Source organism: Lycorma delicatula, chromosome 4 (assembly GCF_047948215.1).
Source record: "Lycorma delicatula isolate Av1 chromosome 4, ASM4794821v1, whole genome shotgun sequence".
Classification (NCBI taxonomy): Eukaryota; Metazoa; Arthropoda; class Insecta; order Hemiptera; family Fulgoridae; genus Lycorma; species Lycorma delicatula.
Window position 1 is genome coordinate 113,200,804 of NC_134458.1, and position 72,089 is coordinate 113,272,892.

Sequence of the window (72,089 nt, forward strand, 5' to 3'; positions counted from 1 at the left end):
TAAGTAAAATTAAAGATTATTGAAATGTTTACGGAGATACGACTTCCAGTCACTATTGTATTATCGCCGAACTTCCACGACGAGATTGTTATGTATTCACATTTCATTCGGAAGATTCTGGGTTCCAATCTCGGCCAGACTTGGTGCCTTTCAAAGCGTTACAAAATTATTTTCTCATCCTTATCACATTTCATATCCCGAAAACGATTGAGTCTGGCTATCCATGTTGACCCAACTCTGGCTTCAAGTAAACTACAATCTGGATTGAGCCAAATCAGCGGATGGCTATCTAGGTGGAAGTTTAAGGTTAATCAAACGAAGTCCAGTAATGTGACGTCGTAGTGAGGAGAGGAGCTTGTCCACATGTCCACCTCGTTGGTGTTTTCATACAGCACGTTCAAAGTGTATGGTACCCTTGGTCTTCATCTTCATCGTAGTCTGACGTGGATGGGAAAAGAGAAAACAACTGAATATTAAGTTTAAGGAAATGTACTGGTTTATGAGCGTAGGATATCACAGCTATTAATATCTAACAAGCAGTTGTACAGGACTATTCTGAAACGGATCTGGACCTAGGTATCCAGCTCTGCGATACTACAAGCAGCAGTAACGATGAGATAATACAGTGATTCCAAAATAAATTTCTAAGAAACGAAAAAGAGTCGCCTTGATTCGTAAGAAACGGTGAGATCCACGAACATCTGGATTTACCGTATGTTCGAGAAGAAATACAGCGATTCGGTGCAAAATATAAATTGCAGCTAAACAACCACGTTAATTACTTAACTATTAACTTTCTACTCAATAGTGAAGGTATTATAGGCTAAAACGACTTCATCTGTTGGATCTTAGTGACTTTATCTGATTTGAGGTGGAATTATCAACGAAGTGTTACCTATCATATCTATATTTCATCACTTCGTTCAATTTTAGTTGTTATTCTTTCATTATTAATTATAATTTTCTTTTCATTTTTTTTTCTTTTGTGTATGAATTCTTGTGATTGGTTTGTTTTGTGTTGAATTATATTGTTCTTTGACTTATCTTTATGTGTGTAATACTTACATTGAATGTTCTTCAAAGGAATAGTAGAATATAATTTTTGAGGAGCTTCGATGGAAGCCTCTCTGTTTATCATTTTTTATGTGGTCATATTTACTTACGGTTTCTTTAATATTGTAACAGATCGCAAATTTTACTTTAATATAAAAAAAAATCCTTATCACAAAAAGCAATTAATTGATGTCCAAATTTGACCTGTAGTTGTTAAGAATAAATTATCGTAGAAGATGTTGAAAAATGTTTTCAATATAAATAAAAACCAAATTAGTTACGACAACTGTTATAGATAATAGATTTTAAGAAAGCGTGTGACTCCATCCGCAGGGAATCTACTTAAAATCCTTGAAGAATTTAAAATAGATCCAAAGACAATAAACATCACAAAAGAAACAATGACAAACACAAAATCAAAACTAAAATTCTTAGGGAAACCTTTTGAGCCATTTGAAATTAAAACTGGAGTAAGGCAAGGAAATAGAATGTCTCCTATCCTATTTGACTGTGCTCTTAAAAATGCTATACGACAATAGGAGAACTTTAAAATTTAAACGTACACGAAAACATAAAAATGGGAGCTAAAACTAAATTCATAAATACAAATATTCTGGCCTTTGCAGACGATATTGCAATTTTCGCAAGCGATATAGACGAGGCTTAAATCAAAATTCAAAACCTAAACGAATTTTCAAGCAAAATTGGTCTTCAAATTTCTTATGAAAAAACTAACTGGTTTTCCAGTGGTAAAGAGAACAGAACTCAAACCCATAAAATTTCCAACAACAAAAAATAAATATAGTTCAAAAATTTTAATATTTGAGACAAATCATAACACTGATTATAATTTAAAAAATAGTGGAATGTAGAATAGAGTACATAAATTAAAAAAAAAAAAACTGCTTATCATCTCACGAAGAACATTTACAATAAAAAGTCCCTGTCATATAACTCTAAAATGAGCCACTATAAAACTGTAGCCCTACAAAATGTACTGCATGGGGCAGAATATCTGCAGTTTTTTCAGAACAAGAAGTAGCAAAAGTAAAAAAAAATTTTAAGAAAAATTTATGGACCAAAATATGAAGACAGAATTTACAAATTGAAAAGTGAAAAAAAAAAATTTGCAATGTGCAGAAAAATTAGGGAACTTAATCCGGAAAGGAAAATTACATTTTTATGGACATTTATGCAGAATGGACAACCAAAAATTGGCAAAACAAATATTTAATTTTTACATAAACAAAGCCACAAAGACAAACTGGTTTAAAGAAATAGAAATAAATCTAAAATGATTAAATATTTCTAAGGATCTGTGTAATGACAGAGATTAAATAGAAAAAGTGATTCGATAATCTAGGTTTCATCGAAAGGTATAAACCTGAATAGATAGACGGAAGAAAGGCGACGACAACAAAGCAAAAAAATGAAAAACTTTTGTGATAAGAGAAAAAAGTCAAAACTACACTAACATGATCCGTACTGGTCGGAACGAAAAGAAAAAAATATTCGAATAAATTATTTCTTTAGATTTTTTATCATATTTTGATTGAAGTCATATTTAAAACAAATGTGGAACAATTTGTTCACGATTAAAAATTGTAGTAAATCTAAAAAAAAACTGGCGCAACTTTTATGGCTTTGCCCTTGAAAAAGTTTTATTTCAAATACATCATAGGTTTTTAAATATTAATGACTTAATATAAATTATTTAGAGTAAATATTAAAAAAAGAAAAAAATGGTTAGAATAAAAATTTGATCCAAATTGACCTTCTGGATCAAATTAGGTTTTTACATTAAAATTTATACCGTATTGAAAGTATAACTGAGAAAAAAACAAAATTTTTAGTAAATAATCTTTGATCCCAGTGGACTCTTTTGTTCAAATTACATTTTTAATATCAAAATTACAATTCATTTGGAGTATAATTTACAAAAAAAAGAAAACATTTAGTAAATAAGTGTGAGTCCCATTTGACCCCCTTGCTCGACAGCTACCCGATATAACGTTTTTAATAAACAGCCACAACTTGAAAAAGTATAGAAATTATACAAAAAATTCGAATAAACTTTAAAATTCTTAAGTCGACGTCTCAAGAGACCCCCTTTTTTCAAAAGTCCGTATATCGTCTTCATTAATAATAGATGTAGTTGGATTTTCAATCTTGAAAATTAAAGCAAAAAATTAAAAAAAATATTTTAACTACATGTCCATTCAGCCCCTTTGATTTTTGGGCTTAAAAGTGTACTGGAATAATTATTTATCTTTCCCAATTTGGTGCAATTATTTAAGGCTAAAGTCGGTTTAGAATTAACATTGAATATTCCCCACCCTAATTAACTTTAAACCAACATCCACTCAACTATATTAACTTCGGAATTTTAAATATTTTAATAAATATTATCATCGTACTAAAGCTTAATTCTCTATAACCATTATACAAATAACAAACAATTCAAAGTGATGATAACTATCCCTCCCAGTTTTAATTTTGTCCCAGATTTAATGCCATCATATGAAGAAATGTTTTGAGCTATTTACGGAGAATTTATGTTGTGCCAGTACTGTTACGAAAAGGAGACGTAGGAGAAGATGACAATGTTACAGGAGAGCCGAGGATAGGACATCTCTAAACAGTACCGCTCGTAAGTTAAAACGGATCTGGTAAATTTATAAAAATGAGATGTTTAAATATTATCTTGAAAGCCTATCGTCTCTACGTATAAACAATTACTCTTAATGGTGGGGGGGGGGGGCATGATGAACATCCGACGAGCTCCACTCTCACATCCTCCATTGAAAACGCCGGATGGGTTCTTGGGATAAGAATGACAAGGAAAAATCTGAACTATCTGCCATTACCTAAGCAATGTCTTTCAACCGCTTGAGATACAAAATACTTGTGAGAAAGAAATCATAGATTTCTTAAGCAACCCAGTCCCTATGAGTTTTCCTGTTAGGCTTTTCTCTTCAGTTGGAAGTTCTACGAGTGATCAGGAAGTGATCAATGAAGAGCACTGGCTGTGATTTAATCACAAACAAAATACTCTTTACGCTACCTTCCAAAGCCGTTGTATGTATATAAAACACACCTATTCATTGGAATTTTTCGGACAACATACTTCCCAACGGACTGGAAAGCTACGAAAAATAGTTATATATATGTGGTCCTGAAACCAGGCAAACCAGCGGATGCGTCTTCGTATAGGCCAATAAGCGTTTTACCTATTATGTCAAAGGTATTCGAAAGATTATTCCTTCGGTGGATGTGGCCTGTTTTGGAGCAGGATCGTGTAATTCCTGACCATCAATTTGGTTTCCGTTATGAACATTCAACTATCGAGAAATCATACCGGCTTTTAAACATTATTAGAAAAAGCCTTGAAGAGGAGAAATACTGTTTGGACTGAGTTATACTCCATCTTTACTGTAGAGCTTCCAACTGGAGACCAAATCATTGTTGCTTCTTTGTGGATGACACGATATTCTGGTATCCTGACCCCGTAGAGGAGGACACCCGCCATTTGACAATTCCGGTCGCCATGCCACCCTCTCCTTACTTAGCCCTGATGGGTTTTACCGGAGATCATCTTCAAAATCTCAGGTAAAAGACATCTTTCAGCCTTGTTCTTACCTCAGTCAGGATACCATCGATGTAAATGCCACGTGAGACATTTACGATATTCTGGCAGTCAATGTCAGCTCAAATGTAGCATAAAATAACCTAAACTCCGAGTTGGATTTAATCAACAGATGGTTCAGTAATTGGAGCGTTAACCAAACAAAATCGAACCATGTGACATTCATAACTAGGAGAGGAACCGCCTTGATGGCGTTTTAATCCCACAAATTGAGAGTCTAAGATGCCGCGGTCTTCACCTCGATCATCGACTATCGTAGAAATTTTCATATAAGAGAGAAGAAAAAAGAACTTGAGATAAAGTTCAAGGAAATGTTCTGATTATCGGGCAGAAGTTTCCCGTTTATCTTTATCTAATAAGTTGCTGGTATACTCAACAATTCTCTGGACCTATGGAACTCTGGGCTACCGCGAGCAAGACCAGTGTCAAGATCTTACAGCAGTTTCAGAATAAACTAACGAGATGTGTAACGGAGGCACCTTGGTTTTTGCAAGTAGAAATGGAATACACGATTATTTAGGTTTACGATACATGCGGTGTAAATACAACGTTTCAGTTCGAAGTACAAACTGCGACTTAAAAATCACGCAAAGCACGTTGTAGTGAATCTCCTAGACAATGGAGATGATGCTATAAGGTTAAAATGACTACACGTCTAGGCCTCAGTGTCTCTGTAGTGTCTTAATGTGTCTATAGTAACTTCGACTGTGAGTGCTGTGCATTATCTGTTCGAATTTTATTTTAAATTTTGTTGCATATTCTTTTCTTTTTTTTTAACATTGGTTCATCGATTTTCTTTCTATTTATGATTTCTTTTATTTTAGATTCTTTCGTTCTATTACCTGTTAAGTGTTATTCATAATTACGTAAAAAAATGTGCATGTCAGAAGTTCTTATACTAGTGTGTAAGTTTTGAGGAGTTTCACTGGGAACTCTTTATCACGTGAATACGGATATGATCCAGTTTACTTAAGATTTATATAAATGTAACCGATTGTATATAGACTTTGAAACAATAAAAGCTAAAAAAATATTAGTTTGTTATTTGCTACTTGTTCTAAAAGTAGAATCCGTTTGAAGATTTATGATAATTTGAATATCTTTATATTGCTTTATTTTTTGTTAATTTAAAAATGGCTGAGAAATATACCTGGGGGTTCCAAATGAAGAGTTACAAGTAAAACACTGACTTAAAGAAGCAAAATATTGCTATCTAAAAAAGAGCAATATAAATAATTCAAGGTTTTGTTAATTTGTTCAGTGGACTGAACTGGATTTTTTTTTAATCCATAAGTCTTTCTTTTTCCCTTTTTTTTTAATTTTAAAATAAATACAAAAAATATATAACATACTAGGTTTTTGTACTCCTTTTTTATTATCATTTTTAAGTGAAATTTTCCAGTAGGAAAAATGATCTTATATTTAAACCGGCTTCTTTGTTCTCTGCCTATAATGATCACACAACTCTATGTCATACAATACTGAAATTTATTGACCCAAATGAGAACAAAGAGAAAGCAAAATTTTCCGTGGCATAAAATATCGGTTTTCTAAAACTTTTAATTATTTTAAATACAACTTTTTCGTAATTTAGTTTGCTAAAATCTTATTTTTTTAAATATTTAAAATAACTAAAATCAAATGTCTAGTAAATGAATAAACGGGGATAAGAAATATTGGTGTAAAAAAATCAAAGAATTATGTTAAATTTTTAAAACATTTTTTATGAGAAAGAGATTTTATCTTCAACATTTTCTTTCTTTTTTATTTAATATTTTTCTTATCAATTTTTGAAATTAATTATTTCGGAAAAAATTATTTTCTACCTAAAATGCAGTTATCTTTTCGTTTACATACATATGAAAATTAATATATATTCTTTTACTTGGGTAACTGCATAAAAAAATAAGAAGTATGTAAAGTACAAAAGAATCGAGTGTTTTTTTTATAAAGAAAAAACTTTTAATAACTATAAAAAATACTTTTCAATTTATTTTAATTATTTACAATTGTTTTTTTTTTAAGAGTAAAATCAAGTTAATAAAGAATTTCTGTAAAATTCCATTGCTGATTTCTTTATTTATTTTTTTACTGATCTGAATATTGAATATGAAAAGAGAAGGAGAGAGAGAGAGAGAGAGAGAGAGAGAGAGAGAGAGAGAGAGAGAGAAGATAAAATAAGTTGCTGCATTATAATAATAATAATAGTAGGAGGGGAAGAAGCATGTGATTTCTCCAAAGAGATCCGGGTGGTGTCTACATTTGCTGTTGCTAGATGGTTATAGAAAGTGGCTCAACCCTCTATCAGAGGAACAAGACAAGACTTACGTCGTACAAACCTACAACAAATTCTAAACGAACTTTTCACCAATCGACAGCTTCGACTAGTCAAGATTGCACAATAATTATAGTTTCAGTAAATTTCTCCTGCGTAATAAAAAACTTACGTATTTAAAAAAAATTATCCATAAGAAATAGATGATAATAGAAAATAATAAAAAAAGTATATAAATATATACATATATATGTATATATTTATATACTTTATATATATATATATATATATAATTATAATAATGTTTTTATTTTTTATTTAAATAATCGTTCAATTCAGTTGAATGTAAAACTTTTGTCACTTTTTATTTGATACACCTTACTTTTTACACAAGTTAAATAATTCAGAGATCACACTATTTATATTTTATCCACCCTAATTTGTTTCGTCTTAGATTAAAATAAAAAAAAATTGTTTTAATTAAATTAAATTTATTTAATTGTTTATTTATTTATTGTTTTTATTTAGTTTAATTAAAAATTAAAAAAAAAAATTACGGCAACAATAATTTTGAAAAATCATAAAATTGAATCCTTCCGAAGAAATTAAGTTAAAAATTATAAAATCTAACTTATTTTCTTGTTTATTAGATAATTTTTTTTCACTACTGAGTAGAGGCTGTGGAATATCGAATGTTTATAAAAAATGTTATATCAATACTCGTATTTTACTTTCCAATATCTATCCTGGACTTTTTTTACGATTGTGATGCATATAAAGTATCTTAAATACTAGTTCACTAGTTACTGGTGCTTTTTCTGAGAATAGACCAGATGATGTCTACTGTAAGTCAATTCCTGTGAAGAAAAAAGAAGATAAATGGTGTTACTTATAGGAGGGCTGAATATTACTTGCATTTCATTGAGCTTGGTATAATAATAAGCGATAATATATTCGGTTCAATGAAGAAGGGAACTTTAGACCACTTCGCACCACATTGTCCTTAGTTAGCCTTGTATTAGATGTTTTTATTTTTTTTAATTTTAAGGATGGCTGTACCATTTTTTTAAGTGCCTTCATTTCATGTTTACTTGTCTATAAACTATTTTATGGTACTACACAAATTATTTTCCTGTCTAAAGAAAAAAAACTAAAATCACTTAAAACAACTAATATTTTTAACTGTTCGAAAAAAATACAGTTTAAAAAAGAAAGATTTACTCTTAAATGCTGTGACAAAATTCGAAAAATACTTTTGCCTTGATTAATTTTTCTATGACTTTAAAGCTAGACAATGTGTGAAAACTTCGCTTCAATTAAGTGAGTACTGAAGAACTTTTTTCTTTTTTTTTATCGCTACTCCCTTGAGCCGGACATACAGTTAAGTAAAACTCGGCCCAGGAAAGCATCCTTAAACTTTAAGGGGGCCTCCCCACCTACCGGCTGTTCGGTCCCCCCCGGTTGGATCTTTTCTCTCTTTGCCTGCCTCCAATCCCCAGGAGGGGACAATCGGGCCCGAGTATGTCGTTCCCCTCCAGGTACTGGTTGTCGGTATTAAATCGTGTCAGCCTCTAACCGCCGGGGAAACTGAAGAACTTAGAAACTTACTGAAATACGTAGCAGAAAAAAACACATTATATTTACGGAGCTAGAATAGAAAGCACCATTTTCACAAATCTGTAAAAGAAAATACCAAATTCATTTTAATGGTGAATTAGATATAAATATATTAGATATAAATATATCCCTAAAATAATTAGTTGATTAGAAATTCTGAGATTACGAGAAAAAAGTAATTTTTTATGTATCGACGTTTACCAAGTGTTATTCCATTCAACACCAAGCGATATTAAAAACGATTAAGAGTATTTGCCACATTTTGAACATTAGTACATTTTGTAAATATTTACTGTTAGATATGTCAATCAATATTCAAATATCGAGGAGACGGCACATTTTATTTCAAAAACCGTAACAAAACGTGTCACGCAATATACTTAAACTTTCATATTACTTCATATTACTGTCAAATAATTTAAGTTAGTTAATTTAATGAACCGTATATTTAAAGAGAACAAAATTGAACATCTCAGGAAACATAGTGAAGGTAATGACTCAACCTTGTTGACAAAAGAATGTACTTCTGATCACCCTCGAAGAAAAAAGTGACAATAATAATCGATATTAAAGAATATATCGATTATGTTAAAGGGTGAAGGGGAATTGTTTCAATTCCTCCTTGAATTCTATTCCCAAAGAGTTGAGCTCGAATTCAATTCCCGTGAGGGTAGTCCTTTGCTATGACGACAGTATTCAATTTTCGAAGTGGCCTACTGATGTCGATAAACGAACGGAGCAGTTCAAATGGAGGTTTGCGTTGCTTCCTTAGTATTGCATTCTTTAATCGTCAGAATTATTAGAGATCATAATTTTTTGCATAAAATTAAAATGTGTGTAACTTTTAGATATGCTATCAAATATTAACTTTCGGTGATGAATTGAAAAGATATTTAAAAAAATATATGAGAAAATGATCAGATTTAAAAACAAATCTTTAAAGTTCTACATTGGAAAGATCAAAAATTCAATAGTTCAAAAACTAATCTTAACTCAATAATTAAACCATTAAACAAATAAAAATTCCTTCAATATTTAATTTTTTTATTTTATATTTAAACGCTCGTTTTTCCCCGGTTTCTCCATTTTTTTACTTAACTTATTATAGGATAGGAAATAAATAAAATCTTTAGCTAATAATAAAATCTATATCCAATCAGGTTTCGTACCCAGAACCTTCCGGATGATCAATGGAGCACTACCAATCGATATAAAGTTCAGCTCATTAAAAAAAATAATACTCCAGGTAAGAAAGATAAAATAATAAAAAGTTACAAAAGCTATAGTTCTAGAGATTTCAAGGTTTTCAATGATATTTACGGATTTTATTATCTGTTGTAAAATAAAAGTTATGTACGAATAAAATTTTGTCAACCCCGTCCGATCAACCCATTTTAATTCTCCTGAACTCACAAGCGAACCAGCACTCACAAACGAGCAGGTTTGGCGAACAGTTGAGGAGCTTTTTCCACTACAAGCAGACCCCGATCGAGAAGAGATAACAGATAGGTAATTCGAACCATTCAGAGTAAGTGAACTAATACAGCAGACAGAAAAATGAAACTTCATAAGGAACCAGGGCCGGACGGAATCCCTGTGGAGGTCATCCGGATTTTAGTCGAAAAATTGCCAATAGAAATGTTAAACATAATTAATCGAATAGTACAAGACGATATTTCTCAGAGGAATGGTACAGAGGTATCTCCAAGAGAGATTTATCATCTGCCAACAGGATGGGTCGAGGGCTAAGTTCAAGGTTACCTGTAGGATGCTCCAGGACTTGGTCTTGGGGCCACTCTTATGGAACCTTGTATGCGATGGAGTATTGTGGTTACACTACCTGGAAGGAGTCTTCCCTGTATCTTTCGCTGACGACCCGGCTCTGGTGGTGTCTGGTAGAACGGAGGACATAGTAGCGTAGACAGCCGATACGGCCATTAGAAGGGTTGAACGATGGTTATTAGGAAAGGGACTTAGCTTGTCGCAGGACAAGACCAAATTCGTTGCGATGGCTGAATGGAGGGTGATTACCGATATCCCCCATATGGGTTGGAGACAGTTTCGTACAGTCACTGACCTCGGTAAAGTAATTGGGAATTTGGCTGGATCGAAATAAGACCTTCATTGTATATGTAATCGAGGTACGAAAAGGAGGAGAGCTCATGGTGAAAAACCTGAGCAGATTGCTAGTAAACATGTCAGGATCCAGAACATCCAAACGAAAGGCCTACGCACATGTAGTGAAATCAGTGCTACTCTTTGGTATCCCGGTTTGGGAGAGGGCACTGCGGGTGGATTGGAATAGGCGGTCCTTGGAGAGGGTACAAAGACGTATAGCCCTCCGGGTGGCATATGCTTACACTTCGGTATCCACCGAAGCAATACTAGTAATTACTGAAGTACCACTCCTACAACAATTGGCAGCGATGAGAGTCAGGGTCGCGACCGGTAAGCCAGCAAGTTCCGCATACGATGAGATCATACAGAACTGGCAGTGGCGACAGGATGAGTCTATCACGGGGCGTTGGACAAACAGGTTAACACGCCGTATAGAACCCTTGGTCGGGAGGGGATTTGGGGAGCTAAACCACTGGTTGACCCAGTTCCTGACTGGTAGGAAGTAGACCCAGTTTCTGACCCAGTGTCGTCGGTGGGAAGTAGAGAGATCTACATGTGAGCGAAGAACAGGGCCCCTCAACGCAGATAATCTAATAGAATATATGCTCTCTGGAACAGAGCAGTACACAACAGCCTCAGCATTCATAAGGAAGGTGATTTAACTCAAAGACCGGGAAACGAAAGGGTGAAAGGTAACCGATTGCGGAGCCCCTACTCGTTCACACTTGTGTGGATGGGTGGTGGGGATGAGGTAAGCCCACGTACTACCCCGAACTGAGAAAAAGTCTGCCTCTGTTGAGGCAGAAGAACAGGATCGACGAGCGAGGGAGTGATAGACAGTCTGCTGCAGAGCCTTCGTTCGTCCTCGCTTGCGAGGATGGGTGAAGGTGATGATGCACGGGGACTCTGGATCCCCTGAACTCAAAGGCACCTCCTGGGGCTGTGTTAATGCTTAATTGCGGGTCCGGCCCCAGGAGGGGAGCTGGTGAGGTGGTTAGGTTTAGTCGGTAGGCCGCAGGTACACATAAACTCTTTAATAACACCGTGCGGAACCTACTGCGAGTCCCACACTGCCCTCTTTGGGGCGTACGTAAAAGGTATTCCCCCACCTTATCTACAAAAAAATCCTGACCTCTGATCAATTTTTTTTGTTTAAAAATTTAATAGAATTTATCCTTCGAACTAATTAAAGCTTCCTCACCAATTGTTGTGATATTTTTATTAAATACTCATAATTTTTTAAGAAAAATAGACGCTAATATAAATACACATTCACAAATCCACGAATTACGTATAATGTGGACATCAACATTTTGGAATTTTCTTATATATCTGCTTGTTTTTTCTTCTTTCTTCCCTCCACTTGTAATTTCTTTTAGGTTTTACTTTTTCTTGAAACTTAGATTCATCAACCAGTCTCTTTCATATAAAAAACTCTTCTTTATCTTCAGTTGCTCGAAGTTTTTTCGATTTGAATGTACCAATTTGTTTTTATTTTTTTGGTTTTCACTAATAAATGTAAAAATGTTCTTTCTCACTCTGTTAATAATTTAATTTCTCTTTCTGTTTTACGTAATATTTTAATTTTGAGGATCAAATTATATGGCATGAAGAGAATACAGGATGAAACAAATAAATTCACCATAATTCATGACTAAACTGTATACAGAATGAATGGCTACGTTACTTGCAGTTATTTTTCTCCTAACTCTATCAATCCTAAAAATATTTCAGTAGAAGATTAAAATTCAGCACAGTTGATAACTTAAAGATTCCGTGAAAAAAATAACTTAGGTTTTCTATTAAACCACGCGAAATACTGAATTTCATAGTGATTGTATATATTTTTATTAACGCTCACAACTACAGGCACAATTAGACATAATAAATTTTGTAGTATGTAAAAAAATGCCAAACTTGACGAAGGATTGAACCCAGAATTTTCCAGATGAAAAACAGAGATGCTACTACTCCCCCAGGACGTTGGACAATTAATGGTGATTTAATTATGGTAGAAGTTAGAACTGTGAATATAACTCCAAAAATTCTGAAAAAATTATTGAGGTTTCCCTTTTAACAACTCTTAAAAGTTAGAAACAGGTTAATAATGGATTTCAAAATTCCAACGGATATTTGTAAAAGGTTGAATTAAAAGTTCGTCTCAAATGCTCTAACAACTTAAACAACGAGATTGTTTAAAAAAGTATTACAGATTTTTTCTTTAAAACATCCTAAAGAGAAGGAAATTGGAAAAAGTCTCCGTATTCCTATTTAATATTTATAAAGCATTGTGACACGTATAAAGAAATAATATGTGATGGAAAATCTTTAACATCAATTCATACACTTCGTATACGTATGAAATTCCAAACTAACATAACTTCGTATGTTGATTATCGTATCCGAATAATTTAGGAAAGATATTAATATTTTGGAAAAAATCCGGTAAAGCTGAAAGCTCTTTAACCCTATATTATGGAAAGTTAGAATACCATATAATACAGAAAATTTTCTTTTTCTTTTCACAGTTCCACCTACAAGTCCGTAGTGTGCACTCGCCCTCTAAGATTTAAAAGTAGAATGACCCATTATAGGGCTGAGTTTTTGGATGTCTGAAGAAAAAGTTGTCAACTGATCATCTTAGTCCGAGTAAAAAATTACGATATCCTTAAAAAAATGAACAAAAATCACTTTTGGTAGAAGAAAGACAAGTAATGTGGTTTTGACATCTAAGAAGTATGGACAAGAGTAGGATGCCTCAAAAAAATTGGTCCTTGATTCCTGGTAAATAAAAAGAAGGGTCGGACAAGGAGGGACTAGATGAGTGATGTTGTAACCACTATGGGGAAATGGGAAGTGCGAGATGAAGACACTTACGATGGACCAATAGCGTTTTAGGTTGCGGTAGGTCTTGAGCTGTACTACAAACCACTAAAGAATAAAATAAGAAGAGATCTTAGATAATAGCATAGAACAAAGCTTGGGTAAAATAGTATAAAGCCACAAATAATTTACTCTTTCCTGTACGAAAAACTTTTTATAACAAAGAAGAGGGATTTATTTTATAAACTTAATAATCTACTGGAAATATTAATTTTTGACTAGAAAAATAACAATAATAATAGTAATAATAATAATAGTATTACTGTAAACTATATTATCATAAACTATTCCTATTTCTTTGAAAACAATACAAAATAAGTATAAATTTCCATTAGTTATTTTTAAGTGATTAGTTCGAGAATTAATAATGGGATATCATTACATTTTGAAATGTACGAGTATAAATGAATGAAATAAAGGGAATAATATATGAAAGGTATAATATCTTAATCAATCAATAGTCGAATTTTCTCAGTTCATACGTTCTTTTGTCTATTAAATATAACAATATAAGTCGCTTATTTGTTAGACAAGAAGGCGGCAGCGATGCAATGTTTTTAACTCATATTGCAGGTGTTTCCCACCCACGGCTTCATATACTCGTATATTTCATTAACATACTTCCACATGTTCAACAAGGTAAACGAGTAAGAAGTTTTAAACTCATCTTATTGGTTTGCTTGATACAACTTCATATACGTATATATATATATATATATATGATTATATTATTTCGGAATAACGTGGTGTTTTTGTTCTGTTTTTTTTTTTATCTTGTTAATAAATAATAGCTGTATATGTATAATATTAACATAATATTAAATGCGTAAATCTGTTTACAATGTGTAAAGGGAGATATTATCTTCCTCAAATACTTAGACTATTCATTGTTGCCAACTGGTCAGACAATACGAAGAGATTTATAATTCATTTTATACATGTCTTGTACTGATGTTCAAATGAAAGGTTGCACTATCGTGCCCGATAGATTTCTATATATTTCGTTTGATTTCCAGTATTATCAGACGTCAGCATCTACTAAATAAAAACATTAAAAACATAATAAAGATAACACATCTATAAATAAATAATTTAATATTACACACAATGTCGCGATAATAATTTTCATTAATATTTTCCAGGTCACAGTCCGCCAATAGTCGAGCAGAGGGTTTGCTTTAACGTTACTGGACTTAAGAGTTGAGAATGAGATTAGTCAAATGCTATGTACAGACAGTGTTCTGTATGGGAGTGAAGCATAGATGATGAAGAAGATGGATAGGGACTGGATTCAGGCTTTTGAGATGTGGATAAGATGAAGAAACTAAAATGGACGGATGAAGTGAGAAATGAGAAAGTAATGAACAGGATTAAAGAAAGAGCACTTAATCGGGCAGTATACAAAAGATAAGGAAACTGGTTAGGACATGCGATTGGAGGAAGCGGAAAAAAGGAATCTTGACAACTGATTGGAAGAGTCAGTAGAAGGAGAAGGAAGCGAGGAAGAAGAAGGATTACATATTAGATGAGGCAAATATTGGAAACTATTAAGGCGACGAAGGAAAAAGTGTGGGCAGAAATAGATGGAGATTGAAATGTTGTAAGGAACCTGTCGCTAGACAGAACACAAGTTGATGACGATGAGTGTAAATGGAATGTACGACATATTCCACCACCCCCTCAACATTTCATATTTTCTGTTATTCTTCAAGAGAGGTGTTTAAATTTTAAATCCAGTATTACATCTTTATTATTTCTTACTATATTCAAAATTTTCTTTACCAACATAAGTGGATAGTGGCAGGATTCCTAAAGTGAAAATATGATTTAGAGATAATTCTTAAAATTTCCAACCGCAGTTCTACTTGGACATAATTTTTTCTTTTAATTCATCAGTAATTTAACTAGTTTGATCCTATTTCTATTCCTATTTATTCTATACTTTCCTGTATCTTATTATTCTCAACAAATTTATTATATTCTAAATTCTGAATCATGTGTTTTACAGATTCCAATCTTTTTCTTCGTCTATAGTTTTTGACATAAAAAAAATACATCCCTCTATCATCAATTGAACCAATATATAATGTTTTAATGACATGATCAACCAATCTAGTTCGTTTAGTCATATGATTTTACCACAAAATTATCCTTTCTCTTATTTCTTTTTCTTTGCGCGAAAAGGTCAACTTAGGACCACGTAAGTGTCACTTCTTTCTAGGCTCTTTTCTCTTCTTCCATGCGTTTAACTTAACTTTGTAAATTACATTTTTTTAATTATAAAATTAAAAACAAATCAAAATTCAGATTTTTAATTATTTTAATTCAATCTTTAGTTACTATAAATTTAATTTATTATTAATTTTTTATCTTCTAATAAGTATAATAAATTACGTACTTTAAAGAAATAATCTGAATATGATAGATGGTTAATCATCGAAAGCACTAAGAATTTGAATCTTATGAAAAACCTACGTAATTAGATATTTGATTATTTTTTTATCTGATAATAGTTATGCAAGAGATATTAAAACGTAAAAATTCGGATATATATTAACCAACCTGATCAAATTTTACAACATATTTACATTTCTGTTTCTATCCCCAAATTCTAATACGCTCTGTTAGTTTCTCCTTGGTAAGCTATGTAAGGAACGATCTGAGTTAGCTACTAACGAAGCGTAAAATAAATCAAAATTCGTAAATCAATCTGTTATTTATTCTGAATGAAACATCAGTTGAAAGGCGATTTGAAAAAATAAGTGGTTGACATTTGTCGGCAATAAGATGTTTTATATCAAAACTAGAAGTATATTGGTGCCGTAGATGTCATCAATATGAGACAGTCGGCGTGAAGAAACTGTCCTTAGTCGATTATGTTCGGAGCATATAGGTTAACACATTGATACCTCATGTCATCCGGTGGTGATCCGATAAGTTCCTTACATAATTACCGCGTTAATGATTCATTTTTTACTTTCCTGCCATCATAACTCTAGAGTTATGCTGCAAGAAGGAAAGTATGGTAATCAATGAAAAAATGGGGTGTGGATTTTTTGTTTTTTTGCAATTCGCGACCCAGGGACCCCAAAAAACAAAAAAGTGAGGGATAATGTCGTACGGACGTATGTATATATGTATGTACGGGATCAATTTTCTCGAAACATTTTGCAAATGTAACATTATATTTAGCTCAGTACATACATGCATGCTTACCTACCGTTAAAAAAAAAGAAGTAGTTTCCAAATTCCCCCTTCCCAAAAAATCGAAAAAGTGATCTATTTATGTATTCCATATTTTTAACTGAATTTTTTTAAGGTCTTTCTAGGCATAGTAATAGTGCGTAAGCAACTTAAAAAAAATTACTATGGGTGCAATATTGTGGATAGGGGAGCCGATCAGAGTTTAAAAATATCGATTTTATGTTTTTTCAAAACTTTTTTTAGTTTATTTTTTTAAACTTGTAATAATATTAAAAGTTTAAATAATAAACTTTTAATAGTAATATTATAACAAAATTTCATCATAGTTTGAACCCCCCCCTCCAACAACAAAAAAATATCTTATGTAATTTTTTATTGGTTGTATATTTTTTAATGGTATTTTTTTTTAGTTTCTTCCATATAACATAGTAAATGTAGAAAAATCAAAAACCTTTCTTGGACGATGATATTGGAGGTGGAGCAGGTAAAAATAAAAAAATTCCGATTTTTTTTGAATTTTTAAAACGTATTTTGGTTAAACTAAACCTACAGAGTGAGCAACATAAAACCGAACCCATAACGTAATTGCTGCAGAATCGGTAGGTTATGTTGGAATGAAATTTTATGAACGGTACGGATAAATTAAATAAGAAAAACATAAAACGTAATTTAAATGTTGCATTTATTTATCTTATTGTTAGAAAAGATGTTCAATATGATCACCCTGGACATCGATGCACTTTTGTGCTCGATTGATGATATTGAGAGTCGTCTGATGCAAAACGTTGTCAATTGTGTTGATTTCTCGTTGAATGTTCACCTTCAGTTCATCAATATTGTGGATATTAGATGAATAAACTCTTTTTTAAGTAGCCCCAAAGGAAAAAAATCGCAAGTAGACAACTCTGGGGAACGTGGAGGCACTGTCCTCTGCTGATAGCTCATTCATTTGTGAAAGCTGCATGTACGGGATTGAGTGAAACGTTTGATGTGTGAGACGTTCCTCCGTCTTGTTGGAAGAAGCTGTATTCTTTTTCATTATCTTTTACTTTTTATTAATTGCGCGTAGAATTCTTCGAAAATTGTGAGGTAAACTTGTGTATTGACAGTCCGGTCAACAAATATTGGTCCCACTGTACGATTAGTCGAAACGCCCACCAAACACCAATTTTCTCATCGTGAAGTTGACGCTCGAATATCTCGTGAGGATTCCTCGCCACCCAATACCTGTTGTTCTGCGAATTAACATGGCTGGATAAATGAAACCATGCCTCGTCTGACATGAAATACGATGTCGTATCTATCTGTCCACCAACAATGTTTTCAAGACGCCAGTTGCAATAATCAAGTCTTTTCGGTTTTTTGTCTCCTTTAGTTAATGCACAGTTGTAACGCAGTATGGTTTTCAATTTTATTCATGAAGAATTTTACGACTATGATGTCAGGAAAGTAAAATTTGATGTAGCCGTTTTGGAGTTAAACATAAGATTATAATTAAAATAAATCTGTATTTTTATACAAAACAAAAATCCTTTTTTATTCCATTTTTTTTTTAATCACTAAATTTCTTATAATTGACTTCGAAATGAAAAGTAACAATAAAAAGTTATTTTTCCCCTTTCTTTTTAATTATTTTTCCTGTTTATTCAATCGAACGCGTTTTAACATTAAATATTACGATACAGAACTGATGATGTAACTCATCAAACATGTTGAATAAAGTGTAATATTATTTTCTACCTTAGAGTTGAGAGGATCATAATCGAGAATGTACAATGAACTACTGACGATTTGTGAAACCATCGTGTATTGACTCTTCACGGTACCTAAGATATTTAATTAATAATTTTACGGATAATGAACTAAACTGTTAATGTTTGCAACAAAAACAAATAAAAATAAATAAAATTATTGATAATGATAAATAAAATTTTACTTATTGTATTTATGAATAACGTTTAATAAAATTAAATGCACGTAATCCTCTACCATTCTTTTTATCAGTTTTTACTTTTTTTCATGCCAAATGTCGTTTAATATTTTATATGTTGTAACTTTACCGGTATGACGGACATGAGTAACGGATTCCTGCCAATTAAAAGAAAAGTAGTAGAAAGTATAATAATGGGAGGAACCCAGAAAGAGGCTGAAAGAAACCCTTTTAGTAAAGGTAACAGATCCGTTTAAAAATCATCTTTTGTAATACTGTCCACTGACACACCTAATCAGGCTGTTCCATGAGAAGAGTTACCTGACCCAAGTTAGGACACATGGAAATGAAAGGTCCCGGTCAATCGCTCTCACGCTCAACTGGCGTCTGGTTCTGCAAGTAAAGAGGATACGAGTATGAATACCCTGGGGAAGACCAGTTGTTGAAATCAATCTAGGCGAGACGTTATGATGTCAGTCTGCGCGATGAGAGTCTGCAAGATGTGTCTGCGAGGTCAGTCTGAAGAGAGTGCTACAATAGAGGAGATATTATGCGAGTTTGAAGCGAGAGTAATCTGTGATAAGGTCAGTGGAGGAGAGAATTTCTAGTGAATTAAGTTCGACGCGATTAAGGTGACGTCACAAGTAATTCCAGTACATGAAAACAAGAAATAGTTCGGTGAGATACTTTTAGACTGTAGGTAAAAGAGATAATATACTAAATTTCATTCATAAATTGTTAGGGTAATTTTATTTGTGAACAGCAAAGATATTTGCAGTAAAAGAACTTTATACTTGTCTTATCGATTGTACTATTGTCGTTAATACAAGACTGGTGGTTAAAAGTGTTAAGACTAGCGATCATGCAAATGTATTTTGTCAATGAAACTGAATTATATTTAACTATCTGTGAAAAATCCTGACGATTACTTTAAATTTTGTTTTGTATGCAATCACTGTCTGTTATTATTATTTTGGTTGTGATTACTATGATTATTTGTTTATTACTGACGTTTATGATTCTTTTTGTCATTATTATTATTAATTTGTCTTTTTTTACTTATGTTTTTAAAACAATAAATTGCAATTATATAAATATTTTCAACTGTCAATCTCTCAATATCCTGATCAAGCCACGAACACGTGACAATATATATATATATATATATATATATACATACTCTTATACTTCCGTCTGTTACAACTGTTAACTGGTTGTTTTATAAACAGTGTAGATGTCTTTAAATCTGTACTGAATTTATAAAATTAAACTGTACATTGAAACTGAATTAACCAATTTAAAAGCAAAGTTAAAAAACGTAATTTTCGATCGTAATTGACTGTTGAAGAAATAGATAGGAGTAACCAGGGAAATCGGATACCACCCAACTACTGATGGTTGTCGATAACATACCACGTTCCTCCCCAGTTTTTTTTATATATTTTTTTTAACATTTTTCCTTCTTCTTTTTAAGTTGTTCGAAGAAAGGTTTTTTGCTTATCTATTACCACTTACAATTGGTATATCAATAGAGTACCTCATAGGGGACCATAAGTAAAGTTTATTCATGATAATCACGTGAAGAAAAGTCCCCGATGGAAACCCTCGTTAAAGCATACAAAACTCATATATAGCAAAAGAACTATAGGTGGTCCCAGTAAAGTTCAATACTTAACTTAGCAGTAGAAATAAATCATAGGAATAAAAAAATAAAAATAAAACCAACGTTATCAATACAATATATGAAAAAACACTATAGATAAAACAAATATTCGTTGGTAAATAGAAACAGCTGTAATTCGTAGACTATCAAAGTGACGTTCACTACATACTGAAAGAGTCATCCTGTGTTCCCACTCCTAGGTTCCTTCACCAGGCCACTCCTCTGGTTACATCTTACAGGTCCAGCACATGGAAACGGTTTAGTCGCCTGATGTCATCACTGGAAAAATTTTGAAAAAGGAATTATCAAAGTGGGATTAAGTATTTATTAATTAACTGAAAAAGTGGCATTGTTGTATACTAGTTGAAGAATGGTCTCAAAGATAAATATTAAGCTTAGAGATGAAATAAAACGAGAAAAAATTATGTATTTTACATGTAGCAGCTGAGAGATAAACTTCAATTCTGTGTGACATTAAATGTAAGGACCAGTTAACTCTGCTAGCAGTGGTACCTTGACGGTGAAAATTTTCCTTTCACCCAACCTCTCCGTTAGTTCCTATCTGACAGAGACAATATCCATCATTTCAGAACGGAAAAGACTTTTAAATAATTGTTACATTATATAAATCGTTTTTAATATTAAGCAAGAAGACCTTTCACAAAGTTTCATAAAACTGGAAAACTTGTTTGGTCGTACTTGCATCATAAACGTACAAACAAAATAATTGCCGAAAGTCGGGTTAAAAGCATCCTTCTTTTTACTCGATCACATACTCTACCAGTAAACTTTTTCATTTGCCTTTATCCGTTTATTTTAATTGAATGGAATGTGTTTACTGGCTCTTCTGACGTCATAATTATTTTGTTTAAAAAATTATTTTAGGTACATTACCTTAGAAATCTACATGTAGGGACAGTATAAGTAAATGAAAATATTTTTCTACGTCTGTATTATAACGTTTGAATTACGCGGCTGGAACCTGTATCATAATGAGGGTCATTATGAAACAGAATTTCATTACGTAACAGGTGTTCAACCAATCAAAAGCCTACTCTTTTCACCCACTGACCAATCAGAAGCAGGTATTGTTTAATGTATCAGCTGTTTTTTATTTTTTATTTTTTTACTTTTAATCCGATTTAGTAGTTAGCAAGCAGATGTTAATTTGAATGTACACAAATAGGTAACTAAGTTTCTATTACACTGTTTATCCTTTTGTTAATTACGTCGGATTCTGAGAAAGAAATATCTTTAACACTGATCGATATTAAAGAAACGGCAGAACTTATGATTAAAAACCTACTGGTACAGAAATGTATTATTTAATGTTTTTTTTTTTTTAAAGTATTCCGTAAACAATGTATCTATCATTGATTTAAGTCAGTAATTCCAGTACTTTCTCAGCCGTAGAAAAAATACGGTATGCAATTCTCTATAATGACCATTATTGCTCTCTTGCGAAGTAAGTTACGACACGAGCCTTGGCGAGTGTCGTAACTTACTTCGCACTCGAGCATTAATGGCTGTCATTATAGGCATGTTGCATAACGTACCATAATAATTATTCTAATATCTTACAGGATAATAATATACTATAGTGAATATAAGAAAAAAATCTCTTAATATTTTTCTTTTACAAGCATCAAAAAAGGAAAATTAAAATAAATCATAACTAAATGCCAAATATCTAGTTAGATAAAATTCCCTTCTGTAAATTTGAACGATAAAAATTTATTTCCAAAAGAGAAAACTCAAGTATTTGGAAAATAATCTAGATCATGCAGCCTAGCAAATCATATTTTCAAACACAGAACGCAAAGGATCGAATAGAAAAAAGGATTTATTGGTCACTTGAAAGGAAATCATCGCTGGCATTAAATAACAAAATACTGTTCTGCAAAACAATTTCCAAAGCAGTCTTGGACTATCGAACCGTTTAAAAATAAAATTTTAAGAAAAATTTGCTAATGGCCTGTAATTTGAAAGAACATTGAAATTTATTAATATGTTTTTGTGTTTACCTATTAGATGAAGTGAGATATTTAAGGAAAATTGTTTAAACCTGATAAACATACGAATAATTTGGACCTAAATCAGCTGGACAATAACAATGATATAAGAAGACAAAAGTGTCATCTTGTTTCAGATTTATGTGACAAGGTCTAAAGTATATTTATTTTTTTTATAGTAAATGTTTAAAAAACATTATTATTATTTGTAATTACATAAAATGTACATTTTATCCTTTTCCCTGAAAGAATATATTTACTGATTAGTTTTAAAACAGATTCATTTTTTAAAAATAATTATCAAAATACAATTTTTCCTAATCTATAATTATCACTGTTATCTATTTAACAACGGTTTTTTTTGTTCATATAAATAAAATTATTACATTTTCTAACTACGTTTTTACCTTTTTCGTATCTCTAAAATACAGGATAATCCTAAAAATGGAGAATCATTGATATTTCTGTACAATTAAATATACTTTTTAATTTTTTATTCTACTTAATAGGAAAACCTCTGTTTTAGAATAATAAAAAAAATACAAAATATAAATTGAAGGTAAATATAGTAAAAATAATAATAATAGTGTATATTATTATTATTATTATTATTATTTTTATTTTTATTATTATATACGATTTTAAAGGTTATTTACTTGGCAATTACATCAAGTAATTGCCAAATCAAATCCAAACTCGATTCCTAATTCTTGATCAAGAGTGTAGAATCAAGAAAATCGGTCTGCCTGTCTGTTTGTCTGTGTGCATGTGTGTGTCAGTGTGTTCATTGATGCGGTCGGCGGTCTGGCGAGTTAGTCAGGTTTTCAGTAGTAGGTAATGCAATGTTTAGAAAAAAATAATAAGAAAAACAGAGAGGTAGATTTAGATAGAGAGAGTAAGATTAAAAGAAGGTTTTTTAAGTAGAGGGGACGAGTGGGGAAAAATGAGTGGATGGAGGGGTAAGAGGTTGGCACGTTGGCACACCTTACTTGCTTGCACCAGTCGTATATTGTTGAGAGAGTCGAGTGGAATGGTAAAAAGTGTTTGTTAGATTGAGACAACGATAGAGGGACCTGTTAGTTAAGTTGTCTGTTAAGTTGGTTTTATTCAGTTTTAGGTTGAACTTCCTAAACTAACATTAATTTCATCTAAAACAGAAAATTAAAAAAAAAAAAATTGTGTAAATTTAGTGATTTTAAAATTGTGTTGATCATTATTAAAATTCAATGAGAAAATTTTAGGATATTAATTTTAATTAAATTTAAGCTAATTATTATCACTATACACGCTGATTAGCCTATTTAATCATTTATCAACACTTAAAATTTTTGTATATCTTATCTAAACCACATATGACAGACTTTGTATAGTTGTAAGTCCCATCTTATCAGCATGAAACTCATCCAAGCGTGAATAACGATTTTTTGGTAAGTTTTTATTGTACAGTATCTATTTATTTATTTACATTAAAAAAAAAAAAAAAATACTTTCTTTTTAACACATATATAATTAAAAAACTGCAATTTCTTTAATGCTTTATTTTATAACTGATATATATATATTATAAATTATAAATTAACTATATGTAGTAAGGTATGTATTAGCATCAGAATAATTCTATTATTTTAATAAAAACTCAACTTACTACTTTTCAGTGTTTTTTACGGAACTTTAAAAAAAAGTACAGTATTAATTTCGGTCGCATGGTTGGGGGTGAAAAAAAATTTTCTTTACGTTTTGAGATATTATGAGTACAATAAAAATATCATTCACTTAACTGAGTTTTCGTATAAATATATATATATATATATATATATATATATATATATATATATATATATATATATATATATATATATATATATATAGAGAGAGAGAGAGAGAGAGAGAGAGAAAGAGATGCATATATAAACTTCTGTGGCTCAAAACTCTCCAAAACTATTAAATTAGTTTCATTCAAATTTGTATACACTGTATAAGTAAGTCTATCTAAAGTTGCGCATGTGAAAATTTTATGAAGGTTGGTTGAGTAGTTCTTAAGTTACGCTCAATTTAACGTCGAAAAAGTTTGAACGGGGAAAGTTAGAAGCGTGGTTCGTTATGATACAAAACGTCGGAACGTTGACGGTTCTTTTTCTGTGGTATCTATTGCTAGAAATATTAAAATTAGATTAATAAAAGTCGGTCTTCGTGCGCAAGGGTTTTTTTTACATATGATTAAATGCGCTTTAGTACTGGTTTTATTAAAAATATTTTTAAAAAGTTAAATTACCTTTCCATATTTTATTTTTTTAAATCTTTTTTAATGATTAATATCTGATGAAGTAGCGATCACTACGAAAGTGCTCATGAGTATGTGATAAATAAATATATATGTATATAAATATATGTAGATATATATATTCATATATATAATACAGTTTTAACTGTAGGCCTTATTTTTAACCGTTTTTTAATTTTTACAGATATTTAAAATTAAGAAATTAATAAATAAATTTATACATATTAGTTATACATAATAGATGCTTACATTATTTTTTATATGTCTGACTTTTTAACAGGAAGTAAAAGGAAGTATCCTTCTCACTGTAAACGTTTTACAATATAGAAATAAAATGAATCTTTTTCACAATAAAATCTTTAATAAATACGTCCATTTTTCACTTTATGACTTAAAGTAACTAGAATATTATCATTATTAGGTTCTAAATTATTCAGTAAGATGGAATTTGAAAAATTATATCCTTTTTTATCAAAGAAAATCATCAGGTTTTTTTTTTTAAGAGGGTTTCTTTTTAAAATTTATTTATTAAGATATACTCAATATTGCACGTAAATTTTAATGAATTGTGTTTAATGAATGTTGTATAATTTCAATGTAATTTAATGATATTTATTTCAGATTTATTTCTATGGAAAAATTGTATAATTCTTATAAAAATAAAAATATTTTTACCTTTTACTTATATATATATATATATATATCAGTAAAGGGTAAAAATCATTCTGTATATAATCATTCTGTATATATATATATATATATATAAATATATATTTACAGAATGATTAACGAAGAATGTAACAAACTTTCAGGTTATATTCTACTGGTGAAAATAAAGAAGAAAGTTCATATAAACATAGTTTCGGAAACGTTTCGTTAGCGAGTGTCTGCTAGCGAAAGATTTCGTCCTAATTCCTGAGCCTTTGGTAAAATTAAGCCAAACTATAATTCTCTGGTCTCAAATTAAGGGATAAATTTAAAGGTTTTTTTTTAATGAAATCTGACCCGAAAAATTGAAAACAATAGGTCCTAAAATTTTTAATATTTTTTTTTTTTAGTACTTTTGAGAAAGCTGGAGTAAAAGATAAATTTCTGGGGTAGAAAAACACAATTTTGTTTGGCGTAAAAAAACCAATGTTAAATAGGTAAATAAATGCATAAAGTTTTTAAAAAAAACTTCTAGAAAATTTCATTCTGTGTAAAATGTTATGAATAAAGTCTACAAACGTAAAAAAGTTTTGAAGTTTATTAAAATCATATCAAAATGCGACAGATTTTAAGTAGGTATAAATGAAGCAAAATGTCCAATATTACAAAACGTTTCTGAACCAAAGTTTATTTATGAATTGTTTTCTTTATTTTCAGTAGTAAATCATCTACTTGATCGTGGATACCGGTGTTCTTTGGTGGTTGAGTTTCAATTAACCACACATCTTAGGAATAGTCGACCTGAGATTGTACAAGACTACATTTCATTTACAATCATACATTTATCCTTTGAAGTAATACGTAATGGTGGTTCCGGAGATTAAACAGTAAAAGAGAGAGGGCGAGTGAGGTAGGTATTACCTAACTAACCAAATAGCCGAAATAATGCTACAAAAGGAAGATTTTTGCGTACTTCTATTTGCACCTCTAACAGTGTGTGTGTGTGTCTGTGTGTGTGTGTGTGTTCGTGTGTATGTGTGGGGCTGTATGTTCAGTTTGATACTTCTTCACGTCACAGGCAATTCCAGGGAAATATTCTTCTCTTTGGAACCTTGATTCTTTTCTTGGATGGCACTTTAAATCCTGGAGTAAAAGAAAAATGTTTTTATATTTAAGCTATAAATTCGAAATTCTAATTTTATTAGACTATTTGGGTGCTGCTCCGTATGGATAAAAATTATGAAATATATCTGAGAGAATATGTACAGGAAGAAGTCTTTTGAATTTTTCTTTAGGTCTGATTTTTTTGTATCGTATAGGTAGGATTATCCTTTCTTAACAATCATTCATTTTTCTTATCTTTAATTTCTTCTTTCCCAATACCGGGCCTACGGTGTAAGTCTGACCGTGTTGTATTTTCATTCTTAAAGATACCGGTAAAACCTTAGTATATCTAGTTGAAGGGTTGCCAATGGACCAACTTGTGAAATCTGTTTTTTATATGGTACTTGCAGATTAAGCTTGATATTTAAAATGCGTGTCGGATAAATATTCCATACAATATATATTTCGCTTAGTAATCCTTTTTTTGGTAAAAAAGTACCTCTTACTATTCTTATGTAATTAATACAAAATACATATATTTTATTCAAGCTAAGAATGCATCTGAAAAATATTGCGTGATGATCAAGGTGATTAACCACAAACTGAAATCATTCAGTTTGTCTTTTATTAAACAAAAAATAAATAAATAAACAACAATGGTGATGATTTTTTTTACGAAAACTTACAATATTTGATTAATAAATTTTTAAGTACTTTTCACTAAAAAGGATAAATTTTAAATAAACATGTATACTAAGTAAAATTTAGAAATTTATTTAAAAATAAATATACTTTATTTTTGGATGTAAGCTGTTATTTAGTAATTAATTTTATTTATTAAAATAAATATTAATATGCGATTTTCTGTGCCGGAGTGGTAGCGTTTTGTCCTTTCATCCGGGGATCCCAGGTTAGAATTTCACTTAGGCATGGCATTTTTCATGCACTACAAAATTTAATTCCATATTCCCACGTACAAGCTTCTCTGATGAATTAATTCTAACAAAAAAAAAAACTTGCTTAATTCTGCACAAGAAGACTTTTCATTTCCGACGCTCTTACTATTTTGCAGTCAGATACGCACAGATTTTCATAGTATAACGCACTGCATACGTTCGATTAACCAGTAGATCCTATGTTTTCTTTATTTTCAGTAGTAAATCATCTACTTGATCGTGGATACTGGTGTTCTTTGGTGGTTGAGTTTCAATTAACCACACATCTTAGGAATAGTCGACCTGAGATTGTACAAGACTACACTTCATTTACACTCATACATATCATCCTCATTCATCGTCTGAAGTAATACCTTACGGTAGTTCCGGAGGTTAAACAGAAAGAGAGAGAGAGAGAGAATCAACAAACCCTCAAATTTGTTTTTCAAATTTAAATTGAGCGTAACTCAAGAAAACTCGACCAACCTTCATAAAATTTTCACAACTTCAGATACACTATTACAGCATATATAAATTTCAATGAAATTGATCAATTAGGTTTGAAGATTTTCGAGCCAAAAACTTTATATATAGTGCTACATGTACACATGTTTCCATTTATATATATATTTATTTATATAATAAGGAAACCCGAATCCAAGTGAGTGGTGTTTTCTTTCTCACACCTTAAAACGTAAAGAAAATTCATTTTCAACCCCTACAGTCCCATTATGTGACCAAAAGTCATACCGTAATTTTCTTCGAAAAGTCAGTAAAAAAAAAAAATTAATTCATTTTTCTATTACAACAAACATTGTTTGTTAAATCTTTCATAAAACACTAATTAGTTTAGATGAAGACTGAAATGTATGTTTCATATTTTGAACAGATTATTTTTCAAAATATCGCAAAAATAAAAGTTGTTGACATGAAAACTGATTTTAATAAATACATTCCCTGTAAGTAAAAATTAATCAAAATAATATGAGTATATTGTAGTGATAAACTAATTATAAAATAAGAAAATTAAGTATTTATACGTGTAGTATTTGGAAAATTATATTTTATGGAAAATAAGTTAGCTAAATATAATATTATTATAAAAAATGATGTGTTACGAAAGTAATTTGTAAACAGCTATGATATCATCATACAAAAATATTCAAGTATTAATAACATAAATACAAAACTGTAGATTAAAGAAGTCAGTGTTGTTCTCTTTACATAGATGCAATTATTTTATGAAAGAAATAAGAATTAATTAAAAATCCTACTATATTGTTATCGGATTATGTTTTTAAAACAAAATAATCCATTCAGAACACGTAAGAATTAATTAACTTCTTTTTTTTACCTTAACATTTTTAGGTAAAATAAAATATCAAATAAGTAAAATGAAGCATAAATAGAGTTTACCAATAAAAAATAACTAAAACTCATCAAGTTTTACGAAATTTTTTCCAACGAAAGTTCTACCAATTTTTTATTTTACTTTTTTACTGACAAAATCTGTTTTTAAAATCTATTCCGTGCGTGTAAACTGGAAAAACAGTTTTAATCAGAAGGAAGAATTTAAGATTTAATATAAGTAATAAATATTAGTTTATTTTAAATCACTGCATAAATTTCACTTAGAGTTACATACAATACAGTATTTAGATAATTTTTTTTTCTTATTGCAGAGGATTAATTTTAAAAATATAAGAAAAAAATGTATTTATGTATTTTTTCTTTGTTTTTTCAAATTATTATTTTCTTTATTTTTGAAAAACTTATATATTATAAAATAATATTGAATATTTTTACTTCCCGATGAATATAGCTAATATGGTAATCATGTCAAAAATGGAGAATCGAGTTTTTTTACAATTTTTACGTTTTAGGGTCCAACTAGTTCATCTAGCGCAAAAAAAAATCATATGTATGTACGTCCACTGCTTCTGGCCTAATTATTTCAGGATTGACCAACCGAATTTCTTCAAATTGCATAAAATATTTCTACATATGGGCAATGATCATATTAATTTTTTTTTCAAAATTCATTAAGATAACCGGAGGATATCGCGAAAAACCAATCTTGATTTTCTTCAGAGACGTCTTAAAGAAAACTTTATTAAAGCAAATTTGTTACTACAATATATATATAAAAGTAATCCAAGACCGTTTTTCAAAAATCAAACCCCACCTCTTATAATTGAAATACATGTTCTTTTGCTCTACCTCTTTTCGGTTTAAATATTTTTCAAATTTTTTTTGAAAGTATATACAACACATGTAAGCTATCAAGAATAGTTTGCAATTTTGTTATAAATGACAGACCTAATATGCAGAAAATTTTTTTTAAATTCTTTTCTTCTTATATTTGCTTTCATCGTTAGGGGGGGGGGGTTGTTAGATTCAGAGAAAACTTTACTTAAGTAAATTTATTAAGCTTAATCTAAACATCAATGTTCTTAGAAAAATCTTTCTTAAAATTTATTCCCCCACCTCTTTTTTTGGCTCTAACTCTTTTATTTTTTTTATTATTATTAATAACCGAGAAAGTCGTACAATTTGCCAGCTTTTTTCCGACGACGTATGTATGTATATATATATATATATATATATATATATATATATATATATATATATATAAATTAACATGGAATAAAGTAACGATCTAACAATTAAAAGTCCGTTTTATCCTTGCGTAATACAAATATATGACGTTATTCTTAATGGTTTTATTTCAGATAATAAGGAATAATTATTGTCAACAACAAGTAATTATTATATTTATTCCTTTTTTTTTAATAATCAAGTAACTTTTTTTTATTCTTATATAAAATCTGTTTTGTTTGATATTTTAAATTGTATTAAAAACATTTCATTGTTATAAATAATAATTAAGATTGATTATTGAATCAAACTTAAGTTATTCTTATAAAAGTAAATAACTAATAAATGTTTAGATTAATTTTAGTTTTTTAAAGAGTGTATTTAAAGAGTGAAGTTGACAAATTACCTCTAATTAGAATTCGTAAAATGTTTTATTGCAAAGTATATCAAAATTTATATTATAAAGAATATAAATCAAAAGTTTAAAAAAAATCATTAATATAACGATATAAACGTAAAAAATTTAAGTTAAACGAATAAATTATTATTTTTTGTTATATTTATTGTTAATAAACCGATTAAGTACATAAAGAGTAAATAATTAACAATTATTGTATTGTATTATCCACACATAGACCACACCTTATTTTACACGTCCATGAAAGATTAAAATGGAGAAACTCTAAAGGAGTAATCGGTAATCATATAATAAGATAATCGATAACGATATAGGTAAGATCATCGATAGTTAATTGATGATGATGATAAGAAGTAATCGGTAAACGTATTGGTAGCAGTGAGTTAGAATACACCTCGAAGTTAAATGAACTTACGCGTGAAAAGCAAAAAATCTGTTATGATATTTGGATGAAATAGTACGATATATATATATATATATATATAATTTTTTTAGAATATATATAGTTTTTATTTTAGAATTTAGTTTTAATATTTTGTATTTAGGTGAAATTTATATGATAAATTTTTTTTTTCTATGTAAATTTGAATTTAAACCAGGATTAGATACCCTGTTATTCTTAATTAGTAATTTTTTTCTAAGGTAGTATATTTTTTATAATTGAAATTTAATAGGTCTGGCGGTTTTTAAATCTTTTATAATAGATATATATATATATATTGTTCAGTTCGTAAATCAACTGGTATACTTTAATTAAACGCTAAAATATGTAGAAAATTAACAAACAATAACTGTTACTTCGTCATTTATTTAATTGAATTTTAAAGCACATCAATTTAATGTAATCTTGTAATTAATTTAGTAAAAATTACGTGTAAGAAGACATGAAGGAATACAAGAGAAAATACAAGTATATAATAATCTGTAAAACATAATATATATATACATATATATATATATATATATATATATATATATATCTTTTATGTACTACTAATATATTAAATCTTCAATATGGAGAAGGGATTATTTGTTCCATATGAAGATTACAGAATAATAGTCTTTTATTCATTTTTTGAGGGCGTAGAAGACCAATTTTAGTAACAGTTTAAATATTAATTGTATTTCGATTACTGATTACAAATCTAATATGAAGAATGATAGTATTTAAGTCGATAAAACTAACATATTTAGTCTGCATGTACAAGAAAAAAAAAATCAAATTCATTTCCTGTTATTTGGACAACGCTACGTAGTAAAGTTTTTAATGTAATATAATAAATATTCCAGGAATTGGAAGTGTTTAAGCAAAAAAGGAAATACTTTATATACCATAATGTATAGAATTATATATCGATCATAGCCCTACCTTATAATAAAATACCGACTCTTCAAAAGAAATCTATTTAGCAACAATGTTACTTAACTTTCCTGGTATTTGTATAAAGCATACAATTTAACCTTTTCCCCAATCGTAATGCTAAAAACGCTTATTACATACAATTTTACTTATTTTCTTAGTATATATATATATATATTTTTTAAAGTTAAACTAGATTTTTATTATCTTTACGCAGCTCAATTTTTATGCTGAAAAAAGGCCCCGGCCAGCTTAAACAAGGCATGGGGTCTGGACTCTTGTTTTGTTATGGAAAGCTAATTAAAATGTATTGAATCAAATATCACATGGATGAATTGAAAGACTCCGAAAATATTCGAATCCGTAGATTTTTCAGCGTCCCAAGACAAAAGTTATATACTTTCTCCCCAATGCGCACGTATCCAATATTACAGTTTCCTGCATGATGAGGTAGGGGTTAGGTGGGACGCCTAGGATTTTCAGTGACCGATGTAGAGTATTGGGTTTTTCACCTAGTGCACCAATAATTGTGGGGGGGGGGATCTGACCCCAGATTTCCCTGACCTCATTTACCTAGTCCTGATACTTAGAGACCACCAAGCACCAGTTCAATTATATTCCCGGTGTTCTAAACTCACTGCTACGATAAGTTCACCGATTACTTCTTATCATTAATTTATTATTATTGCAGTCAGAATAGGTTTCTAGATTGGTTATATTATATTTCTGACACATTTCAAAATATTAATAAAACAGTAATCCGTAAACAATTGGATTTACCCTATTTAAAAATAAATAGAACATATTTTAATATTGTATTCAGTTATAGAATTCTTAACTAGCAAATTACACATCATACATTTACCAGATTGGTGTTTGTCGTTTCCGTATGACGTTGAGAAATTATAGAATGTGTGAGACACTGTGTATCGTATCAACAATTGATCCCGTACAAACTCTTAAGTATCAAAATAGATTTAAATTTGAACAAGTGAACAAATAAGTCGATTTAAAAAAAAACAATTAAAGAATTATTCAAGAATTAATTTCTGTTTCCAAAATTAAACGAATCTCATCTCATTCATTTAATAATCCGTTTTGTATGGTTAAATTTATTGTTTGAGATTATGTGTTTCATTCCCAATAGCAAGTGCCTGTTATACCGTAAAAAAAAAATAATAAAAATAATTTTGCATGAGTAATATTTCGAATTAGATGTTCAAATTACCGAGGTTTTATTGATATACTTTGTCCTACAATCCTTCTTCATCATGTTTAATCTATCTACTTGTTCATTTCATTAGGTTTTAATAGCATCTTTTATTATACTAATTTTTCATTATTTTGTGGATTCACTCTTTCTCTCTCCCGAAATAAACAAAATAAAATAGATATAAAAAGATATTAATGTTAAAAATTATTCCAGCTAATTAAAATAAATATAATAAAGTTACTTCCCAAATGAAATTGACATAATTTTAATTTTAAAATCATAAGTAAAGTTAAAAATCAAACACAAACACACACACACACACACACACAAATAAACAATCAACAGCGCCTCCTCGTAGTGAACGTAAAAGGCCTCGATAAATGAATAAAGGTCAAATATTAAGGACTCCATTACCCCTACCTACACAAATAATCCCAAAATAAAAAACTATCTGCATACATTTAAACCCGATCATTTTAAATTTAGACATTGTTTCATAATTTATTACAATTCAAATGATTCAATCTGGCGTACGTATATTTGGAATTATGTGCTATTAAAAAAAGATGTTTTAAATTAAAATGTACATGAAACACATAGCGTATCTTATTTTAAGCTTAACTATAAGTAAACGATTTTTCAAAAAAATATTTTAAATTAATTTTTATACTCTATATATACGATCCGATATAGAAAAAATTGGTGGTCTCACAAGTATTTTTTTTTTTTACAATTTGGAAACCTATCTTGACTACATTTAATTATATCGTTTGTTATAAAAATTATAACTTATGCACCTAGATAATCTTATTATTATTTAAATCACACCTAAAAAAAAGCTGGCAAAGTTAAGTTATGTATTTAAATTAATGTATTGTACGAGAACCGGCGTAACCGGAAAAGTCATTTTTTGACAGCTCTATATTTGACGTAAAAAATTTCAAAAAAGTTTTGAAAAATATTTAAACCAAAGGCAGATAGAACAAAAGAACAAAAATTACGTTCCATTTTTAAGAGGTGATGTTGATTTTGAAAAAAATCTTTTTTGGACTATTTATATATGTTTTGTAGATAACAGATATGCTTTAATAAAATTTTCTTTAAAATTCCTTTAAAGAAAATTGAAATTGATTTTTTCGCGATATCCTCCCAATACCTTAACGAATTTTGGATCTTTTTTCGGAATTCTCCCCCCCCCAAAAAAAAAACAGTTAATCTTTTAACCAATGGGCCAAAGATCGATGTATTTTTAATATCCAATAAGAATAAGGTGGGAATATGCATATTTCAAGATAGTAGGAAATAACTCAAGATAGCAAGAAATATTGATATTAACAATAACCCGGTTGGAGAAATAACCCAATTACACATAACATGCTCTTTTATACCAGTCATTTTAAACATTTTCCATATTGCATATTTTACATGTTAAAAATATAAGCATTATTGCTTATAATTATAGATATAAATTACAAATATAATCAATCAAACTACGCTCGCTTCGATCGTTAAACTCGACTAATTAACAGTAATGTTCTGATTATTTAAATAATAAATAACTACAGTAATTACTGAAGTTATTAAAAATGAATTAATCTAACCAAACTCGACATACGCTCGCTTCGCTCGCTAACCTCGACTAATTAACAGTCATGTTTTGATTATTTAAATAATTGCCGGCCTCCGTGGTGCAAGTGGTAGCGTCTCAGCCTTTCATCCGGAGGTCCCGGGTTCGAATTCCGGTCAGGAATGACACTTTCAACAAAAAAAAATATATATAAATAAATAAAAATTGCAGTAATAATTATTGAATTTATTATTTAAATATTCAAAACATTACTGCTAATTAGTAAGGTTAGCGAGCGAAGAGAGCGTAGTTTGGTTAGATTATAAAATAAATAGATATTAATGGTTATAAGAAAGGTAATATAAATGGTTATACTTGGTTATTGGGTTATTTCTCCAATCTGGTTATTGTTAATATCAATATTTCTTGTCATTATTAGTTATTTCCAAGTGAAAAACTTGCAAACTTTGGGGAGTGGGGAGAAAAGAAAAACTGCCAATTTTGAGTTTTTATTTTGAAACATGCATATTCCCACCTAATTCTTATTGGATATTAAAAATACATCGATTTTTGGCCAATTGGTTAAAAAATTAAGTGTTTTTTTTTGGGGGGGGGGCGGAGAATTTTGAAAAAGATCCCGAATTTTAAAAATAAATTCATATGATCAATGCCCCATATATAGAAATATTTGAGGGAAATTTGAAGATAATTGGTTTGGTCATTCCTGAGATATACAAGGCCGAAAGCCGTGCGACACACATATATACATATATTTATTTGGTCTAGATGAATTAGATGGACCCTAAACATATAGATTTGCAAAAAACCCAATACCCAATTTTTGACATGATCAAAATACTTTCTCCCTTAATATAAATTACTCTAGCTATAATCGCCGGTTAAGCATAAAGGATATTTAACTTTGAAAATAATTAGAAATCCCACAAAATCTTCATTCATCATTTGAAGTACGCTTTTTGTAAGGTTTTACAAAATATCAACTTAATATTACGAGCAATATATCAAAAGTTTTACTTTAAATTCTCTCTGTAAATAATTAAAGACGATAAAAATAAAAATAGAAATTATGAATTTCAATAAACCTGAGGTTTCATTTTTATGAGTTTTAAAATTGGAATGGTTGATCTTGAAAGACTAATAAGTTGCTAAGATTTATCATAAAGTTAATCAAAAACTAAAAAAAAACCTTACATTAGCATCCTGGCCCATTCAAAGATTTTTGTAGCTCGCGGACTCAAAAAAATTAGTTATAAACATTTATCTTATTTTTATATATTTATAAATAATTTGGAAAGAATTAAAATATCAATCTTATCGAATATTTTATTTTTAAATAAAAAAATAAAAGACTGTAATAAATAAACTGCAGTCAAAAACCTCAGAACTGAATTTAGAGAGTACATAACAGTTTAAAAATGTCCTAATAGAAATGGTCATATTTCAGTTTTATTTCCAAATAAAGTTTTTAACAGCCTGAATTTTGAAATAAATAATATATCTATAAATTATTACATAAGAAAAGATTCAAATGCGATTACATTAAAAAATGCTAAAAAAGATTATAAAATTCTTCCGTTAGCTCAAAAGTAGTGTAAAATGAGATACGCCTTTCTGGCTTAGCATGGCAACATATATTTATAAAGCAGCGTAATATTTGTGCGTTCGATTGAAATATTTTTTTTACTGGATTATGGCCCTGGATATAGATTAGAAATACTGGTCCGATAGTGAAAAAACTTTAAAAAATCTGAATTTGATCCTTCAAACCTTCCTATATAAAAACCGAATTGCTTAAATTATTTTTTCCACTTTTGGCAAAAGTTATTGTACATTAAAAACATATCTTAATGTAATGTGTGTGTGTGTGTGTGTGTGTGTGTGTGTGTGTGTGTGTGTGTGTTTATTTTTGTTGACAAAAGCTAAGGTTTTTCGTAAAGTAATCTGGGCTCAAATGAGTTTCATTTGATACAAAATTAAAACCGTAAGGAAAGTACGTAAAATGAAGTATATATTTTTATTTTTCATTAATGCTTGAATCAAACGAAAAAATCTCATAGTTCATTAAAAACAGAGCATATTAAAATATGGCAGATTTTAACCAGGTATTAAACGAAACAAAACTTTTAATTATGTAATATTGAAAATTTCGTTTTCAATTAACAGTTAAACCGTTACAAAAGAATAACATTTTATTTTATTTTAATTCTAGTATTATGTGCTAGATAAACACCCGCTGGCTCTACGGGGCAGGAAGCACAATCCTTGTAGTTTCTCTCGAGAGAAGAGTATTTTACATTAACCTTGATATCCCCACTTGTCCAGTTTAGGTTTTGTAAGTCTGGTCGATGTATGCATGCATATTTTAGATGATTTTACTTTACCTGATAAATATTGAAACCCTAGATTGGGCTTTTTGTGTACCTACCGCATCGGATAATGTCTGGTAAGGAATATGGAAAGAACATCATTCCTCGTATTAAATACAAAGAATGGATTATATAAAACATGAATTCAGTAAGAATCTAGCCAAAACTTTATTTATCCTTGATTATTTCGTTCATTGGAAATGATGGAATCAAGAATGCTTCATGAAAAGAGACAAAGGAATGAAATTAGGCAATAAATCCCATCCAAAGAAGAGATCAAAACATTTTCCAAATAATGGACATCCCCAAAATTCTTCAAGAGAATACGGGTAGCATATTACTATCAATAATTTTGAATCGTATACTTCAACACACAGTTTTTACTTTCCTGGCATCGTAGCTCTTGAGCTATTCTGCAAGTAGAGTATATAATCATTCAAAAATATGGGTTTTTCTATGTATAGCATTTCGTCAAAATCTTTCCTTCAAATAGCATTTCTCGACGTTTCATGACCCAGGAACCCCTCAAAATAAAACAAAAAAATTTGTGGGGTAATGTTTGTACGTACGTATTTACGTGTGCTGGCATGTTTGAACCTTAATCATTTTTGGCAGGATAAACCGATTTTGATGAAATTTGGCGCTGAGAATTGTTTATATGAGTCAATTTGTTGGTAAAATTTTGGGAACAATATATCTAGGAGGTGGAGGGTTTTGGGGGGTTAATATTTTCAAAATTTTGCAAACATAACTTACGTTATATTATGCTCAGTTCATGCGTGCATAATTATTTTGCTATTTTTTTTTTTTAAATTGGCCCGTAAAATCAAAAAAATGTTTTTATTTATTGTATATTTTATAACCAATTTTTTTTTTTAATGTCTTCTTAGGCATAGTGGCAGTGCAAGTTCTAAAAATAGTACTTTAGGGACTATTTTTAGAATATTAAGGATATATCGAAGTAAAAAATATAGATTTTTTTTTTTAATTCTTGTTTCTTCTTAGGCATAGTGGCAGTGCAAGTTCTAAAAATAGTACTTTAGGGACTATTTTTAGAATATTAAGGATATATCGAAGTAAAAAATATAGATTTTTTATTTTATTTCTTGTTTTTTTAGCCGGTGGTTGCACAAAAAGCAAAAACTGAGGATCAGCAAATGCTTGTACTTATTTAAAATGTTTTCAGTAAAAGTAAACTTAAAATACTACAAGAATAACGTACCTTAAGTATTTTTAATAGTTGTTTTTTAGTACTTTCATTTTTATGTTTATGTTCCTATTTTACGTAAAGTAATATATATGTATTCATTGTGGTTTGAATATATATTTTAATTATTGAAAAGTTTATCCGTATATTAGAAGATGAATTAAATATTTTTCTAATAATTTTTATACAGACCAATCTTTTTAGCAAAGATATAATATTTCTGTCGTTCATCAAAGGAGTTGAATAATCGATTCAAGCAAAAAATAAATTATATTTTGAACTCTGTAAAATTTCTACTTTGTATTACCAAGGAAAATCTTTCAAAATTAAATTTTATTAAATATTTTTTTCTTTTAACTTAATATAATATATAATAACTGTGACTTAAATACATGTAAAATACAACATATTAACTAGTTTTTCCTTTTTCTTTAATTATAATATATACAAGTAAGTTACAATGAAATCTATAAAAATATTTTAGAATAGATAATGGACTCTTTACTGCATAAGCGTATAATAGTTGTAGGTTAGTTTTTATAGCAAAGACGTAGTTCCATATATGTACAAATAATAAATATGCAGACGGTTCTTGAATAATAATAATAATAATAATAATAATAATTGTTTCAATGAACTTAAAAAGAAAGAATCAGTTGGTTTATTTCAATGTCACTGACCTATCTATAAATCGCATATACCACAATTAATTTAAAAATAAAAACTATAAAAAAAGAAATATTTTTTTTTTAATTTTATTTAAAAAAAAACTAGATCGGAGAGCTTAGATATAGGTTTAAAAAAATCTAAAATATACATATTTTAATCCAGGACAGACCTATTATAATTACTTGAAACCTGAAGAATTATTATTTATCTTCCCTGCGTATCCTTCAGAAAAGGTTAGCTTTTCGTTATTTATTTTAAGACAAAGAAGAAAAACCATTAAATATTAATAATTTTATTTAACCTGTCCTGGAACAAAATTTTTAAATAGTTCATACCTTTATCGTATTATAATATACGTGGAAATTTTAGTACAGTAGTTTAGCTAAAATATATATTTTTTTTAAATTCGAATACTTATTGATCAATTATTCTTTTATCTTTTATAAGGCAGTAACGGAATGGTTATAAAGAATCTAACTTGAGACATGAATAAATAATGAAAATGAATAGTCAATCATAATTATGGAGATATAACTTAGTTTTATTCCATCGATACATATAGATTATTCCATGGATAACAAAATTCCTTAAATTTTCCCACCCAGTTGAATATATTATTATACATTACACGTTTTTCTGATATATTAAAAAGACTGGATTTTTAAATGGGAATCACTACTTTCAGAGATTGGTAATATAACTTGTGACTCTTGTATTTTTGGTACTTTAAATATTTTATACCCATAAGAAACGCTGAGATTGTCAAATAGGTAATTAATGTATCCCTTTTTTTTGTTTAATAACAATAACATAGCGTTTTATATATATATATATGTATATATTGTTTCAATTCAGTGGAGATAATTTGATTGTTTATATTCTCATATTATTTCTCTGTTTACGCATGAATTTCCAGTTCTTTTAATATAAAAATACAAATCGAAATGATATGAATAATTATTATAAATGAACACTCATTTATCGAACCGTAATGAAATACGTCGATAGTTAATTTATAAATTAATATACAGTATTTCTTTTAAGTGTGTCACCATTAGAATCTCTGATTTATAAGAATTTCATAAAAAATGTAATGAGGAACTGACCTTTTTTTTCTAAGGAATAAAAGTACTGTACTGAAATTTTTCAATTCACTTTCATTTTTCCAATATAGCTAGCAAATTTACTTTTTTAATAGCAACCGCTATTTTGTTTTGCCAGTTTTTCATAGAAAATATAATTTAAAGACCTTTTTTAACTCATATTTTTCCTTGAAGGAAGGTGAAAATCGGTATGGCGACCAATACAATTTATTTGCTCCGTAACTTATATTTTTATTAGTTTTAATGTTGTTTAAAATAATAATACAAATATAATTACTTAAGGTAATATTTAAAAATGTAAATTTTTCTTTTATAGTTTTATACCACTTTAAATCTGGAGTCCAAATACAGTATAAATTCATTGTGCTAGTAGATAAAAAAATTATTTTTAAAATATACCGTTGTAGACTGTTCAACGTATGTGTAGACAGATTGAAAAGAGATTGGATGTAGCTGTTGAACAATCGCATTTAAGGAAAAATAGCCAAGAATAAAAGACGTATTCAAATAATGTTTTCTATCTAAACCTGCAAACATAAATTGCAATCAAAGATAAAATTTGGCCACCGTATTAAAAAATTTAATTGAATTTAAAAATTCCAATGCCGTACTTTTAATCTTTAGGGAAAAAATTAAATAAAATTCCCTCCATTTAAATTTTTTATCTCTTATAGTTTCAGAGACCATAACATGATACATTATTTAAAATGAACATTCTGTAGACGCATCATTATAATTTAAATGGTTATTTTATTTGTATGATATTACGGAGATTTCTCAATATCTTTTCCAGCTTTCTTGATTCAGGACTGGTAGGTAGCTGCGTCCCTTGTTCATGTAATATGTGCATTTGTAGATTATTACAACTAAGCCCCCTCAGGTCTGGCTGTATTGTTAATTAGAACATAACGACAGGTTGGTGGTCGGGATCAGTATTGAGGATCCAGGATTCTATCTGAAAACCTCCAAAAAATTATAAGAGTCAATCAATAATTTAAATAGTAGATAAAATTAACTTTTTAATAATTAACAAACAATGGTATAAATATTAGAAAAAAACAAAGGTCATTTAACTTAATGGTCAATGACCTTCTAAAGGTAAAAGAAGACGTAATATCGTTGTTATTATTATTCTACTGTAATGCAAGCAGTAAAAATAATTGAACAACAATTCTCACATGATTATTACACACATAAAAGTAATCCTGCAAAATAGTTAACATACCATAAAAAATTAACAATGAAACTTTGTAAATAGAATTTTAAGTGTTGGGAAAGTGAATTTTAATTTCTAAATGTAAAATATTCTGAATGATAACTGACTTTTTTTTCAAATTACATAAAATTTTAATCGGTTTCATTAAATTATAAAAAAAAAGCTGATAATAAAGTTGTAATACTTTCCTGGCACTGGTTATTTATTCTTTTATAGTGGAAAAATAATTATACATGAAAAACGTTAACTAATATTTCTTTTTTTGGGGCTGGGGGTAAATTATGATGACATTTTATTGTAATATTATTATTAAAACTTTAAATAAACCAAAAAACTTATTAAATATTCGATATTTTTAAACTTTGATCGGCTTCCCCCCAACATTGCCCCCCAAAGTAATTTTTTTGGGTCGCTTGTACTATTGTGCCTAGAAACGCGTTAGAAAAATTCGGATAAAAAATATGCCATTAATAAAACGATAACGTTTTTGGATTTTGGGGGAAGGGGGAATTTGCGGGGAAATTAAAAAAAAAAAGTAGTAACTAGCATGCACACATGTAGCTACCATTAAAAAGGGGTTATGTTTGCAAAATTTTGCAAAAATTAACCCCAAAAACCCTCCACCCACTGGAGATATTGATACGAGTATTTTACTAACAAATTTTCCTATATATACAAGTCTCTTTACGAAGTTTCATCAAAATCGTTGTATCCAATCCAAAGTTATTAAGCTTCAAACACGCCAACACACTTACATAAGAACAAACGTTACCTCCCCTCTTTTTTTTGTTTTTTGTAGTTCCTGGGTCATAAAATTCGAAAATGCAAAAAATACCATACTCCTTTTTTTAACTGATTGCTATACTTTCCTTCTTAAAGCATAACAATAGAGCTATGATACCAGGAAAGTAAAATGAAAATGTATTTAAAACAAATTATAACTATTACACGATTTCTCTGGAAAAAATGGACAAACAATTTTTATTTTACTAAACATACTTGAATTTTATAATTATTTTGTTAATTAAATATTAACGTAAACATATTAAACAATAATTACCGTAAACGAAAAAGATTCTATTCTACATAAATAAATTAAATAACAAAAAAAAGACCCACAATGTCTTGATTTATTGAGTACGAGTATTTAATAAACAATATTGCAACTGATCGTCTCATTCGTGGCATAAAATTTATGGAAAACGGCTGATAAAATGCAAGCAACTAATACAATTTTAAAGAAATAATATGAATCTTATTGACGTAGTATTAGGATTACGTATTTCAGCCAATCGGCTGGCAAGAAAAAGAGATGTGATCTTGGAATTTATGATAATGTCACTCATTACAATGAAGACAATGCGAACAATCGAGATGGTTATGGCATTTAAATACGAATAATACAAACATGGAATGTTAATAAATAATGGTTTTTTATGTAATTCTCTAATTTTATGTCATAAGATTCTTGTTACTAATCTACTTCAACTAAGGATTTTTTTTTTAAATACACAATTTAAATATTAATATAGATATTTGCCTAAGCTTCAAGGAGCGTTGAACTAATAAATAATTCTTTTATTAAAGTTTGAATATGGTCTTAGGCAAATTTACATCCGTATATTTCCATTATTTGGTTAGCAATAAAAGCTTAAAACGATAACTATATTATTTTACGTCGAGTAATATTTTGAATCGTTATATAAATCACAATTTGTGAAAGAATTAAAGATTTCCCATAAATGAAATGTAGGATAAAAGTAGTTAATTTTATTTTAATATTTACTTACTTTACATAAGAATTAAATTGGCTCACGCGCCTGCTTCCGTGGCGTAAGTGTAGCGTCTCGGCCTTTCATCTGGAGGTCCCGGATTCGAATCCCCCCGGTCAGGCATGGCATTTTCACACGCTGAAAAAATTGTCATTCATCTCATCCTCTGAAGTAATATCTAACGGTGGTCCCGGAGGTTAAAAAAAAAATTGGCTCCTGCATCCAAGCCACACTCTGTCCGTACAATCATCACCTGTTAGATTTTGTGGCAGAATATAACTTCTTGTCTCTTAATTTGATTTCCTTCAACGACGATTTGTTGATCAATAATGGATAAGATCTTTTAGCCGTACATTTTTCTCCATCTTCTAAACAACTTTACCACATAAGCTGTTTCCTTTCAATTCTCTCTAAAACTGTTTCATCAACACCCTTTATCGTAGATTTATTCTCGGCCCTATCAGCTGAGGTTCCTCTGGATCCTTGACGTTAATAACCATTTTCAACACCTCCAGTCTCTTTTTATTTCTCCATTCAATTGCCATTAATACTCATAAATATAATTTATTATTATAGATTCCATTTTTTTCTATTTTTAAGGGACTATCGATGAAAAATGTGTATCCCATCATATATTGGTGAATACTTAGAAAAAGAGTTATTACTGAAAACTTTCTTAAAATCTTAAAACATTTTTAGACATGATTGTAAATTTTGGTTATCATGCGAAATTTTTAATAGAGTGTGATGTTTATTCTTTTTTTTTTTGCTATTATTGACAAATTTAAGTTTTTACTCTATTAATTAAGAGTTATGAAATTTTATTTTGAAAGATCGTTATTTTACTTGTTTGTTCGTTTTCATTAAAAAATAGCAAAAGGTAAAAATAGACAATATGGTGGTACATTTGTTTCATTTTATATCTAAAAAATTACAGCCAAATTTATCTATAAATAAAATATCTACTTCCAGTTAAAGTTTTTAAATCTCTTTTGGGACATCCTATGATAGAATGAAAAACTACTATATTATAGCTTTATGATTCAATTAATAGATAATGGAAGAAATTGGAAGTAATTTACATAAGAGAACAATTAATGTTAAATTAAGTTTGATAGAATTCGATGATTACTACTGAAAAGAGATAGTTTTACAACAGATTTAAATCAATTGGAAGCAGTAATTAATTTTTTTTTTTTTATTTTTAAAAAATAAAATCATTACAATAATTTAGACTTTAGTTCTAATTAATGATACTTTCTCGGGACTTGTCGGCCTGAATTAATAATCATAATATCGAAACAAAAGAAAACGTAATTAAACTAGAAACTGGGTAATTACGCAATCAATGATAAAATAATTACACTGTAAAACTGTACAATAACACATAATGTATAAATAAAACATGTGATTATGAGAAAGTGTCTTTAGTTATTTTATTAAAATGTGATTGTTGTTTTACCTGTTTAAGTTTTTTTTTCATTTTTTTTAAAATTAATTAATCATGGTATAATGTATTTATTAAATGATAGCTTACTTACATTAATTAATAATCTAGTATAACATGATTTTTTTTTTTTTTGTTATAATATTAGGGACTATAATGAACAATCACCACTAAATTATCCCCTTATCTTTATAAACTGTTTTAATTATTATTATTTGTTTTAGGCCAATTTTTCACACGATTTTTTAGGTTAGGTATACCGTATTTTACCTGTTAAAGAAAACACGCACAAAACTAAGTAGTTTAAGTCCCACTATCTTTTCTTTTTTTGTGAATGAATTTTTTTTTTATTGAATTAAGACGGATGAAAAATTTAATAATAGATTATATTCATCAATTCACGAATACAAATTGGATATTTCCTTATTTCAATTAATATATTCCCAGCTACGTCATAAAACCATTAATTTCAAAACAGTACTACCGTATATAAACCAATATTAAAAAATCTGGAAATTTTTAGAAAAATTTTGATCAATTTTCTGTTTTCATAATTTTGAAAGAAATGTTTTATTTTTAAATATTATAAACAAACTAAACTTCATTTTAATAAAATTTCAGTTAAACATTTTTTACCGACTTTTCGAAGAAAAGTGCAGTATTATTTTTGGTCGTTTGGTGTGAATGGGAGATGAAAATAAATTTTCTTACTGTTTTGAGGTATGAAGAGTATGAAAATAGCAATCACTTAAACTCAGTTTTCCTTTAAAAAATATATATATATTTATATATAGGCCTATGTATAAATTTTTGTGGCTCGAAAATCTCCAAAACTACTAAATTAATTTTATTAAAATCTATATATCCTATAGTAGTACATCTGAAGATGTGCATATGGAAATTTGATGTAGATTGTTTGAGTCGTTCTTAAGTTATGCTCAATTGAGCGAGGCAAGTTAGAAGCATGGTTTGTTATAACGTTGCAAGTTAGAGCGTTGACGTTTCTTTATCTGCAATATCTATTGTTAGCAATATTAAACCAAATTAAAAAAATATATATAAAAATTAAATTAACGAAAAGTCGGTCTTCTTGCGCAGAACTGCGGAAGAATTTTTTTTATTCTTAACAAGAAAATAATATTTTTTTTAATGATAGCTATTTAGCTAAAAGTCATCTAGAATAATTATGATAAATTTTTAAGAGTTTTATTTATCTTAAAATGCAAAATAAAAATGCCAAAAATTAACAACTGAGGAAATAATAAATATTTTAGTAAGGAATATGGAATTATACGGAGCGAAGATAAGGAAAATAAGATATGCATGAATTTATACTGGAAGCATTTGAGAGAATTGTAGAAGAGGAAACTGAAAAATATTTATTGATTAAAAAAGTTATGAAATGGTTAAACATTTTTTTTTTAAAGAAGATATCAATTCTAGTAGATACTTTGGAAAGAATTTTTTATATTAGGAGAATAAAAAATATATTAAATTATAATTAGTGAGATCTAATGAAATTATGATTAAATCTCGGTAGAACTAATATGATAAAAACAGGAAAGTATATATGAAATCAAAAAAAAAAATAATAGATAAAAAATAGACTTCTTTTTTAGTAGTTGGGCTCAAACACAAAACTTTTCGATGTCAAAATATACAAATAGATTTTTTTTTCGTTTTATAGCAATAATTCTTATGGTTACGACATATCCTGAAGCATCAAAAGAATTTTAATAAATTCTGAATGAAATGAAATAAATAACGTTGAGAGAGACTTTCGTATAAAATACAAATTAGTTATGGAAAGTAAATTCTACGACTTTACCATTATTTTGAAATACCAAGCACATACCTGTGAATTATAAATGTTTACCTCTTTTTAATAATATAAAGCAATCGTTTATTAAATTTTTAACTTTTAACATTGAAGCAGTAAAATCAGTTACTTCGTGTTCGCTGATATTTTTACTTAAATTTCGAAGGTACAAAATGTAAATAATTTTGAAGAGAACTTAAGCCATAAAAGTTTCTAGAAATCCACGGTTATTGGATTTCTGTAATATGAAAATAATTTTTTAATATAATTTTCAGCATTTTACAGCAGGAGATTCAAATAAGATTTTTATTTGTATATCACTTATACAAAAATTCTGAATAACAAAGAATCTATTGTTTTACTTATTTTAGATTTTTACTTCTTTATTAAGAAAAAAGCACTTTAAAATTTATCTAAAAGCATTATTAGAATTTGTAAATATATTTATGTTTTTTTTCATATTTTTATATACAGAATAAATCGTACCGACTTCAGAAGTAGAACGTTAGCGTATTCAACTTTCATTTGGAACATTATGGTTTGTAGTTCTTGATCCAACAAGGTATTTTTAACAAGCTAAAAATTGTCTCTAATAGGTTAACAACAAGAATTGTATCTTACTGGAAAAACATTACGAAATCTGTCCACCCTAACAGAATTAAAAAAATTGAGAAAGTGAGTATAAAAAAAATATTAAATAGAAAGTGAAACATACACAGCTTGAAAGATATGAAAACTTAAAATCCGCCAAGGAATATTTTAGGATAATTTACTTTATTGAAAATTAAGCTAAAATAGAATTAAAAATTAATTTAAAAAATAAAACTAAATAAATGAAAAACTAAGTTACACTTCAATTGATTCTTTTTATTTAAAGAAAATTAAATATAGCGCAGCTTAAAGTAGAATTCCTGTACACATAGAGAAGGAACGACCTGATAAACTCTGTCAGGAATATAGATTTCCTAAAAATCTGTTACGCAGAAATACGACCACTTTCTAATTCATGTACTCGGTATTTTGTTTTTAGGAAAAAAAAACAAAAATACAACAAAAAAGGCTTATTGTGGTGAATTTTACATGAATTTTTCGTCGATAATAAATTATTTAAAATTTTAAATGGATAATTTAAACTTCATTTGACCCATCCAGTTTTTAGAAAATGAAATACAAATACAAAAATAAGCCTATATATATTTATAATATGTATATATTATACATTAAAATCTAAAACATTTGGATTTTGGACTTCTTCTTAACTGCAGTAATAAGCCCTCATTGAGAGCTTCTCAACGATAAGTGGTACTTATTTTCATTGGTTCCAAAGTTATAGCCAAATAAAATTTTAATTAATGAAATATTTGAATCTTATAGGCATATCGGTTCGAATTCGACTTTATTTCCTTTTTTAAATTTAAATATATTAATTTATTAAAAATTATTAACCTGTGATTTTAAAAAAACTTTTACAATAGATATAATCCAATAATAACAAAAAAAATTAGAAAAAAGATGAGCAGTTATTACTGGAATAAAATTTTATATACTACTAAAAATGTATATATATATATAATTTAATAAGCGTACAAAGAAATCATGTAGTGTCCACATCAGATCCTTTTTTGAGAGAAATCATGCAATCATTATAAATTGTTTTCAATAAATATTCTTTTTATTTTTCTGGTTTCATAGCTCTAGTACTATGCTTTAAGAAGGAAAGTATAGGAATCAGTAAAAAAAAATGGAGTACAGTATTTTTTGCCTTTTATAAATTTCATGACCAGGAACTCCAAAAAACAATTATTATGTTTATTAATTATGTTTGTACGTACATATGCAAATGTGTTGGCGTGTTTGAAGCTAAATAACTTTGAGCTGGGTATAACAATTTTAATGAAATTTTGTACAGACTCATATATATATATATATATATATATATATATATATACGGGAAAATTTTATGGTAAAGTTTTCGGGTCAGTATCTCCAGTAGGTTTTTTGAGGTCAATTTTTGCAAAAGTTTACAAACATAACCCCACTTTAATGGTAACTACATGCGTGTCTGCTAGTTACCATTTTTTTTTAATTTGCCCCAAAATTTCCCCTTCTCCGAAAATCGAAAAAACATTTCTTTTATTTTTTGCATATTATTTAACCGAATTCTTTTAATGTTTTCTTAGGCATAGTATTAGTAGAAGCGACCAAAAAAAAAAAAAAAATACTTTGGGGAAATATTGGGGATGGGGAGCCGATCAAAGTTTATAAATTTCGATTTTTTATTTTTATTTTTCCAACCCTATTTTAATTTATTTAAACCTTTAATATTTTTTTACTTTAATATTATTAAAAATTTAAATAATAAACTTCTAGTAATAATATTACAATAAATTTTCTTCCTAATTCACCCCCACTACCAAAAAAATAAATCCTAGATAAATTTTTATTGGTTATACATATTTTAGTGGAATTATTTTGTTTCTTCAATTTAACATAATAAACGTAGAAAATCATAAAATTTTCTTGGAAGGTGATTTTGGAGATGGAGGACCAAAAAATAAAAAATAAAGATTTCTTAATTTTTAAAACTCTTTTTGATTTAAACATATAACGATAATTGTACAGTAAAACGTCAGTATAAATTACCGCCCACAATAAAAAATAAATCTCAGCCAACGTTTTATCATGTATATTTATTTTTCCATTATATAAATAAGAATAAATAACCAATGTCAGGATAATAATGCAACTTTGTTATCAGTTTTTCTTTTCCAAATCGATTTTTTTTGAAAACCAAGAATAACAAAAGATTTCTCAAAATTGTTCGCTATAGAAGAACTTCTTTCAAAATAATTTTATAACAAAACAAAATTATTATTTTTATCCGTAGATAAGATGTATATCTACGTAATCTCCGTACTGCTCGTTTGTGAATCTACTCAGAATCTTTCCATGGTAATTGTTCCAAACAAAAATTTTAGGAACACAAATAAAATATTTTTTATGAAGAATAAAAAAAACACGAAAATCATTAATAAAAATGTGTACTTTTCCCACTTTATTTTATACTGAACTTTAACTTAGTTGATACGAGTTCAGTGTATAACATATTACAACAATGTTTAAAAACTTCTGTCTTAGTAAGTGCGTTAGAAGGGCCGATTTACGATTTTAGTTAAGAAAGAAAAGCTGTTACTCTGCTGTAATGATTTCTGGAAACCTTGAAAATGTACCCCAAAACCCAGTTTTTTCCTCTAACTCTGGTTCCTGTGAACCGATTCGTTTGAAAATCAGTAGGGCTCTATTTCTGCTAGATTTACATCATCCTGATGGCAAACAATGACTCCTTTCGACGAGTTAAGTGAACTGTGTAGTTGAACAGACACAGGGAACTCGCTGATCTTCTTTATAGCTTGAACCTTTAAACTTTAAGCTTTCAGAGCTCCCATGCACCGACATACATGGGCACCTTCACTACATGCTTGCCATCGGAGAAGACATGTGGACAACGGAAGGGTCTCCGTTACACCTACAATAACATCGACCCTGACCTCCACATCGCCAGCTCTAAGTCTGGTATAAGGCCATATCCAAATCATTTAATTATCCATGATCTACACGTGGCCAAATAATCCAATCCATCTTAGTGACCTGAAGGTGGAATACAGGTCAAACAAAAGAAACGTATTCCGAGGAAAATACTCGGTGCCCCGTTAGCCAGCTATATGTAATGTACGTATGTACGTACAGCTGTTGTCGCCCTAGACGTGGAACGTAGATGTTGTGTTCCAGACGTGGGGATTATATACCTCAGGGCATTATTATTAGTATTATTATTCCTTTTGCGGGTGACATTCCCTAAACTCGGAGTAATTTATACCAACGAGATTAGGGTTGCTATTATTGACTAAGTGTCTTCCGAGCAACATGGCAGGTATCAATTATCACGCTCCTTTGCATTAGTGCGTGGGTCTTCGACTAGATTTTCAGTTTTTCAAGACTTTTGTGCAAAATAGATGGTATTCCCTCCGCAGATATAATTATTGGGATTACATAAACTTCTTTTTGATTCCACATTTATTACTTTTTTTCTTTTTGAAGTTTCAGGGGCATCGACTACTGTGGTCATTAGCCCTTTCCACAACAAAAAAGAAAAATATACTATTCCCTCCCAGCAACAAAACAGCGAGACAGTCAAAAGACTTGTCTTGTCAGCAAAGAATCATCTGAAAACACTGACTCGTCATAGGACTAAAACCCAAAAAAAAAACACAAAATGGCAAGGATATAAATTGTCCTTGCCACTTAAAAAAACAAAAAACCATTTCTTTCGAAACGTTGTCAATTAATTCAAATCATCATACCAAAACGTCAATATATAAGTTATGACAAGAGTGTAAAGGGCTCTTGTCACTTAGTATCTCGCATCAAAAATAAACATATCTAAAAATTATTTAAAAATACACATCGATAAATTACACATACGAATATAAAATCAATTTTTCTTTAATTTTATCGCCTCGGTTTTCCTTTCGGCCATCCTTTATTAGTCCGTTTGTTCATCCTCCGAAGGGCCTGGATGTTGACCTCCATTGTGTCCAAGTTCACCGAAATGGAATCTTCTGTTCCCCCGCCATAAGTCTCGGAGGATCTCCTGCTCCCGGCGTAGGATGACAACGGCTCCACTAGAGCAGACAAAAGAACATCGCAATCCATATTGGATGCACTTACAGCTAAAGATCGTGAGGCGGTCGATTGTCTTGCCCTTTCCGCTAGCGGTCTCTGTGTTTTCGGAGGTTCAACTATCGGTTTTTTAAAATCCTCCTTTTCTAAAATAATTACTTCTATTTTTGATGATCCCTCGAGGTGGGCTTTTACTTCCTGTAATTTAAATTTAGTTGGTTCAGCTTTCATTTCAATTATTGCTTTAATTGGAGAACAGATTTCGGCTTTACTGTACTGCTTTCAACAGGTCTATCGACTTTCTTCTGCATACGCTTCGGACTAATTTCTCTTGAAGGACGTCCCTTCATTTTGTCCTCGTTCGATCATCGTAGCTAAGGTCAGTGCCAATTCTGCGAGAACATCCTTTGATTTTATAGAAACTGTAGAAGCTGCAGGAGTAGCTGCAACTTGATCGTATGAAGCTGTTTTAGTTGTCCTGGCAAGCACAATTTTTCTTGCATCGAAATAGCTCACTTTCTGTGCTGTTTTAATTTCTTGGATTGCTACTTCCTGTTTGTATTTAGGACAATTCCTAGAACTCGCAGAATGGTGTCCATGACAATTGACACAGACAGGAGGATCCTCCCTGCACGGGCCATTTGGGTGTAACGGCTCACCACACACGCAAATCTGTTTCCTTGCGCACCTTTCCACCGTATGTCCGAAACGCTGACACCGAAAGCAACGCAGAGATGTTGGTATAAATGGACGTACATCCTACCTATGGAAACCAGCCTTAGTTTTCTCTGGACACTTAGGTTTGTTGAAAGTTAACACATGTGATGCGGAGGGTTGAACTTCCCCATTCCGACGCATATTTAAGCCACAGCACGCAACCTTGATTATGTAGTTCACCTACAATCTCCCTTCAGTGCAATTTAACAAATCCCTACACAACGACAACGCCCTTTGAGGTGTTCAAAGTACCATGAGGAGATACCTCAATGTCCATGACTTCAAGTTTCGTCGCTTTTAATAGTCGTAATGATTGAACGTCATTAACAGTTTCAACGAAAAGTCCCACTGCAGTTTTCCGCGTTTCCTTTGCCGGTCCTCCATCAGCTTCCGTGATGCCACGAGCAGTCTCGAAAGGACTAGTTTTTGAAAAATCGCAGTCTATCCTCTTGGTAACCAAATATTTTGGTACTGAACCAATACTCCTAGGTTTAAACCTATACGTTTCTCTTTTCTTCGTCTCCAATTCTATAATCTCTTACTTATCACTAAATTCGACGCTCTTCCTTCGCTTCGGTTGTGAAGACAAAGGCTCTCCAGAACGAGGGTTTTTACGTGGACCCTCTGCTACGTTAGGCGTGGATGGAAATTTGTCCATAAACCTAAATTGTGCCAGTCATGATGTCACAAGGTGCGGGCGGAGAGACGGTTGGGCATGCCCCGGATCAATGATCCTGCCTGGGTTCCCCTAGTCAGCCGCCTCCCACAAATTTAACCCGGGCCAGGGGAGTCAGGTACTGCCTGACCCACGATACCAACATCCCAGGACTCGCACGTAGCAGTAAGGGCTCCGATACCCTTACCCGTGGGACAATCCCTGCCAAAGGCCGAAGTGACTGACACACTGGATGGCGCAAGACTTCGGCAGAGCAAGCTCACAGCAGCCCACCCTCAACCCGGCTCCACAACCGAGAAGAGAGATGGACACACCACGTCCGCTCTACGCCCAGCGTCGGCAAACAGATCACGGTCATGCCTCCCACCACCGCTGCAAGCAGCGAAACCGAGTAGCAAAACCGCAACCAGCTCGGATAGTTCGGGACCGCCAATCCCGTACTCCTAAAGGAGCTCCTGAGCAAGACCATTACCACCCCGTTGGCCGACATAAGTGGAGGTACCGAAGTACCACGTCGTTGTCCGCCCCGGACGTGTACATAAATGTTGCTGCACGGACGCAGAGTTGGATTTATCCGGGGTATTATTATTATTAATAATAATTTTTTTTCATCGTAATTAGAACCCTGGCAGTAATGTTCATTTTTATGATTTTGAAATTATTGTTATTTTTAAAAGATTGTTATTTATAAATTGTTGTCATTTTTAAAATGTAATAGTATTAATATTACGTTCTTGAGTTTGTATATTTTTATTTATGGGTTTTTTAATTGTAAAAACTGGTAATTGTTAAATCTGAAATTATGTTAATAATTAAAAACAGTCAGTATTGTTTGGTAGTAATATAAATCTCTTTTGTGATTATTTTTACCTGCACATGTATTATATATTGATAGTGTTGCATAATTACCAGCAATTCTATTTAAATTATAATACAAATGTAATTGGATGAAGGAGATGAGATGTAAAAGTGAAAACGTGATGTACTACTACTTAGATATAAATAAAATTATTAATTATTAGCATATTTAAAATGTATTATTATTAAACCTGTGTTCCAGAGTTTGTATATTTTAAGTATATGTTTAATTGTAAAATTGTAAATTGTTAGTAATATTGTTACATATTAATAATCATAATTATAATTATGGTTGTTGTATTCATTTTTATGAATTGATAATTATTAATATTTTTAAAACTTATAGTAATATGAAAATTATATTCATTATGTTTTGGACTATGTTAAAGTATATGTTAATATATATGCACATTATTAGTTTTTTTCTTCAATGTACAATATACAAAGGCTTAAGTAGCTGTTCTGTTGTACAAAATAAAAATAAAAAAATTATTATTATTGTTATTATTATTATGTAAATTTGCTCCTAGTCGCAAAAAAGTGCATTAAAATATAAATAAAAAAATTAATTTTGTTAGTATACTGAGAGACGTTTTATTCATTTGTTTTGCAAGATTTTCAGAATGTTGTTGCTGCGTTTGGTTTTAAAAAAATTAATTTAAAAGTTTTTTATTGAATTTAATTACAAAAATTTTCATAGAATTAAATTCTCTAAAAACTTACTCTTAAAGTTTTTTTTTGTTTATTGATACTATAACAAAATAAATTTACGCCAAATATAAAAAAATTATACTTTTCGATACCAATCTTTTAGATTTTACAATAATTTCCTCTGAAACTAACGGAGATACAAATCTGGGACCTATTTTTTTTTTCTTTCATGTAAGATTACATATAGAACCACTTATTTTGCACAATAATTTCTATTTATAAGGTATTAATATAGGATTATTTGATATTTAGAGAAGAAATCTGGACGAAATCTTTCGTTATCGCTAACCATAACTTAAAGCGTTTTCGGACCTATGTTTACAGTGAAGATTTTTCATTATTTTGGTGACAGGAATATAGCTATAATTATGACAGAAACTTCCTGAAACACTTTGTATATATATTGCTTTAAATTATTACAAATTAGGGTACGTTGTGTAATACATTTGAAAAAACGTATGAGTGTGCGTTTGTGTACAAGCATAAAAATGCTAATTTATTGGTTGGCAAGAAAGTAATTTCGATTTTGTAATGTGAAATAAAATTATTTTTTTTTATACAAAGAATAAACTTCAATCAATTACGTACTCGTATTTTCCATTTCCCGATAACTTTTTTCCATATTTCTGCCATATTTTTGGCCATATTTCTTTTTGCATATTTCCGGCTCACAGAACTTCTGGTTCTTATTAGAAAAAAATTGAACCGAGTGCGATTTCAGACCACCATCATTAGTGAGAGTTTTACCGTTCAAAGAGTTTTTAAAACTTCTAATTTTAAAATAGTAATTTGTGCAATATCAGGGCTATATAAGGGACGATACATCATTTCCCGATCGAACTCAAGTAATTTTCCACAAGTTACCAAACATGTGTGAGGCCTTGCACCAACTTGGTGGGACACGATTCCTTTGCGATTTGCCAATTCTGGCCATTATTTTTTTTTATTGCTTCTTCCAGTTTCATTAGCTGTTTACAATAAACATCTGAATTGACCGAATGGTTCCTTGGAAATAACTCAAAATATATAACACTTGTGTAATCCCACTGAATTGACAACATGATCTTTTTTTGATGCAATTCAGCTCTCGATGTGGCTTGTTTCGGTTCATCACGCTTGGATCACTTGATCGTTTCCGATTGATGTTATTGTAGACGATCTATTTTTCATCGCCGGTGATGATTTGTTTCAAAAAAGAGTCGACTTCATTACGTTTGAGATGCATATTGCAAATATTGATTTGTTGTGTTAACTGAATCTCTTTCAAATCATGCGGGACCAAAATCTCGAGCTTCTGAAAGAGTCCAAGGCATTTGATGTGATTTTCAATTGTTGTGCGTGATACATTTAACCTCACTGCGATGTTTTTCACGGTTATATGACGATCTGCTTCAATTATGATTTTGATTTGGTCTTCATAGATTTCAGTAGGTCGACCGGAAAGTTGGTTATATTTGAATGAAAAATCTTCTGAGTGGAATTTTTTAAACCAATTCTGATAAGTACGTTCTGTTAGGCAATCAACACCATAAACCTCACATATCTCTTTGTGAGCCTCAGCAGCTTTCTTGCCTTTATGGAAAAAAAGTAAAAAATCTCGAAAATGTTCGTTTTAGCGCTCCATAATAAAATTGATTATAAACTAACAGGTACAAACAAACTTACGCACAATTTGGTTCTAAAGTATGCTAAAAGAAAAAACTATAACACTGGCCGAAGTCCATCAAAATAAACAGAAAGTTATTTATTTGTGAAAACCGAAATTACTTTGTTGCCAACCCCAATACAATAAAATTAAATGAGATTGGTCGTAAAACGTTTACTAGTACATAATCAAAGTGTTTATTTTATTTTATATAAAATTTATTTCTTTTACAATAGAAATAATGAAGTTTTACTAAAAATGGTAAAATATTTCAAACCATTATGAAAATATTCAGGGCATTCTTTTTACCTTATATTATTAACCACAAATACCACAAACTGGTATTGGCTTATATCAAAACATAGTTCATCAGTTATAAGAATATGCTGTATAATATAAACAAGGTCAACAACTTCCGTTTATAGTTTTTTTGCAATCAATTTAAATATTAATGCGATTTTTCTTTGTTTTTTTTAATAACTTCTGATTATATTTTACAGAATGTTTCCGAAGTTTTTTTTTATAAAATATCACTAAATATTTGGATTTTAACAGATTATTAATTAATTTTTTGCTTTTACATTACTGGTGAAAACTAGCAGTTTTTTTTAAACAGTAGTCTTTAATAGTAATGTAGTAATAACTGGGATTAATGTGGTTTAACATATTTAAAAAATAAGTAGTAATTCTAAATAAAATAAAATCTTTTAAATAAATAAAATTAACTAATTTACAGACTATAATAAAAAAACTTGCGTAAACGCATAGCTATAAACCTGACACAAGACACAAACCACTTATGAAAAAAAAAATAACCATTTTTAAGAATATTAAGACTCCGTAGAAAACTTAATGAAGAATGAACTGGTTTCAATATTATGCCAGATATTATGTTGTATATTATTAGCATGCAAACCCTCCAAAATTCAGGTGATATTTAGTACCAAAAATAATCATTTACCACTATTTTACTGGATGACGTCTGCAAGTTCCTTCCTTATTCTACCACAACCACAATTTTTCCAGTAAAACTATTATTCTTTAATCTAGATTTTCTGCATACACCTGCGACTAAAATTTCAACTAAAATTCGATTTTAGGATCTGCTCCTTTAAGAAGTCATCTTCGGAATCCGTTCCAATAAGCGGGGGTTGCTCCCGGCAATTTACTTTCAGCCTACAGAAAGGAGTCCTTCTTGGAAGATGACAAAATCAAGTATATCTCTCCGACGAAATCTTGCCCAATAGATAAACCAAACCAATTTTTAAGAAGCGGGACGCAAACATACTCACACTAACTCAAGAAGTAAATAGTCAGATCAGTAAGAAATCCAGCAGCAAAGGATGTAAGTTATTACATTGTAATTCATAGTGAGGAGAGTTCAGCATCCTCTATATTCCAGCGTTGACAACCGTTACACTTACATCAGTTATGTCACTTAACATATAGATATATACTACCGTATGCCCTTCCTAATTCCAAACTAGAAGGTGGAATAAGTTGTAAAAATTTCCAGGATGAGAAATATTGAATTCATAATCGTGATTCAAACCCCGAATATTCAGATAATGGACTGAGATCCGTCATAAATATATGCTCTATGACCTCCTAGATCTTCATATATCCTTATTTTCCACATGGAACTTTTAAAATTATTGTGATCTTAATTAATAAACAAGTCTTAAAACAGAAATTTGATCCTAAATATCATATTTCCTTTTTTATTGCATTGTACATTAATAAAAAAATATATAAAGATATATAGAGACAATAAACCGAATTTACTCAACATTATTTAGAGACAACATATATATATAAACTAATTTTGTTTAAAACATTTAACATTCTATTTAAAAATTCAGTCTAATTAACTCATTTTTTTAAATCGTTTAAAAAATTAATTATAAAATAAGAAAGAAAAGATATATTTTTAAAGATAAATAAAAGTAGCATTTTATATTGTTTATAACATAAATTTATTTTCTAGGGTAGATAGAAAAGGTAAAAACCATTTAAACGTGACTTGGCAACGAAACTTGTAGAGACATCTATCTAAACATCACGTTATCTATTCACAGTAGCGCGCGTGTACAAAATATTTATATACGAGTAAAAATGTAATGTATATTATCTAAGTAAACAATGTATACTTTGAAAAATAGGTTTCTACTAAACCTAGCCATTCCATTTAATTTTATACATCTTCGCAATTTCATAATAATAAATTTCATTAAGTAATTTTTTTTAAATCCGGTTAGATTCATAATTGTTTTATAGTATTTATTATAAACTGATAATAAAATTGTAATAATTTGATAGTTTAATAAAACTAAACAATAATAGTTGCTTCTTTTCCGGATTTTCGTTCAGTAATGTAAAAACATAAAATAAAGTAAGTAAGTCTATTATTCAGACCTGTATCAAGCAATAAAATTTTAAATACAAAAATATAAATTTGTATTTAATGAAAAAATACAAAATAATATATATATATATATACACGACCAGTAAAAAATACTGAAGATAAATTGATGAAAATTTGAATACATTTTCTTCTTACGGTATAAGTGTAGACTAAGAATGGATATTATAAAATTAAGAGTTAAGGGGTTAAAATGGAGTAATAATGAAATTTACTTATTTTTTTAATTTCTCGGAAACAAATCAAGATATTAATATAAGTTTTGGTGTGTGCAGTTTTCATGTGAATATCTAAAAACTGATTTCTACATTTTTCGAAATTCGATCTTGAATAGAGTGAAGAAAGGTAAAAACCAATTTTGAGTAATGATTGTATATTTTCCCCCTCTCTGACTATATTAAACGAGATATTAGATTTGAGTTTGCAAATACTATTAATAAATATCTAAAAACCGTTTTCAGGTTTGTTTTTGATTTGATTTTTTTATGGGGTGCGACGTTGTACGGTGGGGCGGCTCAACCAACACAGACACGGTATTGAATATGAGACGCAACTGGCTGCACCTGCCTCCGGTTACTTGACTAAAAAACATAAAATTAAGAAAAAAAAAATTAAAAAAAAAAAGAAGAGAAACGAAGAACGGTCACCTCCTAGTGGTGTTAGTAGGGTAATGCTAAGAACTGTACGGGTAAAAATACATTTTTACAAAAATACATAGAATACAAGTACGGGTGGCAAGCTACAACTATTATTTTTAAGAAGTAGGCAGACTATTTTGAAACCCGCATTCTTCAGATCACTCATAGATTCGGGTCCTGTACAGACTAAACCTTTGTTCTGAAGAAATTACAATACAGTGATCCTTTTTTACAAACTGAACAGGCTTTAATTTTATTTATCATTATTACTCCACTAGCATGAGTTTAATGAACAAAGTGAGGTCCAAAGGAACCCAGGGGGCTCTGCCTCCTAGCTAGACAGGAAGGACGAGGTAAGCGAACCCTAACCGGTTAGTTACTGATATAACAAGTGAAAACTTTTTAAAATAATCTTTTTTTTTGTTTCTTGGTAACAAAATATTCTTGTTTTATTCTTGATTGAATTCTATGCAATACCAGATAATCAGATAGCAAACCATCCGTTTTATTTTCTTCTCTATGAAACTGCCATACATATAGAAACAATTATGATTCTCCCGTGACAACAAACCCTTATCCTCTTTCAATTTTACATTGTCATAACTAATTTCTCATATTTAAAAAATGTTTTTCCTTGTCAGTTATGTGTTAAATTCCTCGTTAAAGAAGGTTGTTGAATTATGTCACCATTTTCTACGTAATTCCCGTCGTATTTCAACGGGAAGTTTCCTCAACGATTTGCTAAGATCAACATGTTTCACTAAATTCTTATCATTTATCACCTCATTTAATCGGAAATTTAATACCTTCTCAAAATCCCTTAAATTACTTTTTTCAAATTCTTTTTAATAAACTTATCAATATTTTTGTTTTATAATTTCGATTATTTCCTGAAGGTAAACTAAGCCTTTTAAATTTAATGAAAATAATAAATATATTTAAAACATTTTCCTCATTATCAGTTTTACCGTATGTAAAAGAAAATTAGATAATACAAGAGTAGAACTCAAATATTATTTTGTATTATTTTAAAAGTAGGAAAATACTTTAAACCCATGAAATAGTAATTTATGATGGATTAAAGATTATGTTTAATTAAAATTTTTTATACGATATTACATTTTTGTAGGTATTAGATTTATTATTAAATGAAAAATGTTTTTCTTGTAATGAATAAACGTAAATTGGTTGTGTATAACTAAGTGTATTTGTTTCTATCAACTATTCAAAAATGAATTTATTTTTTTTAAATAATTGTTTTTTTTTTCATTAATCTGTTAGATAAATTAAACTTCTAGTGGGATGGGAAGTAACGCATTACCTACAACTAACAAACCAATGATTGAAACACTGGTTGGTAAATGACTTGAGATAATAATCTTTGATATCAATGGATATGCAACTAATAGATCTTTGAACTAAATAAAAAGCAAAATAATAAAATTTATTTAATCAGAAATTAACTAACGTTTTTAAATGAAAAAAAATTGAATTATTTTCTTTGTTCTTAATCGTATTTTGAACAATTTATTTTATTTAACAGGTTGGCAGCAATGAAAAATATCTAGTTCCGAATTTTTTTTATTTATTTTTAAATTACGTGTATTTTTATATTAGTTTTTTAATTTGAAAGTTATAAACTGAACTATTATAAATGTGATGATGTGAACAGAAAATGATAAAATACAATTATTTCATGGCACGAAATCATGAAAATGCTTGTAAGAAACAAACAAAATATATAAAAAAAAAAACAAAGCGGTGTTATTAAACAAAAAAAAAAAAGAAATACTCAACATCAGCTATAAAAAATAAGGATGACAAAAGAAGAGTTAGGTTTAAACCTAACCAGAGCTAAACTGAAATAAACTAAATACAAGTTCCATGAAATGAAATTGTTCACGTCTAAGACACTAGACTTATTTCCCAATTAAATTCCCATTTCTCAAGAATGGGAAATTAAAAAATAGCTGAAAGCAAGTCCAATATAATAATGAGTCTACTAACATATAGCAGTATTATTATTATAATTTCTACTAGAATTATTGTCATTACTTAACATAACATACTACAAATAATTGTGCTTCCATTGAACTCACGTCACCAAACAGTTCATTTGAAATAAATGTTTTATAAAACTCTTTTAATTCCCTCTATCATTATTACGTACGGAAAAAATTTATTTTAACTGTCTCTATTCACAAAAATGATTACCTGTATAAAAATAAATTAAATAATACAGGTAGATGATAACAAATAAGATTTTAATTACATAATTTTTAAATTTATAAACGCTTCAAGAAAAATACAATAGATTTGTGACCAATTATTTGTCAGTTCGTACAATGCTTTAAGTTAAATACTCGTATTTCTTTATTTCTAAAACCTATTATTTTCTTTCTTTCTTACTTATAAAAATTTATAGGTTAAACTGTAGTAATATTTAAGTCGATTCTTTTAAATAGAAAAATAAATATTCGTTAAAAATGTTTAATTTTTAAATAATAAAAAGATTCTCGTAAAATAAAGATTTTAAGAAGTGCAATATATCTTGGCCGATTTATTTGAAGTTTAATAACCGCTTCAGCTTAATAAACGTAAAATATCAAGGAAATTTCCCTTTTTTTCTCCCATTATCAGTCTGTGTAATTTCATTTCATTACAGAACTCTCTTTTCAAATAAAATTAAGAAAAAATTTACTTTTTGTTAAATGTTTGTCAACTTAATTCGTTTTACAGCTGTAAGAAATGTGCTAAAAACAGTTATATCAACCCATTACCTCCACTCCCCTCAAGTTTTTTCCGTTTTTTCGGCTAACAATACTCCAATTAACAATATGTTTTGAAGTAAAACATTATACATTTGACCCATTTCTGGATCAGCTTATTTATGTCTGGTGTAAAGAAATCATTGTCTTGATGATATCAAAACCAATTTAACACATTTTCTTTGACATCAACATTGTCATTTAACTTCTTACCACGTAGCGCCTCCTTGAATTGACTAAACACGTGGAAATACGATTGAGCCGAAGCGGGACTGTATGGGGGTGAGATACAACTTCCCAATGCAATTTTTCAATGGTTCTCAAGTTACCTGAATTGTATGAGGTTGGGCGTTATCGTGAAGCAAAATGATGACTTTGCGCTGAGATCCAGGGCGTTTTTTCAACACTGTTGGCTACACTTTATTGTTAAGTACGCCACAATAGTATACACAGTATATTTTTTGCTGATCTACAAAATTTACAAAAATCGGGCCTTTTGCAGCCCAAAAGATCATCCTGATTTCTCGTGCTGATGATCGGATTCGGAATTCTTTCTTGATGGTTGAACTTGTACGCTTCCATTTCATGTTCTGTCTATGATTTCGGTTTATAATGGTGAATCTGTGTCTCACTAGAGGTTAGAATACTGTGCAAAAATCATCAAATTTCTCCTAATCCCATTGTTTCAGCTTTGTGTATATAAGAAGCCATGTCTCTTTATGGTGAGTTGTCAGTTCTCTTGGAACCCATCTTGCGCTTGTTTTGCTGTAGTAAAGTTTAACGGTGTTAATATTATGAACTGTACTGACAATTATTTTTAATTTTTAAGCAATAATCTCAACTGTAATCCGTCGGTATTCTTGGGTGGGAGAGTCTTATGCGGGTTTCAATCACTGAAGTTGAAACTTCAATTGGATGCCCAGATCGGTGCTTGTCAGTCATTAAATTTCAGCCGTCTTTAAACATTTATAAACACTTCTGACAATTCTATAGGTTGTACAACTTTTTCCGTTTGTTTGGTCATATGAGAGTAAATGTTAACTGGTTTTCAATTTCGAAAAGCAAAAACAGATCGCTGCACGCAGTTTAACTAATTCTCAAACTTCAAGAGATTCGACATCGTAAATCAAAATTTTGACGTTATAAACAAAACAATTTTACTCAAAACACCTGACCAGTAATCATCACAGGGTTACCGACTTACAGTTCTGAAAGCATCGTAACCCTCTTACCGAATGTTTTGCCTCCAAACTACATACCACACTACCAATTCGACTACGGAATTGTTTCGATAACCCATTTAATTTCCTGTGAAGTATAGCCACAACGGTCCCCGGATCTTTCAACACCAGATTTTTATTTAAGTAGTCATCTGAAAGGTACTGTATTCAAGATCAACCTGTAAACCTTGGATGAATTGAAAGAATATATTCAAGATAAAATCTCTAACATCCGTACAGGAAATTACACTCAACAAGAAGAAACCAGTTCGTAGCCGCAAAACGCTCAAGATGGACATTTTGAAAATTTATTGTAACATATAAGATGAAAAAATTAAAAATATTTTTTGTTTAATTTCCTGTCATATAATTAAATTATTCTTCTCAATAAATAATTATAAATTATTTTAAAAACGTGGGTTGCGTAACTTTATGAAAAGTCTGTATTTAACGCCAATACAAATCATTATACATTATACATTACTATTTTATGGTCATTACAGTAATTTTTCTACTCCGTAGTACTTACTGAAACATTTATTATAAAAGATTATTTTAAGTGTCATTTTATTCTGCTCATAATAACGGTTAATTACTAAATAATTATTTTTTTAATCCATTTAACAATAATTTGAAATAATAAAAAATGGGAAATAATAATAGATAAGACTTTTTTAATATAAAATCTTTACGTTATTTTATGTAGTTTTTTCACTAGAATAAAAACTACATAAAACTACCTACTTAATAATTGTTATTAGCAATTATTAAGTAGGAAAAAATATAGCTTCTATGTAAGCAGTATAATAACCACTTCCGTGTCAAATTCCGGTTAAGCTTCACTTTTAATGTGTTTCCCTAAACTGGATATTGTATTATTATATTACTATATTTATTATTATTATTTTTGTTTTATCCAGTCTTACTACAATCATAAAAAACCTGATAAAAGGTTAAATTATTGCTGTAACGCGATTTGTTAAATGGCTGCAAACTAGTATAAAACGATTAAAATTAATTTAAAAAAAAACAGGCTAAGCTAATAGAAAAGCTATATGATAGACACAACCGTTACTTTTCAATATTTATTTGTTTAAAAGTCAATAAATAATCTATTGTTACTACAGAAAATTATATATATATATATATAATATAGATTGTTTGCTTTTACTATCTCTCCCAATTGTTTTCAGAATGTAAAGTAATCTAGCGGCATTAATCAGAGTTTCTTTCTATGAGGATCATGATGTTCATTATGTATTTAGTAAGATGTCAATTGTAAAGTTGAATAGTGCTCGTATTTCGGTTAGATTGGCTTACTAATACAAGAATCCATTTTACATCTCGCTCTTTCCAGTAAATAGGGCAACTTCTTTTTATCGTATCTTACAAAAAAAAGGAACATAGAATACATATATCAGATATTTTTTTTGTCTTCAGTCATTTGACTGGTTTGATGCAGCTCTGAAAGATTCCCTATCTAGGGCTAGTCGTTTCACTTCGGTATACCCCCTACATCCTTCATCCCTAACAATTTGTTTTACATATTCCAAACGTTACCTGCCTACACAATTTTTTCCTTCTACCTGTCCCTCCAATATTAAAGCGACTATTCCAGGATGCCTTAATATGCGGCCTATAAGTCTGTCTCTTTTTTTAACTATATTTTTCCAAATGCTTCTTTCTTCATTAATTTGCCACAATTCCTCTTTATTTGTCACTTTATCCACCCATCTGATTTTTAACATTCTCCTATAGCACCACATTTCAAAAGCTTCTAATCTTTTCTTCTCAGGTACTCCGATCGCCCAAGTTTCACTTCCATATAAAGTTACACTCCAAACATGTTTTTTCAAAATGTTTTCCTGACGTTTAAATTAATTTTTGATGTAAACAAATTATATTTCTGACTGAAAGTTCATTTAACCTGTGCTAGTCAGCATTTCATATCGCTCCTGCTTCGTCCATCTTTAGTAATTCTACTTCCCAAATAACAAAATTGTCCCTCTTTAAATTTTCTAAACTACAAATATCTTTAGATTTCTAAAATTCCACGATCCAACTCGTAGAATGTTATTTTTTAATTTTCTGGTGACCCCTTCCTTAGTAGTCCCCACCCTGAGATCCGAAAGGTGGATTAGTTTACCTCCGGAATATGTTACCAAGGAAGCCTCCATCTTTGTTGCATGAAAATGCAAAGAGCTACATTTTCTCGGAGAAAAAAAACCGCTGTAGTTTTTCATTGCTTTCAACACTGCGCAGTATTCAGAAGATTGAGTGATGTTGATATGGCCGTTAAAGTCCTCCTAGCCTAAGCCCTTAACAACTAATAAAAGAGCCGCTGCCCTCTTTCAGGAACCATTCCTTAGTCTGGCTCTCAATAGATACCTCTTCGATGTAGTTGCACCTTCGGTTCAACTATTCTGTATCACTGCGATCTACTATATTTCTGCGATCTTCAGTAGTTTTTTAACAAAAAAATTAAAAAAGACAAAAAAGTATTAATTATCAAATTCAGTATGTTTTTATAATTTTTTTCAGCTTAATAACCCTGCACCCATTTTTTGAGTATTTTTAAAAAAAATATGTTTTACAAATACCATGATTTTTCTTGTCAAAATTATAATTATCGAAATAAATGATAAAAAATATTTTTCAAAACTTCCCCGCGGCATATGTTATCCTTTTTGTTTTTCTCGTAATTTGTTTTTTTTTATAGATTTTTGAATCTTATTTTAAAAAGATAATGTTAATTATTCTATTTTGTAATGGTCGCACTGCTTTTATTTTTCATTGTCTGTTGTTACTTCTTCTACTATTTAAAATCAGTAGTTTTTCTTCCAGATGGAAGAAGTTTACTCCTTCTAGGCTGGGGCTTATCTCACTGAAGAATTACTAAATAATTCATTCAAAATTATTTTCACCATCTTTGTCTGGCACAAATATTAAAGTAATAATTATTTTTTAACCATTCCCAAATTTTTCTAATTTCTTAAAAACATACCTATGTAATCATAATTTATTGTCTACCTTTTAAGAAATTGAATCAATAATTTTTTTATTTGATAATAGTTGCGTATTTTAAAGTATATTAGCACATTACCCTAATTAACTAATGTTTGTTGGGATTATAATGGTGTCCTTATGGCTCCTAAGTATTTCATCGTGTAATCTTTTAGAAAAACACCAGACTATAATCACCAATAGAGAAATTTTTGACACTGAACTTAAAAACGGTTCACTTTTTATTCTTTATTATGGTCTACATTACTGAAAAATATTATTAAACCTCTAATTCACAAGATTTTAAAGCAGAAAAAAATTTAGTTAAACAAATTTTGTTCTCATTTTTTTGTATTATTCTCCACCCAGAAGACAATTTATTTATACTGCTTAAAAAGTAAATAAAAAATATTTCATTGTGTGCAGTATATATATTTGCATATTATGTACGAGGATACCTAACATAAAACTATATCTTACTTTTCTTGTAAAATCAAAATAAGTTTAAATTATGAAAAGTAAGACTTAAATTGGCAAAAAATAAATTATTGGAAAACGTATTTATTTTTTAAATTGTTATTGCCTAAATTATTTATCATACATTCTTCGAAAATTTTTAAATATTATCATTTTTTCCGTACGTGCATCAAATAATCGTTTGCCAAATTTTCAGACTGATCGATTTGACAACTTATTTCCAACAGTCAGATACTCGAATATCATTTTAAGGATTACAAAAGAAAAAAAATCTGAACTCATATTTACCTTTAGAGTCCATACTAGATTTTTTTTTACACTTTTTTGTCCACTATTAGGAACAACCTCACCATGTTTTTTCATACCCACCTTCGATAAGGTCACGTCATTTCATTATGTAAACTCTAATGGGTTTCTAGCGGATCATCATTACAATTTTTGCCTAATGTGTGCGTTGTAATCTGTTTAACTAATGAACGATAAGCAACCCCCCCCCCCCACTATGGCTCAATGAGGTGAGGATGATATGTATGACATGTAATGGAGGTGTAGTCTTGTACAGACTCCGGCCAATGGTTCCTGAGACTTGTGGTTAATTGAACCCCAACCACCATAGTACACCAGAGGATATTGGTGTACTTTGGTGAGCTATTATGCCCTATCGTGCTTTGGTGTAGGCTATCGGTAGCGGAGAGAATTATTTGTGATATCTACTCGTAGAATATTAACAAAGAGGTCTGCTGATTTACTTATAAAATTTATATAATCAGGTTTTATAAAATCAATTTTTCCTACAAATCTCTTTTCTACAGTTGAATTTTTAAAACCAGTTTTATTACTAATTTTTAAATACCTTTCATTCTCAAGATTTATATACGTAGGATTTATATACTAAGCGTAATATTTTTCGGAGTTAATTGTTTTATTAAAAACTTGAAGAAAAATTTTTCTTTAAAGATAATTAACATAATCATATAGATCAAGTAAATTAGTTTTTAAATTCATTCTAAGAATAGGAAAACATATTTATTATACTTTTAAGGAAAATCGATTAGTAATTAAACAAGATTATTTTCATTCAATATATAAAAGGTAGTAATAGTAATTAGTAACATTTAAGTCGAATTTTTTTGTAAACATGCACCGTTGGTAAGTTATAATTTAAATATGATATTGAAATCATCTTACCAATCAATTATTACATTTCCTCTAACGTTTTCAGCTATTCAGCCATCTTCAAAGAAGTATTATACTCCTGAAGATGGCTGAAAACGTTAGAGGAAATATAATAATCGATTGGTAAGGTGATTTCATGATTATATTTAAATATTATTTAGTTTTCTAAAAATTGAGTAACTGTCATATTTTTAACCATTTTTAAAAAAAGGAGATCTCAATTTGACCCGTATGTATTTATTATTTTTTTTAATACAAGGTTTTCTCAAACGTACCATTTTTAATGTTTCTTAGTTATTTTGTAAAGCAAGTTCCTCTGTTGAATAGTAAGTTTCTGTCACATTACTATGGTAGAAGATTTTATAGTAGAAAAATTACGCTGTCTTATGAATGATTTAGAAATATATTTTTTTTTGTCGTCATCAATATTATTAAAATACACAGAGGGTAAAGCCGAAACATTCAAAGAACGGCACACCAAAACCAAATTTTATTCCTTACCGTTCTTCAAACCTAGTCATACTTTCTTTCTGTACAAAAATATTTTTAAACAGCCATAAAATATTAAAACAATGAAAGAAATTATAAAATATAAAATAAAATTTTAATGAACGCAATAAAAATAAAATATACAAATTAAATTATTCTAGTATTCTTTTTGAAGTTAACATTACTCTAAGAGATAATGGGTTGTTGTTAATTATTTTTGTTTTAATTTGGCGATATCTTAAAATTTTGGAAAGTTAAGGAATTGTAAAACTTTATTCATAACTCTTAGTTCGTTATTTTAAGTTGGTATTATTTCTTTAAATTTATTATACTTTTTAAGAGAGAATAAAATGTATTAACGAGCGACATTTTTTAAATGATTTTATATAAATTTGCAAAATTTATATTCCACTTACAGTTATTTCTTACGAAGATTCAAATCAATTTTAAAAAAATTGCTTCTAATTTATTATTTAAAAAATTGATCATTTTTTTAACAAGACTATTCAAATAAAAGTTTACCAACGTTTCTGGAATGAAGCTCTGAATATAAAACGGTCTTATACAATTAAAATAAATTTTACATCGAGAAAATCTTATACAAAATAAAAAACTAATAACAAAAATATTTATTTAAAACAGATTTTTTACTTCATCGAGTTTATTTCAACAGAATACGTGAAATCCATTTCACATATAGATTCCCGTTCCTCACTACAGCCCTTTATCAAGTATCATCATTCGACCTTCCCTAGAAGCATTTCGTAATCCCCGAACAGTCCCTTCAGTGCACCGAAATTGAACAACCGGTAAGTGACCATTATGGACTATTCAAAAATTGTAGATAATTTTTAATCTCAATAAAATGGAAATGTTATATTAAAAAAAGAAAATATTCCTCTATACTAGTATAAAAACAAAAATAAGTAGGAAAATTTATTACATTAAACTGAACGTAGGGCTCACTTTAGCGTTAAACTAGAATATATGATAACAAAATAAACCACAAAATATTTTAAATATTGATATCAAAAAATAATAGTAAACCAATTACAGATGCGCTTGTATCATTTGCGGACAATGATAATCATAGATTTAATTTTTGACCAGTACATCCTATTTTTCAACGAATAGATAAACACAAAAAGGAAATTATATTTTTAAGTTGTGGTAGATAAAATATTATCAAACGATGGTATTACGCTAACATAGAAAATACACATGCAATGCATTGTTATTTTTCTAACTGATAATTTCTTATGTAGCCAACATAAAACAATGTTTTTATATTAACAAAAATTATATCTTAATCTTTAAAATATATATATATATATGTATACGTACATATATTACACACTGTTTTTGTTTTATAAAACAGTACTGGGCTTAAGTTATTTAATGATTAGCATAAAATATGATGGAATACGGATTAACAGAGAATAAAACTGGAATACATGAATGGATTATACAGAATAATGATGCGGAGGTTCAAGGACTAATAAATAGATAGTAGCGAAAGCAAGCTAAAGAAAAATATTTCCTGGAATACATAAATTTCATAAACTTGTTAATCGAAAATTCCATAATAGTAATTTTATATATATATATATATATATATATATATATAATAAAACAAGCGCAAAATATTACATCGCTAACAATAATAAGTATAATTCTTATGTAAGTAACAAGCTTAACTATCCAGTATTCTTTTAAGTACCATATGTTATTTATTACCACGAATAAGTTCAGTTAAAATTTTATTGTTTTTTGTCGAAAGTTTGTTTGAGTTATTTTTAGTCAGTCAAAATTTTAAACATTCCTCGGGAAAATAATTAAAATATAATTTTTTTTATTTCTTGATCAAGAAGTTAAAATAATCACTCTAGAGACAAGAACAAATTATGTAAGTTTTGCTAATATTTTTTTTTTTAGATAAAGCTTAAGATATCAAAATAAGAAGACATCATGACACAATAGAATCCAAAAATAAATTTTAGGAAAAATAAAGTAATGGCTTTTGGAGACAATGAATGTCAAGTTTGGAGAGAAAATAAGGAAGAATTGAATAAGTATAGAAATTCAGCTACAAAGCTACAACGTGGACACAAGATTATAACAGTTAAAAGAAATAAAAACAAGAAAAGCAATGGCTAAATAATGATACAAAAGAAAGAAGCATATTGTGCAGTAAGATGGAGTTACGAGTTGAAGAAGCATCTTGTGAAGTGTTACATTTGAAGTCCACTTATGTATGAGTGTGAAACATGGATACTAAGAAAATAGAAAAATAAAGATTGGAGCCTTTTTTTTAATTTGGACATGAAGAAGGTTCCGGGAAAGATATGTATGGACAAAGTGAAAAATGAAGGAAGGTCAACGAGAACAAAAGCCTAATGAAAGCAATTCAGAATAGGAAAGCTAATCGGTTGGGACTATAATGAGAGAAGGACTGGTCAAAACGGTGCAAAAGAGAAAAACAAGAATAGAATAAAAATTATAAACAATCAAAAAAGAAATGGGAACTATCGAGATCTTAAAAAATCTGGGAATAGAAGAGAATGGAGAAGGACATAGTGCAAGGGACCTAACTCAGAGCAGATAATCATTTGATGTGAAATAATAAACTTCTCCCTTTGAAATTTTTTTTTGTACATAACTGTGTTCGTTATGAAAAATTACGATACTCACATACCTATGAAAATGATAGACAATAGCATTTCTATTAAATCGCTGATGTCTCAAGAATAATACAGCTTTTTTCTTTCTTTTTTTTATAAATGATAAATAATAAATTCTTAGTACTCTAAATGTGAATCCGTAGATTCATTCGGGGTTTAGATTGACATTTCTAAATGATTCACATTTAGAAAGTTGATTCACATGCGTTCCGTGGAAACTTTAATTGTGGTCCTCCAAGTGACAACAACATACATCGATGATATAATCGGTTTCAAACGACCAGATAGCTATGTAAAGGGAGGAGTGTGGGATAATCGAGAGTGTCTGAAGAAAATGTTGAACGTGTCAGGGAGTTTTTCCTCCGTAGTGCTAAAAATTTCGTTAGGAAAACCGGTCCCGAACTTGCAATGCCGGTGATGATGGCGTGGAAACCTAGCAACCAAGCTGTGCGTGCCGACTTCCCGAACGAAATACTGCAGCATGAAGGTGAAGTCTTTCTTGATCGTACTGTGTTTAATATTGATTCAACATTCTATCTTAGCGGAAAAAATAACATACATAATATCTGTACGTGGGAGTCAAATAATCCACATGAACTTTTACAACTGAAGGGGACTCGCTAAAACCAATTTTCTTCTGTACGATATCCCAACTACAAGTTTACGGGCTATTCTATTTCGTTGAAGCAAGCGTAACAGGAGTTGCTAATTTGGATATGCTGTGTACATGCCTCTTTCCTGCAAGATGGATCAGAGAATTTATTTGGTAACAAGAGGATGCGGCTCTTTACTCGTATAACTCTGTATGGGATTGGTTGAATGACATTTTACTCAACCGCTGGATCGGTCCGTACAAATCCGATGACAGAGCTTGTTTGCAGCGATATATAAAATTACCCGATCTGACCCCATGTGATTTTTCCCTTTGGTGTTTTATAAAGGATCTTGTGTATATGATCTCCACTACCTACTGATTTACCCGTTTTAACGCACAGGATTAAAGCGCTGCCGCTTCTATCGCGACAGGCTGCTGGTTAGCATATGGGATAAACTCTCTATCGGTTGGATGTGTAGGATGTAACAAAAAGTCCTCACATTGTAGCGAAAAACTGTAAGCAGTAACTCTTTTATTTTATTTATGGTTCATTAATGTTAAGTCAAAGTTGAAATCTTAAATAGGTTAAAACCCCAACTTTTTTTTACAACTTTACGATATGCTATCTGATTTTAGTTTTAGTGCTTATCCAGTCTTTATTAACTGGATAAATATACACCTAATATCCCTTCTAAATCTCAATACAAGCATAAACATAGAAAAAATAAACGGACATTCTAATTTAAATTTATTATACATAGGAAATCAAATCATAGGCAGTCGAATGAGTGGATTTATAATCATTTTCCTCCCTTCCCGCTTAAACTGATTCGAACTACTTCAGAATGGGGCATTTAAAGAAAACAAAACTTATCTACCTAAATTTCAGCATTATCATTGTTTCTATTTTGCACAGAAATGAACGAAAAGGCCAGAAATGAGGTATACAACGTTTTCAACTATTTTATCCGATAATAAAGGGGCGCAAACCATTCTAATCATCATTTATTAAAATACTTTTTAAAACTAACCAAAAATTAAAATTTATTTCTAAAATTACTATAACAATCTTGAATAATTTGTTATACATCAATTTATAAATCTATGTGAGATATAAATCCCTCTAATTTAATCGTTTTATTCAAATGGTTCAATTAAATCTATATAACAAAAAAAATTTGGTAAATA

General features: G+C 29.5%; 1 long non-coding RNA gene across 1 annotated transcript; it reads left to right on the forward strand.

Annotated features, from left to right (window-relative positions):
• Positions 1-23,419: 23,419 nt before the first annotated feature.
• On the forward strand, positions 23,420-48,823 carry LOC142322922 (uncharacterized). Its single transcript, XR_012755965.1, has 3 exons — positions 23,420-23,828; positions 26,048-26,240; positions 46,620-48,823. It is a non-coding gene; the product is annotated as an uncharacterized LOC142322922 (long non-coding RNA).
• The last annotated feature ends 23,266 nt before the right edge of the window (positions 48,824-72,089 follow it).